At 38.8% G+C, this 60,948-nt stretch overlaps 3 protein-coding genes across 5 annotated transcripts; 2 read left to right on the forward strand and 1 right to left on the reverse strand.

Annotated features, from left to right (window-relative positions):
- Window positions 1-6,973: 6,973 nt before the first annotated feature.
- Window positions 6,974-30,951, forward strand: LOC108893617 (androgen receptor). Its single transcript, XM_018691788.2, has 8 exons — window positions 6,974-8,443; window positions 15,478-15,629; window positions 15,850-15,966; window positions 21,934-22,212; window positions 23,613-23,757; window positions 26,562-26,692; window positions 26,819-26,970; window positions 27,444-30,951. Exons 1-8 carry the CDS (start codon window positions 7,281-7,283, stop codon window positions 27,600-27,602), a joined length of 2,298 nt encoding a protein of 765 aa, XP_018547304.1. The 5' UTR covers window positions 6,974-7,280; the 3' UTR covers window positions 27,603-30,951.
- A 2,228-nt stretch (window positions 30,952-33,179) lies between these two features.
- Window positions 33,180-53,253, reverse strand: LOC108893616 (oligophrenin-1). Its single transcript, XM_018691787.2, has 24 exons — window positions 52,523-53,253; window positions 51,203-51,298; window positions 50,570-50,631; window positions 49,759-49,830; window positions 48,560-48,661; window positions 48,346-48,456; window positions 48,063-48,167; window positions 47,824-47,953; window positions 47,634-47,734; window positions 47,358-47,449; window positions 46,122-46,200; window positions 43,324-43,357; window positions 43,071-43,133; window positions 42,380-42,454; window positions 41,214-41,298; window positions 40,713-40,771; window positions 39,841-39,946; window positions 39,545-39,704; window positions 39,185-39,332; window positions 38,096-38,398; window positions 37,306-37,453; window positions 36,057-36,107; window positions 34,780-34,828; window positions 33,180-34,660 (listed from the first exon to the last, which is right to left on the reverse strand). The coding sequence occupies exons 1-24, from the start codon at window positions 52,674-52,676 to the stop codon at window positions 34,655-34,657; spliced, it is 2,391 nt and encodes a 796-aa protein (XP_018547303.1). The 5' UTR covers window positions 52,677-53,253; the 3' UTR covers window positions 33,180-34,654.
- Window positions 53,254-56,651: 3,398 nt separating this feature from the next.
- Window positions 56,652-60,637, forward strand: gjb1a (gap junction protein beta 1a). 3 transcript variants are annotated; one of them, XM_018690996.2, is made up of 2 exons: window positions 56,652-56,813; window positions 59,080-60,637. In XM_018690996.2, the coding sequence occupies exon 2, from the start codon at window positions 59,094-59,096 to the stop codon at window positions 59,814-59,816; it is 723 nt and encodes a 240-aa protein (XP_018546512.1). In that variant the 5' UTR covers window positions 56,652-56,813; window positions 59,080-59,093; the 3' UTR covers window positions 59,817-60,637. The 3 variants fall into 3 exon arrangements, with proteins under 3 accessions (XP_018546512.1, XP_018546511.1, XP_018546513.1); XM_018690995.2 differs by lacking the exon at window positions 56,652-56,813 and adding an exon at window positions 57,308-57,403; XM_018690997.2 differs by lacking the exon at window positions 56,652-56,813 and adding an exon at window positions 57,412-57,582.
- Window positions 60,638-60,948: the final 311 nt, after the last annotated feature.

Consider the following 60,948-nt stretch of genomic DNA (forward strand, 5'->3'; position numbering starts at 1 on the left):
CTGCATTATGAACTTTTTTCATGCCCTATCATAGCCTTGCTTAAGCCTGCTGAAATGGGAGTGTACTAAACATACAATTCAGCAAATATAATTTTTTAAAAGAGAGATTTTATATGCTGCGCTCAATTAAATTGACCACTCCTGCTGTTAACATTTTATATGATTTCAATTAAACATGCGAGGTAAAATGACATTAAAATGTTCCATTTGTGTTTACTCTGGCTTAAACCCTGCAGGCTCCACATTGAGAAAACCAACACGCAAATTAAACTTTCCCTACATAAATATTTGGCAAGAATTCACACTAACAACTTACTGTCACTAGTGCTTTTCCTGATTCAAGTTAGTTGTATATGAAGCCTAATACTACCCTCACCCTCAAGCTGAAAGAAAAGCCTGGAGATAAAGGCGGGAATGTGTGGGAGAGCAGAGAAGAAAAAGCAAGGTTTCTGAGAGGCAAAATGCCAAGGCTCAGACGTAGACCTTCTTCTCCTGAAAAACTGGGAAATCTGTGAAAGTGAAAATTCAAGGTTACAAACAAACAGTTTGAGGTTTCCCAGTCTGGGCCCAAAGCCCTCACTGGTTAGTGTTAAAGAGGTGATAATCTAAGTTAACAATACACATATGGATATCATTTTTCCTCCATTGCTTGTGAAATAGTAGTAAACACAAACATTTTAATCCTGATTTTTCCTTTATAGTAGAAGACGTTTACTTAAATTCTCTGTCATTTTTGTCTACAAGGATATATCTAAAATGATTATGTTGCTATTGTGCACATGTTTGTGTGTGTGCAAATTTTTTTTAATACTGTTTTTGGACATATTTTTGGAAATAGCATCTAAGCTTCAGGCCTCTGGGTGGACACCATACACTGTCGACCTCTGTGTTGTCTATTGACTAGAGGATGTTTTCCCTCTTTTGGTTATGTACCATTAGTAATTGCCGTCATTTAATGTTCAGGAGAACCAGTTGTACCACTTAAGTTTGAATTTAACACAGGAGGTAGGATGTTGCCTAACTGGCTTTCCATTTGGAAAGTAACAACCTGAAGCAACAGGTAGTCATGCAACCTCAAAAACCTCAGTCTCAACATCAGATCCCAGCCGGTTAACTGCCTCCGTTTGTTGTAACTGTTGTGATATTAATAACTTGTTAATTTCTAATGCCTGTCTACACAGGTATTGGACCAGTTAAAGTGTAGTTCTTCTTCAGTCCTTTTAAGAGACTGATGTGAGAGTCAGTTTATCTCACAGGCTGTGTTGCAGAGATGGCTGTCCCAGACAACATCAAGGTGAATGTGAATCAAAAGGAGGGATCCTTGGCCTAAATGAATTCCTTGGTAACAAGCCAAGGTTTGGTCACATGGGTGAGGGTTTCTGATGCCATAACACTTAGTGGTTTAAGTGGGTTACCTTATTGATAATATCATCTATGAAACAACTTTTATATGTTTCTTCATATTACAAGTCAAATATCTTATAAATCAAAAAGTCCAAACACAAAAGAGTTGATGTTTTGATGTTGCCTGTTTTTCATTTACTGTGAATTACACTGTTCAATGTCTGTGTGGAGAGACTTAAGGAGAGACTTTTTTTTTTTTTTTAAACTTTGTTTGGTAGTTGAAAACAGACAGCAACAGGAAACATAAGAAGGCAGCAGATGGGATTGATATATCACAACATGCACTTGTGTCTTTATACAAACAAATGGACCAACAGCACGGCAGTGGGTTTACTTTTTCATTTAGGGTATTTTAATGAACTGCAAAGAAATACCAGAAAAATAACCCAGAACATTTTAGGGTTCAGATTCAGCAGCTGAAAATGCTCTGGCTATATCATCATGGTGCTAAATTATCCAGACTTCCTGATTTATCAGACAAGGGTGGAATTGGTTTCACAGGATTGTGAAGCACAATTCATGCTGTGCTGGAGGGAATGGGAGATGGCTGTGCAGCAGTGTCACATTTTACATCATTACGTCATCCTGAATAAAACCAAAAGACGTGCAGAGTTGAAAGCATGTTATAAAGTGTGACCTGAAGTTTTAAGAAGCTGTGATTGACCCTCTTGCACAACTATGATCATGCATGAAACAGTGGTATGTGGTTTAGAACTTTCTTTGCCAGGGTGAAGCAGTTTATATTAGTTAATGTCCGTCACACCTTCTCAAGAACGGGCTCAAATCGGTGTCCATCATCCTTTTGGCCCTCTTCATGTCAGACCCACTGAAGGTGCAGTGCTTGAACTTAGTGGTATTTTGGTCACTTAAAACAAAATATACTACATTAGCTTTCCCCTAACTAGATGACAGTTCAAATCAGTAACACATGTTAACCACAGTTCCCGTTTTGGTTTCAGGCCTGTTCTGACACAGGGTTCCACCAGTGATCAGAAGCCTTGACATTTTAAGGGAGAGCCACAGGACAAATGCCAGCATATTTCAAGAGACAAACAGCACCAGCACTAAGGTCCTGCTCATGTTGAAACTGCTCAACAAGAACGGCCACTGTATCAAAATGACAGAGGGCTGCCTCCCTGCCCGAGTCATCTTCTCCCAGCTGGCAGTGGGTAAAATGGCCAGATAAGGGAGATATTAAAAAAGAACTCTGTGAAGGCCACCCTTTAAAAAAAAAGAGTTAAGAGCATTACTCAGAAAAACAGTTCCTTAAATCCACTATCAGCAACAGTGTCAAACCAAATTCACAGCACCAAGGACACAGCACAGGCAAAGAATGACCTGGATTTCCAATGTGTTGCCACTATGGCAATGCAGCATTGATGTTCATATGTTTATTAACATAATAAGATATAACAGTGTCTTTGGTCTGGCTCAGTGATAATGCACTCTCATTCACAGATTAGTTATTTTATGAGGTACAATGGAAATTGTGTGGGATATTTACAGTTTACATTTTCAAAGACATGCATGATGCAACATTCATTCACTTTGGTAGTGAAACAATACTGGATTAAACTACTTTAACTGATGTAGATCAAAACTGGCTGCAATATAAAACCTGTGGTACAAGACAGGCGTGCCGCCCCCGAACTGAGCAACAGCATCCACAACAAGCTGTGTGCTCTGTTCACAGTGGAGGCAATGCTTAATGCTGGAGTTAATCCAGCAGTGATTTGTTTATGGAGTAAACAATTCTTGTCACAAACCTATTTCATTATGTAGGCACAACACAGGAGGTGCACAGTGCCCACTGCCCAGACTCCAGTTGTGGAGATGTGAGTCAACATGACCCAGATGTCTTCACATTAAAATGCAGAGCATGTACTTTCTGTTACAAAGGCTGAACTAAGATGGAGATCATGTGGACTGTGGTGGTTGTTTGGGCCTAAGGGGCACTGTTCATCAAGAACAGGTTGTAGCTTTAAGAGCAAAACCAGGCGACTGTGGTAGTTCAGTCAGGATCACAGATGTGCCACGGTTCTCCGTCTGAACAGCACTTCTTGGTCCACAGCACGGTAAGTCAAGAATTATAAATATGTATAAACATTGTTTCACATTTTAAAAAATAAAAAATCAAGTTGCCTTTACATTTTTGCAAAAATGAATGTGAAAGAGTTGCAAATGAACATGGTACCAGAGTAAATATCCTTTCAAACACAGATAAATTATAATTTATTAGGTACTTGATATTCATTCAGTGTAAGGTGTCTTCATTATCTGGTTTCCTTTAGGATATGTAATGACAAAGCAACACACACAAATACCTATTCAGTGCAAATGAACACTTGTACTAACAAATTGTACTTTAAAACCTGACACCTCAGCGCACTTCAGAAACAGAGTGCATCAAATGTTAGATAGTAAATGTGCAGTGTACCAAGACAATCAGAGGGTGACAGAGCAACAGTGTCAGGTGGGGGGTTAAAAATGCCATTTGTTAGAGTGAAACTGTTATACTAATTACCAAGTGAGAAATGTTTAGAGCAGTGCTTTGGTAAGTCTAAATATACTTTAGGTTACTTTATGTTAGAGGCAGTGCTGTAGTGTAAATACATACACACTGTAAAACTCTTTACATGAGGGCGTTGGGTCGTCCTGGCCTTCACTCGTGGAAGAATGAGGGGGCTCAGATGAGGATTTGTTCAGTTCTTGTGTAGGCGTTTGCTGTGTCACCATGTCCATTGACATCAAGAACATAACCAGCATCAACAGCCCGAGCAGGATTCGCTTTCTGCTGCCAGACGTTATACAGGAGGTATAATTTTTATGGACTAAACGCCAACGTAGGAACTCAACATTTCCACACCGAAACAGACTATTTGAAATACTGTGTATAAAATGGTTTATGTCACAGGGGTTCTGTTATAAATTTGTAGGCTTCAGTATCAACCAGAGACCCTGATGACATCCCTGTGACATACATCATCAGGGTTATTTTCTCAGATGATAGAGCCATTGAAGATGTTACACAATCTAATGCAATATTTTTTTACACATTAAAAAAAATCTGAAAGCAGTTGACATTATTTTCTCTAAAATGTAAAAGTGTTAAGAGCTGCATATTCACAGGGAGCATTTTCAGGCGGAGACAGACAATCGAAACTTATTAGGTGCTTGACATTCAGTCTTTGTGGGGTGTTAAATAATTTTGTTTCCCTGCCATCTGCTTCATTTTTGATCATTTGACAAATCAAGGTTGATTAGTGATAGGCTGATAAAATCTAGGGATTTTCAAACCCTCTTCCTGTTTGTGTGGAAAAACATATGAGAAGCTTTGGGATACTGAATTCAGTAGCTAATTATGCCCAGACAAAAATATTTGAAGCTTTTTGGAATGCCTTTTTTTGCTTGAGGGTGCTGAAAACACAAAGCAAAGTGATACCTGGTTTGCAGAAATTTTAGCAATGTAACAACAGCTCACTAATTTTATATTTTCAGTATGTACAGTAAGGCTACGTGTTGTTCATGATGATAATTTAGAAATATTGTCAAAACAGATGTACAAATTATTTGACAGCAAACTTTTACAATACTTTGTCTATGTGGTATAGTTGTTCTGTCCACTGTGTGATTTTTAAGAAACTTACACAACGGTACAATAGTTCAAATCAGTCTTTTATGTGTGTGTGTTTATGGAAATAATATTTACTGCATCCTGCTGGGTTTCAACTTGTCCCCTGGTGAGCAACTTTTCTCACAGAGCATCAGTTACATTTGGAACTTCAAATATCATCAGTCATCTGACGCAATGGTCATTTGAAACAAGCGTTTTGACACAAGTGAAAAAAGAGTCGGTGCCTTGCCAAGATGACTGTGTGGTTCTGGCCCAAATGCTCATTTGTTTTGTGCTTGGGGTGAACTGACGGCTACGGCTGCCAAATCCTGCATCCTACACTGTACTAGCACAAACATTAACACACACAGAGTGAAATACACCATGAGATGGAGGAGAATCTCCATTACAGCAGGTCATTCTTACTCAGAATAACTTCAGCCTGCTGAAGTGTGTTCACATTCATTTTTAGCCTATGTAGGAATAATCAGGTAAATGTCACTGTAGTAAACTAAAGCTATATATATAAATCTTCCTGACAACCTTATAGACACTTTCATCAGTGGTTACTCTGAATGCAGTAAGTGAATGCATTTTTACTCTGGGTGGGAAACCTGACCAGCACACCCCTGACAACATTGCATCCTTGTCATGTTGTCAAGGTGCAGCCCCTGTAGGTTTTTATTCACTTTCTTCATATATTCACTGAACATTATTTTACATTCTAGTCAAGATCTGAACATGTCAACATGTTGGGCTGAATCTGAATCTGGGGAAATGTGAAGTCTGAATAAGACATCGCTGGTTTTAAGGTGCAGTCACTGTGTCTTAAGCATCATATACCTGCAAAAAAGAGGAACAGACATGTTAATATACAAACACCCTAATGTTTTGTTTTTTTTTTAGCAAAAAACCTAAAATTACGTCTGTGAAAATTCTCCATCTGCGTCTAATCCGTCTGCCTCACATCTTGTCCATCCTCAGTGTATGTGCAAAAAAGGCTTCAAGCTTCCACACCACACACTGGCATAAAATGCATATTAGACCATGACGTTCTCCCAAACTGGCTGTGATGTCACAAAATCATACTTGTAAGGCATATTTAAGGGGAGCACAAAAAAACTCCCCTTGTTCGGAATATGAATCTAAAGCACAGTGGAGCTCCAAAATCAACATAAAAAAAAAAAGTGGAGGGCGGCTTTAAGAATTCCCCTTGAATTCCCACATTATAACAAATGACTGATTCTTAAATGAAGTTCCTGATGGCAGATGCAACATTTTTACATTTCCTGCATGGATGGCTCTGTCAAACATTCCTGGGTGTCAGTTAGAAAATGCGTTGTACATTACTGAAGGTACCTTTGGGTCTGTTTGAAATTTAACCTCATGTTCTGATAGACCCAGGGGAAAAAAACAAACCTTTCAACAATTTGGTACCCACACTGAGTTAAAATAACAAACACCTGCAAAAACAAAATGTTACTGATCCAGGTCCATCTCAGAGGCATAGAAGCATCACTGATGATTAAATTGGCAGACTGCACTCTGGGTAAGGAGACAGGCCAATGTGGAGATATTAACAGCTGTATTTGAATTACCTGAATGACTTAGAATAAACTGATAGGCGTGCAATCTTTGGAGCAAAGTGGGAGTAAATTTGGAAAATAAGTAATGATTAACTTTGACAATCGATTTTCTATGTATGTGGAGGGAAAAAAAACAATAGCTTTGTCTGAAGTGTATGGCCTGAAAAAGGGAAATTGTCCTAATGAAGAGACACACACACACAGAGAGAGAGAGAGAGAGAGAGATAGTTAAACATAAAACAACTGGACACACAATACACAATATTACATAAATAAGTGGTGTGGTTTGTGTACAGACATGTCATGTGAGACGAGAATTCACATCTCTCTTCCGCTTTAGCTTTTTTTTTTTTTTTTTTAAAGAAAAAGTTAAATTTGCCGAATTAATCATTCATCTCCCTGCTTTTATGTCAGTGGGGGAAAGTGCGATGATCCGCAGACACAAAACTCCTCTCCTGAATTCAGTTTAAATCAAACCGAACTTGAGCGCCTCTGACTCTGAAGATCTCAGTTTAGGAGGAGTTTATGACTCCTGTAGCTCTCCCAGGACCTTTACCCAAAACGTTTTGTACAGCGTGAGAGTTAGGCTGAGGCGGTGGTAGCAAATTCACTGGGACCTGCGGAGACTTTTGTCGTGCAAAGTTCGGTCTCCTGGTCAAGTGAACACTTTGTGGGAAATGAGCCAAACTAACCGACAGTTATCTTATGACAAAATCTGGCCAGCGGGGGAGAAATTAACGACAGGCGACGCTATGAGCGCTCCCAGCATGTCGCTGAAAACTGAGGAAAGTCGGTTTTATTTCACCAGAAATCCAACAGGAACCGGTGCTTGCAGGCTTAAAGAACCAGACAGTGCAGACGTAAACGTTTATGGACCCGGGCACATTAATCTGCAAACCTGTGCCATGGAAAAACACTGCTGTCAAACAGCTGCTGCTCCTCAGGAGTTGGTAAACGCTGGCTGCCGTGTGGGCGACAACCCCTCTTTTTCCGCCTGCGCCACAATCTCAGAAACCGCCCGGGAGCTCTGCAAAGCTGTGTCCGTTTCCCTGGGTCTGGCCATGGAGTCCAACGACACGAGCGAGGTGGACGTCGCTCTCCCCCCGTGTGCCGCGAGTGACCATATACGCGGGGAGAATCTATTTGGAGTCGGAGCGGTGCCTCTGAACTGTCCCGGAGCCCAGGCTGCCGGTGCAGAGTACAGGTGCCCCGACAGAGGTGACCGGCCCCTGCACGGCCAGAAGCAACTGGTGGAAGTGTTCAAAAGTTCAGATCAAGCTGCGCCCCTGCACCACTTCACCTCCACTCGGACATCTGTGGATGAGCAAAACTTCACACTGTGCGAGGCTGATGACATAACTTCAAAAGAGATAGACGAGCTGGACACGGCGCGCGCTGCCTCTTGCCCTTATGCCCCATCCGCACCAGGCAGCCTGGCACGCTCTGGCCACACGACTGCGGAGAGGCCGTGCCGGGTCTACAAACCCCCAGGCGGGACGATGGACTCCGTGGAAGCCGTGGAGAGCAAGTTCGGTGGTTATCGGCCAGAACAATACGGCGTCAAAGTCAAATGTGAGGACAGCGAATCTGCCGGGCCGCCGTGGGCCGGTAATTACACTTTTAATGAGAGGTACAACTCTCAGGTTTGGGGCTCGAGGCACTGCGTGAATGCGCAAGGTGCGGGAGCCAACGCCGCGTTCATATGTAATCCATACGAGAGGAGCGTCATGCGGTCTGAAGAGTGGTACCCCGGCGGGATGCTGAGGCCGTCCTATCCCAGCTCCAGCTACATGAAGACTGAAGTCGGCGAATGGCTGGATGCCACTTACAACGACACGAGGTAAATAATCATAATAATAACAATAATACTAACAGGGGGAAAAATATATTCCAAAAAATAAAAAAAATAAAATAAATACTCTCTGAGCCTAATTTAATGCTGCGACTGTCAAATCTGACCACAGTCTGACCTTAAATTAACCCCAGACATTAGTGCTGAGAGTCTGCCTTGTACCCTGTCAGTGGAGTTTCTCCCTCATTAGGGCAGCGATAGCAACAAAATGCAACACTTCATCATAATAATATACTAATCTTCATCTCAGGAATAGATGTACACTGTTGCCCATAAAGTTGGAATAAAATATGTTTTACCTCTTCTCATGAAATGATTGTGACAATGTGATTTATTCTTGCTAGATTTCTCAAAACAAAATTGTAACTGGGATTCAGTATGTTCACTGGTCAAAGGTGATTACTGACGTATAAATAGATATAAAAGGAGGAATGTGTCTGAAAAAATTATTCCAACTTTATGGGCAACAGTGTATGATATTACCATACACTTTGTTTTCTTACAGAAAGTTGTTTAAACTGAAGAAATCATTAAACTGCACAGATTTAAAAAAAAAAAAAAAAAAAAAAAAAAAAAACTACAGCAGCTGGCAAAAGTGTATTTTTGCTCTCAGTAAATGTGTTGGGAAGCATTTAGCTCATCAAACTGAGGATGTGATGCATTTTAAAAAGGCGGAGGAATATATTTGGCTGCATCCTTGACATTTTCGGACCCACGTGCAAACCAGAGCTGATTCCATGTTTTTCTGTTTAAATTGTTACAAAGTTTTAAAATGATGTTTCTCCAGACTAGAGTGGAAACAACCCTAGTTAATATGCATTTTCCACTGAATGTGTTTATTTGATTTGAGGACTTTTCCTATTATAAAAAGATATTTTTAATGAACGTTAACAATGGAAAAAAGAAAGAAAGAAAGAGGAAAAAAGACAGAATAAAGTAATAATATCTGTAATATTTGCTCTGTTCAAACACAAAACTCTTCTTTTCTTGTTGTAGCATAATACAGATTATTATCTTTCTTGTCTGGTCTCCTTCATCAAACATAACAAATGCTGTTTTGTCTGGGACACCTGCTTACTATTTCTGAAAAGCTCCACAGCTCTTGCTAAATGCACCCACTGGAAAAATATGTCTCACCAAAAAGTGTATTTTCTCTGCTCATTTGTGGCTTTTCTTTGAGTATAAATATAATTTCATTGAAAGAGAATATTATCACTAAATCATTTGGATTCATTTCATAAACAGGTCAGATGTGATTACTCAGGGTACACACAGAATTAAATTACTACAAAGAAATGTTTAACTGTTTTTTTAAGTGGAGGAGTGTTAATAGCTTGGTGACAATTTTATGTTAGTTGATGATTTTATAAATCTTTCCAAAGGTTCCACGTGTATTTTCAGTGTCAGTCATAAATTTACAAATTAAAGGAAAAACCAACATAAAGTGTCTCAGTCAGATGATCGGCCAACATGAGCTGCCAGAACAGCTTCAGTGTGTCTTGGCATTGATTGTACAAGTCTCTGAACTCCACTGGAGGGAAGGAACACCGTCCTCCCAAAAGATATTCCCTCATTTGATGTTTTGATGATGGTGGTGGAGAGCACGGTTCAACACATTGGTCCAAAATCTCCCATAAGTGTTCCAACTGGGTTGAGATCTGGTGATTGCAAAGGCCATAGCATACGATCCTCATCATTTTCATACTCATCAAACATGTCAGTGACCCCTTGTGCACTGTGGATGGGGGCATTGTCATCCTGGAGGATTAGGATAGAAATGTAGGATAAAGGTGATCAGTCAGAGCAACTGTATTTGCAGTGACCCCTCCCTCTAGGTGGACAAGTGGCTGTCAGATTCCCACACTGCTGCGGGGTCAAGCATTAAGGCCTGTACTGGCGTACGCCAGACACACTCCCACTTGTCGAGAATATTTTTGTAATGAGGGGTTTATGTGCTGCAACCCTACTATAACATCCCCCTCTACCTAACTGTCGACGGACTGTTCATGCTTACACAGTCTGATCGCTGACATTCTCAGTCAGTTTAATCTTCTGTCTCCTTTTGTGTCGCACTAATGCTTGAGCATCACAGTCAGTCAAATGTGTGCTGTCAACTACAATATCAGACCCTGTTTACTGATGTTTTTCACGTAGATCTAAATGCAGATGTCACTTTAGTCGCTCTTCCTATTGAAACAGCAGCCAGTTTAGCAGTCTTTGTGACTGAAGCTCCTGCTCCAGCAATGAACCGTCGTTCAAAGTCACTTAGATCTTTTTGTCTTGGTATCTTTATAGAAAATCAGAATCAGCTGGACCAGCTCAGCTTTTTTATACATGCAGCAGAGCACGGCTGAATGATAATTTCGCAGTTTGAAGTTTGACCTGCAGGAACACAAAGGACCCAGATTGGACGTGTTGACTGACGCTGCCAAGGTACCATGAGTACACCACACCGAGGTGTCAAGCAGCTGACTGTGATTTTTCTGGGCTGGTGAATGACTGAGAGCACTGTCTGACACCAGTGTCTCCGGCTGTTAGTGTGCAGTAAACTAAGACCCTGCATAACCGTGTATATACAGTGAATCACTAAACCAGATAGAGGAATGTGGAGGAAGCAGAAATCAGTGGGGTTCTTAAAAGTGAGGACAGTGGAAGCAGCTGCAGAGTCTCACGAGGAGCTGGCCTTTTTCCCGTCTCCCTGCTGAGAGGAGGCATGGCAGTGTGGTCTGCCTGACCCACCAAGCTGTAATCTAACTTAATTTGCACTGAATCTTGTTTGTATTTTTTTTATTTATTTATTTGCCTTAATTAAATAATTTGACTGTAGAGAGCAACTTGCAACACAGAGAAAGAAAGGTCTGTGATCTGTGACAAAGGTCCTCAGCCAGACCCCAGACCGGTTTCAGGCGGGTTCTATGGTATGCAGTTTAGACTTGCAGCTCAGTAGGATGTCCACAAGTGCATAAGCACAAGGACCTTGGAGTGCTGTGAGATTCAGCTCTCCTCTTCCTTATCACGTCAAGTCCTGCAGCCTGTTCCAAAAGGCAGGTTTACCTTATTATCTGAACAGCGTTGTTGAGTAAAACCCAGAGCAAGTCTAATTGATGTGGCTGTGCTCCAGATTTGAGTTTTACTCTGAAAAATTATCCAGAAAGTTACCCCCAGTCTGAGATCATCCCATCTGCAATGTGTATTTACATATCAAACAGCTGCTTTGATTTTGTTCCACATTTTTTCATTGAAAGTGTCTTTTACCTGATTTAGACATGACTCATCACTCTACTCACCAAAATGCATGATGGTTACAGCATTATGCTGCTACAAGGGCAGAGAGACTTTGAAGGGAATGAATGGAATAGTAACACTTACAGGCAACTGAAAATCAGAGCATGCTTCAGTTTGAAAAGTAGCCTATATGATCTTGTAAGAAGACAACACTAACCTGCATTTAGGCAGTTGTGTTTTGAAATGCTGTTGTTAGAGGCCTAATCAGAAAAATCAGTTGAAACAGGGATTATCATATAAAGACTGAAGCTACAATTAGGTTTTATGCGGGGAAAGAATTTGTGCCTCATTGTTATTTGCTGAAAAAACACAGTGTCGTAGATGGATATTTATGTTGTCGTTTCACCTGGTGTAAATGTGTGGAATATATACATTCTACACCATATTCACTGCAGAGTATAGTGCCATCTCAGAAAACTTGAATATGCTTTTTATGTCTTTGACACAACTGGTAGTTGAAGTTGCAATACAGGTCTGTCACCCATATGTGCGACCATCATCAAAACATGTTATAAGTTAAAAAAACGCTTTTAAAGTGTTGATTGTATGCTCTTTTTTAAAATCACCAAATTGTTATGCTCTGCTTTGATCGCCTTGGTGGCACAGGCTGTACTGCAGCATTTTATCATAATTGTCACACAAACAAGCAGAAATGATGAATAACAACCCAAACAAGGGCTGTAGGAAAGAGCACAGTTAGGTGCAGAATTTGGACTTCATCTGCGTGTAGAGAGAAGTGAGTACCCACAGTGGGGTGGGAGCAAAGCATTTACATATAATGTCACGTGTAATTGTTAAAACAGTGAATACAAACTGCAGCAAGAAATGTACAGTAGTAGGAATTCAGTGATAATATTTGTGCTTACAATATGGGATCTGGCCACAATCCCACACTGTACGTGGGCCAAAATACATCATGCTTAGCCGCCCTGTATTCCTCTGACCGAGGAGGAACTGCGTGCCATTACCTTACAAATGAGTGAAAACAGATGTCTGTTAAACTACTTAGCTCTAACAAAACAATACTGTAAACACAGGTTTCCAGGCTCATTTTTTTATGAATGTGTATTTGTTTAGTTAATGTTACAGAGTGAAATGAGGCAAATATGTAACAAGCTGAAACAACTCTGCATGGAATCATCGAAGTGGCCCATTGTTCATCATCGAAAAGTACTGTCAGCGCACCACAGCACACTGAACATAGGTGGTCTATATTCAGTGTGCTGTGGTGCACTAACAAGAGGTGGGAAAAATCCTGATCCTCTGCTCTATCAGTCTAACAATACTGGTTGTGGCTTTCATTGTTTTTTGCTGATCTTTGCAGCTAGAAAACATTAGAAAACTAAAGATCACCCCGTTTTTGTCAATTATAAAATTGTGTTCATGTTTTACACAAACCAATCAGAGAGTATCATACAATTCCAATGTGTAGGTCAGTGAATATATGTGGTCCTGCTAGGTACTTTATTTGTTATGATTTATGTTTTTGTGTTCCAATAATTCCTCCTTAAAATATGTACATGTAGATGATACATGTAGTGTCTCTCACACCTAAAGGGTGTGAGGAAACACGAAAAGGATCATGATTTATGGCAAAATTATTTGACCAAATCATCTGCTACACTATAGTGTATTCTAATCTCATAATATAAAAGAAAGAATAGCTAGTGTTTAAGGCAGTATGTTAAAAGATCTTTCAACCACACAAGTTGGAAAGTAAAGTAAGAAGGACTGTTTATATCCTCAAACCCTGACAGAGAATGAAATATCACATTTAAAAGAGTACTAAAGGTAACATAAAAAACCAGATCAGATGTGATCCATCTGTTAAGCTTTACTCTGAAAATTACACCAGTATCTTTCATCTTGGTATGCTTGTAAATTGAGGAACTTCCAGGCCACAGCAATGGTTAGCCTTAGATACAGCAAATAAAATAACACACTTGACAAACTTGCTGCACTATGGAGCTAATAACAACAGATGACTAATGTCAGAATTAAAAGTTTGGTCACCCAGAACTGAAAAATTAAAAAAACAGAAAATAAAGTTAATGCAAACATTGCAACTCTCTGTCTATGCAAAGGCAGTGTTGGAATAAGCTGTGTTACTACACTGTACTGCAGGAAATACTTCTTTATATTGCAGAATAAGAAAAAACTAACAAAGAAAGACAGACTGGTTGGTCAGGGTTTCATCTTACAGCAACATAATAAAAGAATCAGACTTAAACCCCATCGAGTCGGTTTGGGATGAGCTGGACAGAGGGTGAAAGCAAAGCAACCTGCAAGGGAAACACATTTGAGAGAACTTCTGCAACTGTGTTAGGATAAACTTTCCAAATAATGCTTCGTTTCCACCGGAGAGATTCCACAATTCTTTGTTTGTAAATTTCCAAAATGTTTATTTGTTATATGCTTTAATTTCCGAAACAGTGAGACATTACATTTTTAAAATTTAAATGTTTATATAACAACTGTAATAATTGGGACAATTGCTTAGGCCTTTACAAAATATGAATAATACTGAATGATCTTTTTACCCCCTATAAGTCAATTATAACACTATAATCTTTTTATTCTAAAAGTCACCAACCACCATGCTGTAAACTTGTTTAAAAAAAGTTTTATCATCATTGTTTTATCAGTAATAAACTTTAGGATATAAACAATTATGAGTGATGAGAAGTACAGTTTTAGTCAGGTGGGTCGAACAACTATCTCTTTACACTTGCAAATATAACCAGTCCAGTGGTCTGTGTATTCTGTGTTAGTTGTGGGTATTATTAGCAGTTGCCTTTGTTGATCTGTGCCCTCAGAGCGTTGGCATGCCGATCCTGACATGCATATTTTTCACATTTATTGCTGATGTTTCCCAGACGGCATAAGAATTCTCTGTCACTGTTCATTCACCTCAGCTCTCTTAGTTTAAACTGCCATGTCATTTTAATCACAGCCTTGGCTGGACTTCAGTCTGAGGTCTATAGAAGGTAATTACTGGTTTCATAGCTTACCAGTGTGTATGAAATATGAGTAAATCTGAAACCGGGGAATAACTGAGGCCTTGCACTTAGCACTGAAGTAGTTCAAGACCAGATGTACAGGATGATTAGCTTAGATTTTGTCCGTTTCCTTGTCCTTATGCCCTTTGTCACCTAAAATCAATCAGGACACAGTGCAGGTTCATCTTCACCCTCATCTCTTTTACGGCAAATCTTGATATCTAGGTTGTACGTCACTGAGGCAACGTTGTGTCTGAGCCTTTTCCAGTCTCTTGGTGTTCAAGGCTGTAGCTGGGCGCCCGACTTGCCCCCCACCCCCACCCCCAACACCACTGTCAGTTGTGGTGCTGGCTCTCAAATCTTTCCCACACCGCCCTCCTTAAATCACACTGTTAGAGGCTGCAGCATGGTTCTGGGGAGTGAACATTAACTGCTTTGCGGTTACAGTTTGGACAGGAGTAAAAAGCAATTATGGACTTGTTCTTCGGTGGCATATGAGTTCAAGTTTAGACTTTATTTGTTCCAATGACCTGTTAGTTTCACAAAATGTTAAAGTTAATAAATACAAAATGTAAAAAACAAAAGTAAAAAAACTAAAAAAACTTGATATATCATAAAATATATAAATATGCAGCACTAACTATTAAATGTCAGTATAAGCAACTTATTTGATTACACAGTGTGTCCTGATAGCTATTCATAGTCTATAAATGTCCGGCTTAATCTGTTTGACTGCAGGTATGAGGCTGGCAGAGAGCACATGTTCCCCATGGAGTTCTTCTTCCCACCACAGAGGATGTGCCTGATCTGTTCAGACGAAGCATCTGGCTGCCATTACGGTGCACTCACCTGTGGCAGCTGTAAGGTTTTCTTCAAAAGAGCTGCAGAAGGTAAAAAAAAACCAAACAAACTCTGAGTTAGCCCCCATCCCCCCCCCCCCCCCCCCCACGTTGCTCCTTTGAGCTCATGTACCCTCGCTGTTTGGTTAAGATCTTCAGTGCCAGTATTCAGCAGTTAAACCTGTTCTCTTTTATTTCATTTGGAATGATATGCACATTGTTTTATATTTTCAGTCTCTCAGGTAACCTGTTGGTTTCTCTCTCCATGTAGGCAAACAGAAATACCTGTGTGCAAGCAAAAACGACTGCACTATTGATAAGCTAAGGAGGAAGAATTGTCCATCTTGTCGGCTGAAGAAGTGTTTTGAAGCTGGAATGACTCTCGGAGGTAGGACGGACTCACAGACTAAAATCTGTTTGTAAAAGAAACAATTATTATTCATTTATTAGAGCATTATTAACAACTATCTGTTATTTTAGTAATACCTGGTATCATCAGGTACATTTCACTTCAGACACAGTATGTGTGAGGTATGAATAAGCATTACAATATATACATTTGTGCAATATGGACTATGATCTACACTATATCCTTTGTGAACAAAGCACACAACAGAGAAAGTGAAGTCCTAAAAGTGAAACTATTAATGGCTTCCCCAAGACCAAGTGCTTTATTCTCCACACTGCACATCTTAGCTGGCTCTCTTCAATTGCAGCATCATCACAATAGGGGATGTTACTGATAATCAAGCCCCTGACTGAGCTGCCATGCAATTTAGACCTCTTCCATTCACTTCTCCTTACTGTCACCCAGACCTGTTCGTCATATTAGGCTGTAGAGATTGACATGTAGTGGACTAATTTTAGTCTTGTGTTCAATTTTCACTCTCTTCCATTTTCTCATTCTGTTAACGGTGAAAATTGTGCTGGGAGCACAAAGCTGACATGAGACATGTGAATTAAAGCAGCAGACATGCTGGTAATTTCGCCACCAGTCACTGACAAACCCATGGAGGGAAAATGCGATCTAATGCTGTGACTGTCAGTAAAAAGGCACACCTTTTCTAGTTGTGGCTAAGAAAGATCCTTTCACTTATGTTCTCATCATGGACATGTAATTCACTCGCGGCATTTCACAGGAAAATTTATGACAATAATTTGTAGCAGTGGTGGTAGAAATATTATACATTCGGTCTTATTATCCCAGAGGATTTTCACTCTTATTACCTAAAAGTCAAAAACTACTGAGAGAAAAGGAGAGTTCTGATTTGATTAGTGGGATTTCGCTTAATGTATTACAAAATTACAAATGTATTGGCAGTAATCACTGTAATTTTTTTCATTTGGAATAGTTTAAAAGGTCTGAAGAGAGGCAATGACATCTCTGAATCATGCTTTTGTTGAGTTAAGCATTTGTTTAAGATTGGGAAGCATAGCTGTTCTAAATTGCCTGAAAGTTTCATCTTTTACCATTTGAATTCCATATTCCAGGAAATTTAATTATATCCTCAAATGAGCAGAGGGGGTTACCTGCTGCCAAACAATGCCAGTAGTCTCATTTTGCAGTAACCTGAAGTAAGATCACTGCGCATCTGCGCTTAGGCTGTTTATGTGGAAATCCAAATACACTTCATAGATTTTGGCATTCTGTCCATCATACTAAAAAACAGCCGAGGACCCCTGCGCCCAGCTGTATTGAACCTGGACGCTGTTTTCATGAAGCTTCCAGAACAAATTGTCTCTAACACAGTGTGTGTTCACTTTGACATGAGACATGTGCCAAGAGCCACATCAGCTACCGTTACACTACCAGAGAGTGAGTTTTTTAAGTTAATGATTTACACAAGCTGCCATTCCCCTCCAACTTATTAAGAGAGGAAAGGCAATGAGAGGGTGAAGGATTGTTCTGGTACCATTCCCACTGCCAAAAGTTTGTTTCATGAAATGATTATTATTTTTGAATTGGTTTTTAAACTCTTTTGTGATAAGCAGGATTTATCAGAAATAAAGTCATGGCAGTTACGCTGCAACTTACTCTCATGGTAGAGTAGATGTTTAGGCATTAGTATATCACTTTTGATTAACTGTCTGTCCATCTTAACATAGAAGCGGCACTGTTCCCTGCAGAGTGTCCTCCTTTGCCCTGAGGTCTTGTTCCGGTTTTTGTAGTGCTCAAAGAAGCAACTGCTGCTGCAGTGTGAAGGAGTGATGACTGAGGACTACTGAGGTCCTCCTGAATCACTCAGTGCTCACATTCTGCCTTCTAGCGCTTTGCATTACATCTGAGTCATAACAAGATAATAACAGGGTAATGATATGATATGACAGTGGTAGAAACAAAAAACAACCTTTAATCAATGAAACTTTTAGAACTGACTAGTGGTATTAATTTTCCATGTCTTTGGCCACACACACAGTAAAGGCCATACACTCCACCTCATAATTACTTAAGGTCTCTGAATCGATGACTTAGAAAGAAGTAGTCTTTTCTTTTGACCTCTCTACTTTGATTCAGCTTAATTTCCATCAATCATGTTTTACAAACTCAGCAACTTCCAGTACATTTGTCTGTCAGCTGAGCTTAAATCAACCGTTTTTACTCACCTGATTCTCTGGTAGAGACTTTTAATTAGTCATGTCTGTAAATGGAGGAGCACAAATCTAACTGCAATTCATCAGCGGCTGGAGGAGCTGATGCTACTCTATAAGTCAGATGTAAAAGCTGCTACTTCTCCAATTTTATCTCAGAAAACTCGTCTAACCCTAGAACCCTGTTCAGCTATTGACCATCTCATTGCTGCCCCTAAACCTGTTCATTTAATTAAGAGTGAGTTCATCTTCCCCATGTCATATCAAATGTGAGTTTGTCTCATCATACTCAATAACAAATATAAACAGTCCTTGTGTTTTTAGTAATTATCTACTTTGAGAAATTCCACTCTGGTTGTTAGTCTGGACATAGCGCAGAGACAGCTTTACTTCCTGTCATAAATGACGTCCACTTAGTAGCTGACGCTGGTCTTTGCTCCATCTTAATTCTGCTCAACCTGACAGCTGCATTTTAAATTATATTTCATATTAACCTACCTGGTCCACTTTGTAATTACATCAGAATCAGCAGCTTGGCTCTTGAGTGGTTCAAATTTGATCTCTCAGTTCTCAACAACACGATCTTCTTCAGTGAGATTGTCCTGTGATGCACCTCAAGGGTCAGTTCTGGGATGATGTAGCAGCTCGGCTTTGAACTGGAACTATGAGAAGAGAACACATACTGTTAGCATCCCCTCACTGGCTTCCCATTGCCTTTAGAACAATTTTTAAGTTTTATTAAATGGAGCTGTAAATGGTTTTGTTCCCAGCTACATCTCTGACCTTTTGGTTCCTTATAGTCAAGGATGCACTCCATGGCAGAAAAAGCTCTTCACATAATTCTTAAGCCCAAGTGTTATGTGTACCTTTTGCACTTTCACACACATTAAGCACAAACTAAGATAAGAAAAGTAGTATATTTATTATTAGTAGTAGTAGCAGTAGTATTAGTAGTAGTAGAATTAATGCCGCCCCCAGAGAATAAGTAATCATGTCCAGACAACTTCTTTTGTCCAACCAACAGTCCAAAACTCAAAGTTTACAGTGATATAGAACAAAAACAATGTCACACTGCTAATTTGTTTTCTATTGATTAAGTAAACAATCATTTTAGCTTTAGCATGATAAATAGGCTGTTAGTAATCAGTCGAGATGAGGAACAATGTTAGTGTAAAATCTTCTCAGTGCAGGTAATATTAAGGGGGTATCTTGATGACAGAAGGCATTAGTGAGGTAACACAGTAATGTGTTATCAGTAATGAGGTAATATGAAGTCATTATTTTAATTACCAGCGAATAATACTGAAATTCTTCCTCTTCGCTCCTGTCAAAATTCAGCTCTCTCCCTTTGTCGGACTGTCAGATACAGTGCACACACACACACACACACACACACACACACACACCATTCCAAGAAATACAATTTACATTGGTGAGCTAATGATGTAATGACATCTACAACCTGGACACCAAAGTGCGAGTAAATTGGGATCTGCAGAGGCACACGTTACAAAAAGGCCTTTCAAGAGGAGGAAAAAGTGCTAAGACTGAAGTTACGATAAAGCTGGTGATTATAATGACAATGAGTGAGCAGAAAATGGCCACTAAATTTCACATGTGCAGGCTGATTTGAGGGAAAATGGGCTTGTAATGGACAAATCTGCAACTTATTCACTGGAGGTCAGCATTAGCTGGAAACAATGTAAGATACCGACGACCACAGGCTCAGTGGGTGACCAGTATCTTACACCTACATGATAACACAGTTGACAGTATCTCGACTTGCTAATTGTTCCTCTGGACTTAACGTGAATGTAACAAAGACTGTGCTTGGATCCATCATCTGGATATCTCCTCTTGTTGATATTGGCTTCAACTCAAGCATAGGGGATGTTAAGGTTAGCTCAACCCAACCTATTTACACTGTACTCTGCAAAGATCAGATGCCTGTCTGTGTCACGGTTGAGAATCCCAAGGAAGAATTTTTAATTAACCATTTTTATTTCAAATGTTTGTTATTGGATCAGAAACAGGAATGTGAGACTTGCAAATGATCCTTCATATATAATCTGCAATTTGCTTTCAACCCTGCTACTTTTGAGAGAGACTTAAGTCGTATCTATAACTGGCAATTCAATATTTATCAGACTGAACTGAAAAGCCAGGCCGCAGTTTTAATGAGACACTCACCTCACAGAAACTGCGAGGAGCAATAGGATGACAATTAACAGTTACTTTTTACTGTCAGTCAACACTGATAAAAAAAGGATTTAAATAATAACATGTTGCTTCATAGTTTAATTCACAGTTTTTCCCCCTTTTTACTGCCTAAAGCTAAATAGATTAACAACATAGACGTCTGTTCTTCAATGCACTCTGCATGTGGTCACCATTTTTATCTGTCTGTCAGTCACACTGCAGCACAGCTGTCATTGTGAAATAACAGGCTGTGTTGAAGCATAAGTGTTCACAGCTCTGTTATGTGTGGACAGAATACAGTCTGTGACAGAGAATAGTAAATGGTTAATGGCCTTAAACCTGACTGCTAGAGAACTCAATTTATTTGGCAGCTGTTTAGCAGAATATAATTATTCCTCTCTGATTGTATTGCTGCTTACCATACATGGCAGTCCACTCCAGCAAATCAGAGACCCAGCTCCAATTTACTGTGGTTGATAAGTGCAGGTTGTCATATGGAGCAGCTGCTTCAAGATTTCCAGCATTTGTGGGGAAAGGAATTGTAGCTTTGTCATTACTTAATAGGACTGGGTAGCAGGTTTGTTTTTTAAAAAATCAAAATAGATTTGGTATTTATTAATGTTCATTTCATTATCTTTTAATCCCTGTTAATCCCTGTTTTTTTTTTTTGTTAGTTTTTTTTAGATTTTCTGACAACGCAGAGGCAAAGTAAATCTTTTTAATCTCTTAACATTTTTATTTATTTATTTTTTTAACATCTGCATCGCTGGTACTCACACATGATCACCACAGGCCTTTCCACCTTCCACCAGATGAGGCTCATCTGGTCAGAGAGCTTTTTTCCAAATGGAATTTGATTCAATATCTTCAAAGCTATTAGCAGATCACTATTGAGTATTGTTGTGTAAGATTGATATGTCCCCATAATAAGGTTATTTAGAAACCACAGTTGCAGTACGAGGTATTTCTAACTGATGAATTAGAAAGTAGAACTAATTCTCAACATAGCAGTTTTGGTTGCACAAGCTTCCTCAAATGCTAAAAAAGTTAAAACGATTAGCGTCCCATAGTGTGTATACAGACATATTGTCTTATTTAGCAATCATGACCTGAGAGGATGCAATAGATTGATTTTAAATCAAATCAACTGAACAGTTTTTGTACTAAAACCTGTGATTGTGACTGTTTTTTTAAAGGGAAACTCTGTGGGATGAACATCATCTGTTCATTCTGCATACCACATTTGTAATGGGTAAATTGTGCAGTAAGAGATCTCAAAATCAAAGACAGAAAATCCATCATAGCTCCAGACATAAGTCTTTAGAGCAAGGGAAGCTGGATTCACCAGTTCAGTTCAGTCAGATGTGTCAGACCTGAACTGAGGAGATTAAACAATGTGCAAAAATATTGTCTGACCATAACTTTTATCTCTTTTCAGGTGGATTGGAGGTTGAAGATCAGGTTGATTTAACTGCCTTTGTGACAAAATAGCATAAGTATTAACTGTCACAGCTTAAGTTGTAACCTTCTAGTGAATTGATTTTCAGTTTCTTGCCTTTGTTGGTAGCACGTAAACTAAAGAAGATTGGACAGCAAAAAAACCCTGAGGAGGATCATCCCATGCAGGACCCTGCAGAGGTCATGCAGAATATTTCTCCTAAATCAGGCCTGAACTTGAACTCCCAGATGGTCTTCCTCAGCATCCTGGAGTCCATTGAGCCCGAGGTGGTGAATGCGGGGCACGACTACCGCCAGCCAGACTCAGCTGCCACCCTACTCACCAGCCTCAACGAGCTGGGAGAGAGACAACTGGTCAAAGTGGTCAAATGGGCAAAAGGACTACCAGGTAGGACACATGCTGATGAGCAGCTAATATCCTGCGAATTCCACCTGTTTAATCTAAGTTCTAACAATCTCTCTCCTTTTAGTTTTTTTTTTTTTTGCTCCCCAGCTAAATGTCTGGCTCAGTTTTGTCCACCAGTCGCTAATTGTCTCTGTCTGCCTGAAAACAGCAGACTGCTGAAAAAAAATCAAAGCATCAGCATTGATGAGATTAGTGAGAGTAAATCAACAGTAAGGTAACAGTAAAGTTGTGTTCCATAAACTAAAAATCCATTTTAAAAACATGTTGATTTTATTTGATATTTTATTTGACTTTTTTTTTTTTTTTTTTGTTCAGTATTTTTTATATACTGAATATAGCAGCTTTACAGTAAATACTGTTTGGAGTCAGGAAATATGTCTTTTTATCATTGCTTTTTACCACTCTTAACTCTTATATAAGACATTATTGAGTGAACAATGAGAAAATAAGTATGAATGTGCTCATAAACCTGGAGAAGCTAATTAGAGATTTATTTTTTGAGTTTGAGTATCAACTCAGCCCCCGGTGGACTTGAAAGATGGCTGTATAAGGTTTGTAGTTCCTCTTTGCTTGAATACATGTTAGTTAAAATAGATACCAATCATGACTCATTGTCTCAGTGCTAGTGTCAAACTAATGCACACTAGAAAGAGAAATGATAAAAATGAAATAATAAACAAATTACAATTAGATAAATAAATGAAGGACAACATAAAAAGATAAGATGTAATAAAACATTTTAAAACATCTATGCAGTAAAGTAAATGTATGCAATCTGAATAATGGCTATAAAACATTATAATTTAAAGCCTGAAACTGTTTATTTTAAGTTAATGTTTAAAGATATCAGCACTGCTCTCAGATTTTCAGGCAGACTGTTCTAACAGCTAAGCGCATGGGAACTAAATACTTACTAAATACTACTGCTTTTTGGAACAAGCTCTCCTTCTTACTCAATCCATTCAGGTTTTGGATTAACCCCAAATTTCTACAGGTGCCAGAGGTTGGTGACAGGCACGCCAGCCCTCCCTCCGTCCAGGGTTTCAGCTAATTTCTGCTGTATAACGCTTTGTGACATCCAGGCACTAATATCTGAAATTTCATTAAAAGCTGTGACCACAGAGAGAGATGTTGTGCCACCAATGGGTTAAATTTATAGAATAAAAAGAAGTGGCCCTAAAATCAATCCCTGAGGAACACCACAAGTCATTTTACAGTGTATACAGTAGGATGAAAACCTGAAAGGTCAGGGTGTTTTAATTGGACCTTTCTGGTAGTATGACTGTAATATAAATGTTATGATAAAAATATCTAACAATTAAGTTTTAGTAGAAAATATTTTGTGTCACATTTTTTGACTCTTTGTGAATCTTTGTTCTTAGGTTTTAGAAATCTCCATGTGGACGACCAAATGACTGTCATTCAGCATTCATGGATGGGGGTGATGGTGTTTGCCCTGGGATGGAGGTCCTATAAGAACGTCAATGGCAGGATGCTTTACTTCGCCCCGGATCTTGTGTTCAATGAGTATGTACAGCACTAAACTCTTGAATTCAATTATGTTCTTTAAAGGGATTTTAACAGAGGGTGACCAACGTGCTGCGCTTCTCATTATACTGAGAGATTACCCCACTGAGTAAGCTGGTGCTATCATACATAATACAGACACCAGTTCCTCCGTCTTCATGTCTTCCTATCAGTCTCTCTGTGATTGGCTTTCCTGGTCATGCACAAACACAAAGACATCTCTAGAATTTTATAAAGGTAAATCGAAATGGTCGCAGGTTTTTTAGGACAGTGCTCATCCAATTTCCTTCCTGGGTGTCCTTTTGTTACTGTGAGATTAAAGTAAGGAACATTACTTTTCAGCATTCAGATTCTCATGGCTCTGGGGAGTGAAGCTGATTCAGATATGGATATCACAGACAACAACAGTGGTGATTAATGGTTACAACATATCTAATTCAGTTCCATCAAACATTTACTGCCAGAATTGAATAGATGTTGTTGTAAGCTGTAAGTTTATCTATAAATCAGATCAAACCTAATTCATTTGCATTCTTCATGTTTATATATGCAAAGCTCTTTTTCATCTGATTTTTTTAAATATTATTTTTAGAATAAATTCTGTTTGTATCATGTTTTTATAATTACAGACAAATTAGACCCATTATTTTAAAATTATTGTTATGACCAATTATTGAAAGGCTGATAATCTGGTTTTAAGGTTTTGGAGTGACATCTGGCTTCCATCGTGCACTGCAATAGATCTTCATTATAGATTTAATAATCCAGAGCCAAGTCTTCAAGGCAAGAACAGGTGTCACCTTTGGAGAAAATTTATCAAATTTTAAACTCATATTGTAATTAGAGTGTCACATTCACAGCTGTCCCTTGCTATTTTCTCTTATCAAACATTTGATAACATTTTATATCAAGAGAAGTGTCCTTGTTATGAATATAGCTCCCTAAAGAGCCTTGGATGTGGAAGATGGCAGGCTTTATCTTGAACTGGCAGAATAAACCTAGGTAGGGAAATAAATGTACAACAAAACCCCAAATTCTCCACTGAGGGTACTCAGTGAAAAAACAGATATGACTGTGGTCATATTGGGCAGCTCCCAGATATGATTGTGTAACTGTGTCAGTGTGGGGCAGGGTGTAACTGAAAAACAGTATTTGTGCACAGGGAACATGCACTGAATAAATAAAACTTGTTGTTCAAGCTATCAAAGTGTCAGGGAAGGCTTGAATAGTAAATAGTATATCACAATGATGACATAAGTGGATACTTAATGATAAAAGCCCAACTTTTGTTAGCTAAAGTACATTAAGCTATTTTTATTAAATTTAATGTGGATCTTAGCTGTTAGACAGCTCTATAGCTGCTGTTTGGTCTTCTAAACCCAAACTGTGTCACTTAATAAATGGGAAAGGACCATTAGTGTGTTGTTTTCTTTTCCTTTTTGCTGTTTTTAGTGTCCTTGAATGTGACTCCACAATCATTATGCAAAATAGCAGCAAGTTTTTTGACAAAGCAAAACACTGGAAACAGTGTATGGATGTGGCAGGTATTATCAACATTTAAAACAGCATCATGGAGCATTTACATGCTCTCACAAGGGGCACCAGTCAGTAAACGCATTAGTTTAAGCTGCGGACCATGTATTACATATGAATCTATATTGGTTATTAATTCATGCGTACTCTAAATTATTTCCTTTCACTCATACAAAAACCTTTTTGGTGACATTTCCACACAACCTGGAAATTGTGCACATCACTCTGGATCCCTGGTGGAAATGTTGAGTTTGTCAGGACATCAGGACAGTGTTTCTTACCATCTTATATACTGTGCAGTTGCTAGTTAGATTTTTTATCTATTAGTTTGACCTTAGTTTCTATGTAATTATAACAGACAAACATGGAACATAAATTATAAATTATCTGTAGAAAGAAGAGAGGAAAATTGTGATTTTGTTGTTAGTACAGTAGCGTTTCAGTTAGCTTAGCATAACCTTGCTAATATTTTATTCTAATTAAACAATTTCTCCAGGGATGTAATATTGGACATCCATAATGTTGGCATAATAATAAGACAGGACAATTTGATTCACAATTGAATCAAAAGACTTTTAGTCTCAGGTATAGCTCAGACCTGTAAACCACTAAATCCTACATTTCCCCTAAATCAACTCAGTGTTGTCTTTTGTTAAATGCTCTCTGCGTACTTAATGGTCACATCTGTCAAGTCAGTCCTATCATCAGTCTTCAAGTCCAATTTGAGGCTCTTTTCTTTGACCAGCAATTGATGATGTTTCAGGATTAAAAAAATTCTTTAAATATGTTTTATCTCACATTTATCTCCACAGCAAAAGAATGTGCTAAATCGTCTTTTCCTGATTTATGATAAAGGCAGAATGATTTCATGTTGACAGAGACAGCAAACTTTGATCTCTCATTCTTGCTCCCCTATGCGTGTTGAACTCATCATTTACGGGTGGTGAACATGAAATATCCAATCACCTCCAATCATCACTATAATGGATTTTAAACCAGTGATAAATGACAGGAATTCTGGTAATGTAATAGAGCTGTGGTAACATCTTGCTCCAGATGTCAAAGATCACACTGCAGAAATCTGTACTTTTATAGATATTTCATTGTCGCTGTCTCTGTTACAACATTAATAGAAATGGATCTAACCTCAGACATTCTTTCCTCCTCTGACAACAAATGTCCAATTTATAAAGCAATTTATCCTTCGCCTCTTGTGATTTCAACATTCCCATTCATTCACATCTCCAATCCTGACCTTTTTGCATCTGCAGACATCGGATGCATATTTCCACCATGTATGAGCACTGCATACGGATGAGACACCTCTCACAGGAGTTTCTGCTGCTGCAGATCACCCAGGAGGAGTTTCTCTGCATGAAGGCCTTGCTCCTCTTCAGCATTAGTAAGTACCACCGTGTGTGCTGAGCATCAGTACATCAAAACAAACCAGTGGAGCTGCAGCAGAGAGAGAGAGCAGAGTCAAAGAGTTAAACAGGCAGTCAAAACTGTTTTTCTCTGTTTTCATCAGTCCCAGTTGAGGGTCTGAAGAGTCAGAAGTACTTCGATGAGCTACGTCTCACTTACATCAACGAACTCGATCGGCTCATTAACTATCGAATGACGACCAACTGTTCTCAGAGGTTCTACCAACTCACCCGACTCCTGGACTCTCTCCAGATGGTGAGATACACTGCTCCTTATGATTTCAGTTTAATTGTCGTGACATGTACACATGTATTCCCCTGTGTCAGAACATGTGGCTGCATTTTACCAAATGAGACAGTCAGGGAAAACAATATAAATCAAGAGTTGTAATTCTACTAATTTGCCTAAAACATTTCTTGGTGATGCATGCAATTAAATCGAAGGGGATACTGTGTATTTTAATAGTCCATTGAAAAATGCTTCCTTCGTACCGTCTGCTACCTTGAACTCTAACCTCAAAAATCTAATAACTGTTCTTCAGGATAGAAAAAAGCCTGATGGATAAGTTTACCAGTTTAGATTCAGAGTTCCCAGTCCTCACACTTTTAGGCCCTGCCAATTTAGGGAAGAGCATTCGTTGGGTATATCTTAAATATTTTCATGATTCATGTTTCTTGACTTACTGTCAAAACTGTGTTTGTGTTTTTGTGTTTTTTTTTCTGTTTCAGACGGTAAAGAAGCTCCATCAGTTTACATTTGACCTTTTTGTCCAGGCTCAGTCGCTCCCCACCAAGGTCAGCTTCCCAGAGATGATTGGAGAAATAATCTCAGTACATGTACCAAAGATCCTGGCAGGTTTGGCTAAACCGATCTTGTTTCACAAGTAGAAGGATTTTTTATATCAAAAAATAACTGAGCTCTGCTGCCTCCATAAACTTTTTTAAAGGCTTTGCACTGTTTCCCCACATGTTTGATCTAATAGCTTTTAGCCCTGTCCCGTGATCATTATTTTATTGCTCAAGTTTTTTTTTGTTTGTTTGTTTGTTTTTGCCTTGTAGCCATAATTAAATTTTTGTTCAGAAAGCTTTTTATCTGAAGAGCTGCAAGGCATCACCTGTTGACAGCAGTCTGTAAATTATGATCACAGAAACCTAAAAGTATCAGGGTTAAAAACATTTTTAGTTTTGCATGTGACCTTCATTATACATTCACTTGATGAGGTACTAAAAACAAGAGAAGAAGAGATGGCCCAAAGAGGAGAAATACAAAAACACAGAATTGCTGCCTTCAGGTGCAAGCTCCTGCTTGTGAAAATGAGAAATAACAATTTAAATGTTTAAAACAAGAAATGTGTAGGTTTTCAAATTGTCACATAATTCAACATACTTTTTATCAAACATTCAGACAGGTGCACAAAATCCAGAAATCTTGCAGTGGCATTAAATGTGTTATTACTCAGTGTAAAATGACCAGAGTCATTACTAGCAATCAGTGTAGATAAGACACGTGAGAACTGCAACTGTAAAACACAAACTTGATGTTGTCATGGTACTTTGAAAACCGGATTTTCCTGCAGGGTAAATGTAGTTGTTGTGCTGCAGGTGGGTTATTAAGGCTAAAGCCTGTGTGGACATGTGATGTCTCAATTATAACCAAAAAATAAATCTTGAAATTAGAAACTGAGTAGAGTACTTGTTACTGATACAGATATCCAACTAGGTAATAATTAATTACCTAATGGGCTCACATGCTTCACAACAGCAGAAAATTATCTCCCAGTTGTTTCTCTATTTACACACTTATCACAACTAAAGACTGTTTTAAAGTACTTCAGAATTTACACGTTGTCTTCACGCAGTACATTGCCCTTGTTTGACTGAGGCAGCTCAGTACAACGCAGACACATCCAGAGGACACTTCATACTTATTGTCGCTCTGCACTTTTCCTGTCAGGTTAGCAGCAAATGTGTAGAGATGTTTTCTTGATGCCACTAAATTTTAATTTATAAAATATGCAGTAGAGAAACTTGTTAAAGCAGGTACTTGTCATAAGTGAGGTTGGAGAAAATGGAACAATTTGTCTAGAAGTTTTGATACTGTATTACTGTACTGCACTAGTTTATATACAATAAGTAAATATTAAATTGACTTTACAATCCAACCCAAAGGCAACATGAATCTTACTGACAGTAAACTTTATTCTTACCATATTTATCCTGCATGAAATCTTGGTGAATGTTGCATGAAAATTTAAATTTATTATGAAACAATTTGAAGAAACAGTTAAAAAGTGGCTTTAGAAAGAAATTGATCCCATCAGATTATTTTAGATTTTTACCATAAACTATGTAAAAGCAAAGCAAGAACACATGACAAATTATAAGTGTTTGTTTTAGTTTTTTCAGGAGATTCATTGATAAAACTAAAATAAAGTCATTAGCTACAACGCATTAGGTTCACAGCTCTTCACTCGTCTGCCACCATCATTGCCAGACAACATGGTTTTGACAGCTTCACGCTGAGAGCGGCGGGTTGCAGCGGCAGGGATTGGGAGAAAGGATGGCATTAAATACAGACAAATGCTGAATGAGAACTTGATTCACAGTGCCAGAGATCTCAGATTAGGGCAGTAATGTTCCAACAGGACAACTCACAGCCAGCGTAAAACTGGAAGGCCTTCAGATGTAGAATGTGAAAGTCCATGGCTGGCTCTGCCAAACCTCAGAGATAAAGACAGAGAAAAAAAAAATTAGTGGAATGCTTTGAAGAAAAATGATCAGAGACGCTTAAGTGGAGCTATTGGAAAGTGTTACTGATAATTCACTGAGTTGAATTCAATTATTAGTTTTTGTATAAACCGAGCTGGAAAAACATAAAGGCACTTTGTACATACAGTCACACTCTGCGCGATGCAGGGTGTAATTTACACCAAAATTGTATCTTTGAGTTAAAGATCTACAGTTGTAGCAGATTATAATTTCAATCCAACACAAACTAAATTTCAGATTAACTCCTGTGGCTTGTTATGCATTATTCAAAAATGTTCACAATGTTTTGTAACTCTGTAAATTCAACACTTTGTAACAACTTGTTTTACAAGCTCATAGGTGCATGCATCATGTGTTTGTATAACTGTTTGTGTAACTTTTAGCTTTACAGAACGCAACGCATGGACGTCCATGTACCCATCCAGTTACCTGTTTATTGTATAATTACAGATGGTGTCATCATTGCTCAGTGTGCCGGGACATATACCAGAAGGCATGATAATAATTTGTTGTACAGTGTATAGTGATGAGTTGACAATGACAGTTTCACAGTTTTTTGTAACGGATTCACTCATAAACTTTGGTGAACTGTGTAGAGTTGATATCTCCGTGTCTTCAGCTTGTCTTTTTATACAATATTTGCTTTGTGAAAAGGAATGACGGAGAAAGGGAATCCAGTCACCGTGGAGAAGTAGAGATGATCAGTGAGACTTGACCCCAAAACAACAACTTAATTACAGCCCTGAAACTTGAATAAATCTGCCCTCTGCCATTTGAGAAGCAGCAGTTCATTGTAAAATTGAAACTAAATAGTCTGATGAAGACATGACAAGAACCCAGGTGATATCATGTGCAAGAACAGTAGAAGTACCTGTGTTTTAAATATGCACATGATGCTTAAGTTTTGAAGAAATTCTAAATTTTCAGAAATATCTCTATTTAATCTCTATCAAGCCTTCTTACATGTCCTGAATGCACTACATTGTAAGACTGTTGTTAACAGTTAACAGATTCTTTAGCCTTGAAATTCATGCTGGTTCTAAATAATGTATTTTGTTTGTTTGTTTGTTTGTTTGTTTGTTTTTAATTCTGTTTAGCTTTATTATGCATTACACAGGGGGACTTTGAAGGCATGAGTGCCAATGAGCCACATACTGTAGATGCCCCTGTAAAATTTTTAATACTAAAATGATTTAATCACAGTGTTTGTATGATGTCAATGGACGAACAGCTGGTACGTGCCCAGTGTACTGCATATTAACCTGCTTCTTTGTACATGAAACAGTAACTGTATATATTGATCTGGTTTAATGTCTGTTTTGGTGTCCGGACACTTGACTTTTAAAGTCATCTCTTGTATGATTTATACCTTTTGTGACCTGTTGTGTGTTTTTCAATATGTATGTTTTTCAAAGGTGTAAAAGCCGCATCATCTTTTAAAAGCAATTAAAATAATTCTGACTCAGAAGATGGGAGTGCAGTTTGTTTGAAAGTTCACATAATTGTACAATACATGCCATATAAAGTAGTGGAAGAGGAATTCTGTCACTTCCACTACAAAAACGTTTGGATAAAATTAAGAAACATGCTTGGAACAGCTCAGATTTGAGCCATACAGAGGTTTTACTTCTACCTCAGTTTAATAGTTTTAATAGGGAAAGAGGGCAAATTAAAACTGGGAATACTTGATAACATTTAGGCTTTTCCGTAGTCTAACTTCCCTTTCCTAGCTTGTCAACAAGCTTCCTTTATCATGCTGGAGTATCACATTGGGAACTGTACCACAGAGGACAATTGGCGCCATTAATGGAAAAGTAGAAAAACTATTTTAACTAGTTTCAGGTGGTAGTTCATTTCCAAAGCAGAGGAATACATTAGCACTTCATGCAGCTTGGATGTCAGCTCGGGCATCCAGTAAACAGCGAGCTCACTTCAGTGAGAACACACATTCTTTGGTTTTTGAGTCTTGCACGCTGCTGCATATTCATTTACTGAAGCTCAAGGTCATTATGGATTGGCAAGAAATCGACAAGGGAATTTCCTCTAGTCCATGATGTGGGTCAATTGTCCACCACTGCTGAGGCTGGAAGAGCGGCTGCGAGAAGTCGAGGTACAAGTTGGTGGAATGAAAAAGGCAGAGGTGAGGGAGGGGGCACGACTCGGGCTGCCAGTGGAGGCTGGAATGTGGTGGGAGGAGTGGATGGTAAAATAAATACAATGTCCGACTGCAAACAGGTCTTTAATTCAGATAACCAACAATGCTAGGAAGTTTGTCTGCATTACAAATGTTTTTTGTGCAAAAGTTTAGTGTTTAACTTAACTGTGCCATCTTGAAAATATTTTGCCTCTTAAATTGAATGTATTTCCTAATGGAACAGGATATTTGAATGGGAGTAAATGAAGGTCAAACCACATGGAACCACATGACCAATTACACTCCTCAAGGGCAGGACAGTTTAGAAGATCAAAGTCACAGTCAGAGGGCTCATGTTAGTGGCATAGCTCCAGGGAGTGGAAATGTTAATCTGTCAGTGCATAAACACTGTGGTCCAGGCTGAAATATCTCAACAACAATTAGATGAATTGCCATGAAATTTTATACAAATAGTCATGGTCCCCAGAGGATATTGCACTCTGGCTTTGGTGATTCAATTACTTTTCCTCTAGCGTCACCATGTGGCTCACATTAGCAGCTTTGAGTGAAATACATATGATTTAATACTTGCAAAACTAATGACATTATCATCTGCATCAGCTAAACATTGCATTTTGCAAATGTTAGCATGCTAAAATGCTAAACTTAGATGGTGAACATGGCAAACTTTATATGTGACATCATGATCACGGAGAGCATGTTAGCGTACATTTCGCTCAAAGCCCCGCAGTGCTTGTTTGCAGGTCCACACAACCACCAGTACTTGGTTTTCTTTTTTAATGTTATAAGATGTTATGGCTAAAATCAAAATGAAAAAAAATATTAAAAACAGGAACATTTTACCACTCAAACATTTTGGTAAACTCTTCATTCTGAGCAGACATTTGATTCCACAGGGTTCCCACAGGGTTGAGTGTCGGGCCCCGTCATTATTTCCCCTATTTACATGCCTTCAATTACATGTTTTTAACAAATACAACAAATATGTCAGCGCCCATCTGTGGAATACATTAGCCCATCAATCTGGAAAATTACTCTTTATATTTGCGTCAAAACAAATGTTTTGTATCCAGTCTCACGTGTCACCTTGCCAACAATAGTTTTTATCAGCACACAAAACTTATAAAGACTGAATGAATAACTATCAAGCCATTTACTTTCTCACAATGATGCTGTGAGATTGCTACAGTTTAATGAAACCAAATCAATGAGTTGTTTTTCCCTTTTTAAATTGAGTGCCGTTGACAAAGTCAGGCCGGTAGCCAGAAACACGACAGAACATGTTATCTTGAGTCTGAAAAATCCTTGGCCTTGGAGTCATTCAACCGTATTACATTATATTAAATGTTTCTAAAAATCAAGCCATACTAAGATGATACATCCTGCTGTAATTTCTTCCATGTTGCAACTCTGCATATTCCTATCACACTTTGCACAAAATATAACAGCATCATTACACTTTGACATGTGAAGTGGCACTTAGATGGAATAGATGACACCAAGTTATATTACAGACCTGTTAACACCACATTAAAGAGTGATTCATCTTTTAAAGAAACTTTTAATTGTTTTGCAATGTTCTGAGAGAGACAATGCATACACTGAGAAAAAAAAACATTAATTTAGTGCAAATGTGAAACAGAAGTCGTAAGACTGATTTCAAACATCAGCACACTAAAAAACTGACAAGAAAAAAAAACCAAAACACCATGCAGCGACACAGAATTGAATAATAATACACAGCTGATTTTTGAAAATATTCATGAGTCGAGTTAAGAACGCTTTGTGTTTATTTCCCTTTTAGAGAACCATTTTTCAAGTTGGGTTATTCCAAAAAATAAAAAATAAAAAATAAGCGTAAAATCAATAGAATTATCATTTTTATGAACAACAAAATAAAAAGTAAAAATTAAAATTGGAGTGTTATTCTCATATATTGCAACAATGAATTTTGACCTGCTTTTAAATCCCAACAGTTCATTTGAGGTGCAACAAATTTAGGTAAATGTCATGGACTCTCCTGTACAACCTGACCTACCTACAAGAGGTAAAAAGTGAGGGAATGTAAACTTGTCAATCTGCTTTTTTTTTTAAAACTCTTTATGAAACTAACACTAGCATTGCTGTATATTCAGTGTAAATTCTAACTACATTGACTGTAATACAGACTAATACTTTATAGCAAATACTTTTTTCATGCTTTTTAAAAAGTGACTTATGTTGGAGTGATGCGTTATATCTCAACTGAGATAATTAATATTTAAATCATCTTTTCAATGGACTAAAATAGCTTTCACAGATGTAATCACTTAACTGAAGTAGCTTAATAAGATTTTTTTTTCCAGTTCTTTGAAAGAAATTACATTTTCCTCGTAATGTCTTTTTTTTAACATGCTATTTTTAAAAATTCTTTAAGAAGATCCACTGAAGCAACAAGCAACAGTTTTTGTCTCAGTTGCTTTACATGGCCACAAAATCTAGAAGTTAATATTAAGACTAATGTGTCACATTTTCAGATTAATAATGATTAAACTGATTGAGTCAGTTTTAATCAATTAGTCTTCTTTGGGACGTCCATTTCACACTGTTGAAAAAAATGTTAAGAATGTAGACAAGTCATAACCAGTTACAACAGTTAGTTACCAGATGTAGAATTGGCCAAGAGTCATTAAAACTGTTTAACACTGTGAAATTACTAAATATTCCAATGTTATCTGACAGAAATGCTGATTGGTGCGGAAAGGAAAAAAAAAGTACTTTTACCCCATCCCAACTTTGGAATGATGATCAAACACCGAGCCAGTTGCATCACAAGCTCATTTAAATTTCACTTTGCTCCTGTGTTGCCTTACGACACAATTCTTATCATTAAATTCACGTCTATTGAGAGCCATGTCCTCAGTCTATCAGTTAAGATCAAAATCAACTGAGTTCATTAGTGGCGACTCCCTCCAGCTCAGTGTGCTCCAAACAGCACATGTAGAGGTCACATGATGTGGTCTGAATCTCCTCAACTTCAATTCTGAGGAAACAAAACAAAGGCAGTCTAAACTTTTAATACAAATCTCACTTTTTTCCAGTTTGTCACACCAGTATAGTGAGACAATACTGAATAAATTGCAAAATCATAGTGACTCTCACCTCTTTTTTTACATTTGTCGCTCCTGATGGTAATGGAGAGGTCGGTGGACTAAATTAGAGGAGAGAGAGAGAAACCAAATAAATCACAAATCCATTTTTCGTTTACAGCACCATTTCAGCGTAACCACCAGACCCACCAATGATCTGCCTAAAGGCCTCACTGTGTGATAACAGCAAGCTTGCAAGTTCATTTCATCTCACACCGTGTCACATGGGTGTAATAAAATCTTGGCCACAATCTGTCAGACTGTACCTTATCAGTTTTAAGGAATGTCAGGTTGAGTGACAAATTCCTGGTGAATTGCAGGGCTATGATGTAAATTTAGTCTGTTATACTTCACAACCACCTGTAATCATCAAACAACTAACTGTTAGATCTGAAACTGATGAAAGTGAATGAGCTGCTAACAGACAGTCCGTTCAGGAGGTCCAATGTTTCAGCTATGGGATAACAATCACTGAAGTCATTCTGGCCAAACATAAGCTTTATATCCAAGAGGATTTGAACTGAAGACAGCTGGACTTGGGTGTAGATACTTGAGGCTGTTTCCTCAGTCAGAGCTGAAGAAGCCTCTTGAATAAGTGGTGAAACATCTTTAAGTATATACAACATCCAGTTGTCCTTGGTTCTATTCGTCATGGACACCCATGACCTGGATGACAGAGGATCTTAACAGAGATGAGCGTTATACGTCAGCAGAGGTCACATTTTTTGGACACATTAACGTAGCAAAGAATGAAAAAGAAGAAAGATCAGCTTTCTTTGATAAAACTCATGCAGGCAGCTCATAAAGGAGCAGATGTATTTGTTCCCACCTCACAGAAGCATTATTACATCATCCACAGAAGGGGCCTCTTAACGGGAGAGACCTGATGTAAGAATAGAGTCGGCATACAGTACAATATCTCAGCAAGAGTGTGCGTGTGTGGGCGGAGGTATTTCACACACACTCGTATCATGTGAGCATTTGTGGGTTTGGAAATGGGAATGAATAATGCAAATATATGACTTGCGATTGGAAAAGTGACGAACAGACAAAAGCACTGAACATCTTTATAATGTTCAGTCATCAACTCTTTAAAATAACATTTATTCTTTTAGTGACTAAATTAAAAAAATGTAATTGTTTACAGCTACTACAAATAATACCCCTCTAATCATTTGCATGATCTGTTGTGCTTCTATTAACTTCCATCTACTGTACAGCTAGTATACACATGTCTGATGCGTTCAAGGACAAACTGGAGCGAAGACAAAGAAAATGGCTTGTACATACCTGCCAACTTGTCTGGAGGCATTCTCAAAAAACTTTGTTTTAGAGGCAACACTGCAGAAAAAGAGGAAAACTGAGCTGTTGGTATTGTAGATAAACATGTGATTCATCTTATAATTGTGATCCAACAGTCAGCATTTCATTTGGCAGACTTTTTAATTGCTTTTTAATACCTACTCTGTACTTACACGTTTCTGAAATTTTACGAATTTTGGGTGTTGCATTTGTGTGATACTTCTTCTACAGAAGCCAAGAGCTGCCATTTTTATAGAGCTTTTTCACAACAGACATTCTGACATGTTCTAACAGGAAAAGCAAAGGCGTAACCATCTTACTAACAACTGCAATCCATGTCCAGTGGCTGCTCTAGTTTTAATATTGTGCATGCTGGCTCACTGGAACAATTGAGCAAGATACTTGGACTCGTTAATATTATTTGTTACACCTGTGCTTTTCCCATTCAGACAGGTCAAAATATCTGCCAGCAAAAGATCTATTCTGTTATCTCAGGCAGAAATTAATTTGCTCATCATCTCAAGCTAATAACAAAGTTTTTTGCCTGTGAAAACGGGTAATTATCGCATTATCAGGACAAAAAAGTCCTTTTTTGACAAAAGCTCAAGAGCTAATTAATCCATTAACAACTATGAGATAAATTACTTCAACCTGTAACCTGATGCTTTTGGCCAGAGTATGCTGTAAACACAATGCTGAGATATTACCACCACCTAGGTTGATATCGGGAACTTGTCAGTAGCAGCAGTTATGGAGCTAAATTAGCATTCATTCAGAGTTGTGTTTTTGCTCAGTAGAGATGAGTGGAGCTGCAGAGTTGGGTGATAATTATCTGTGGAGTGGTTGTTACAAGCAACCCAATCCACATACAAGTAGTATAAAAATATTGATTATTAGCACTTAATAATATTGACACAACATCATCTAAAAAATAACCGCCACCTCGGCTGCTCCCAACTCCCATATTTATCACGGTCCACCTCTTCCCAATAGTAATTTAATCAGCCATAAACTTGAGTCTTGTCATGTCCCTGCTGGTGCTGAGATAATGGGATTTGCATCAGTTCAAGGTTGCGTTCAAGTGTGAGTTCAGTTGTTTTTTAATTAAAACTGCAGATTCCAATGGAACATTTATTGGCCCTCTTGACCCCCTCCACATTTGCATACCTTAAAGCATCTTAAAAAAAAATTTTAAAAAAAGTGACTACAGACTTTTGTGTGTCTGAAGAGCACTTACTAGGATGTGGGCGTGCCCTCGCTGCTGGCTGCACTCTGGGGCTTTTGTGGAGCTGGGTATCTGGAGGGGGGCTCAGGAGGCCTGACTGGAGGTCTACAAATGGCAGGTTTTTCTGTGGACCTTGTTCTGGTCGGTCCATCAAAATCTCCTGTAAGACAAAAACAACGCTAATGCTTCTTGTAACAGTGCATGGGAATGTGGGGTAGGAGTTGGGAAATTCAACATCTGAGGTTATGAGAGGTTAAGAGGTGTACAGGAACTTAATAAACGGAAATAATATACTAATATAATATAATACAATATATTAAACTAAACTTCAGTACTACCATACGTTAAGCTGAGAATGCTCTGTATTAACAGTCACACTGAAATATAATAACTGAAAACCCATACAATGATATTTTGAATAACTAGAGTCTACAACACATAAAAACTGTCTGTGAATTTAGCTCATCAATCAACTAAATGTTTAACAATTTACAGACGACTTACAATTACCAGAGGCAAATTTGTAAAGTGGAGACGTAGCAGCTGGACATGTTTTGGCCCATGCTATTAACATTACTGCAACAACAAACAGTCTTAATAAAATGCAAATCAGTGGAAAAGTGGGATGATTTTGAATGAAAAGATTTATTGATAAAGGGAGAATGAGATGAGGTTGTGTTTGACCAATACATTACAAATTTGCTTTTCATGTAACATCCCTTTATCATTACTTTTTTTTTTACCTGTAAAGTCAGAAGATTCTTTTCTCATTTGCTACATGCACACAGAGGGTTCCTAATACCTTCTCTGTTGGTCGATGTTCCCTTCAGAGGTGGTCTTCTGCCCTGGAAGGATGGTACTCTGCTCACGTAGACCCCTGACTCCCCATTTGCAGCTGAAGAGGGATCTGGCCTTTGCCTCGCATCGTCCGCCTTCCCAGAGTCAGCGTCTGAATGTCTGTCCAGACGGTTAGCCGGTTTGGGCATCAGCACTTGTCTGGGAGGAGGTTCTTTTGGAATCATTGGAGGACAGTTTACAGGTTTTGTCCGCTGCAGGGGAACAGGGCTCACTGAGACGTCACTGATGGAGCTGTCATCCTGGCCATCTGTTACAAAGAAACAACACAATGATTAAAGCAATATGTGCAAGATAAAGAAAAAAAAACACTGAAAGTGCAGAGAAAATGTACTAAAGGTAACATTAAACAATAGTGCATTATAATACAACTATGGGGACAGCATGTCGCTGATTTAAGACGACACAGAAATTATTGGTTAATGAATTCAACACACTCACTCACACACATACACACCAAGCCTTGGATGAATCATACGGGGCCAGTTATTTGGCTATACCACGTAGTAAGTTCACAACAGTTGAATATCACACAACACAGGGAGGACAAGCTGCAGATGCTCCAAATTTCTCTGCCACAGTGTATGAGAGGATGGAGTCACACCCACTTAACGAGGGGTTCAAACCGACAGAAAATTACATGATTTAGCCCGAGGCATTTAAATAAAAGACTAATGTGAGATAAAAAAAAAAATGTAGAGTTTATTTTTACTTGAAATAAAATAACACGAGAGGATTTAAGAATAAGGCAATAAAAAAGCAGATTAATAGATTTCAAATTAATAACTCCATGTTTAGGAATATGTGATAATTGTTTGGAGTATGTTCTATGGACATACGCCCTACAGTAAAACACAATTTTTCTATATTTCAGAAAGTGTTTAGAGATGACCCTCCAGGTGTGTTGTGGTACAAATCTTTCAAAAAACTTTTCAAGAAATCACATTAAAAATGATCTACTGTACGTTCAGCACGACAGGATGGGATAATGTTTGAGTATTATGGCGATCAGGCCCCAACAGAGGCTAATAATTACTCTCTGCGTTCTGGAAGTGGTCGTGACTAAGAGCTTGATAAACACGAGGCGGCCGCTTGGAGATTGTGATGGGCTGCCGCTTTCTCGGGGTGATCCGTGGAGGAGGGACAGGTGGGGCGGTGCTGTCCTCCGGCAAACAACTGAAGATCTGTAATCACAAAAAAAAAAAAAAAAAGAGAGAGAGAAAGAAAAATTGCAGTTACATTTTGTAGCTAGTATTTCAGCTACGTACAGCCCTAAATAAATAAAATGATTTACCAGAGAAAAAACATGTTGAAGATTGAAATTGCAAAAATTATTTCCCAAAATGTTGAATTGTTCCTTTAAGTGGGACAAAATGCTTTCACTCAGAAAATGTACCTTTTTGTACTCCTCAATCAGGATCTCAACAACGATGTTTTGGAACTTGATATCCAACATGGCCGCCACAGTCTCCTCCTTCGCCCTCATCAGCGTGGGTCCAAAGATGACGGCCATGTTGGAGGGAGTCATGAGGTTTTCATCGCTGTGACTGCACACACTGTGAACAAACAGAAAGTTGGGGTTGGGATAAAATGTAACTAAACTGGGGGGCGCAGGTCAGTGACACATTAGCTCAGCTCAGTTCAGAAAGAGAGGAGGAGGCGGCAGCGCTCTGGGAGGCTGCTGACACTTACCTGACCAAGTGTTTAATAAGCATCTCCAGCATCTCCCGATTCTTCTCTGGTAGTTTGTACGTAAGTGAGTGAATTTCACTCAGTCTAAAGTCCAGATTATCGGACTCTGTGATACACAGAAAACATAAGGTTCTCAAATGGAAGAATTTCAAATCCTTGCATATGTGAAGAGAAATAAAGAAATGATACGGTATATATAAACATGAAAACAATGTGTTGTAGGACACAGCCATCCACGGTGATGGCAAGAGGCTAATAAAAGAGAGTCAACATAACAAACCTGGCCCTGTTCAATTAATGAATGACATTTCCAGGAAACTGAAGCCACAGCTTGTCTAAAGGACCACCTGTAACATCCTGACAGAATGAGGCTAATGCTATAAAACTGCCTTCTCTGTTTTACAGTGAGCGTGACAGACAAAAACAAAGAGAGGAGCTTAGATTTCCTTCAGTGTCCAGAGTGATACAGTGCTGCCTGAGGTCCTGCTGAATGCCTCTTTTATACCTTGTATCCAAGTCCAGGTCCAAGGCAGCGCTTATTGATGTTAAAGTAGGTGTAAAGTTCATAGGTACTGCCCAAACTATCTGAAAAGATCATCTAAAATTAACACAAAGCAACGGAGAAATTATTTTCCATCACTGGATTCTAACAGGTGAGGACAAGTTTGAAGCAAAAGAGCAGATCAAGTTCTAACCTCCCTGATGTGACATCTGAACATTTTTTCAAGGGCATGTACTGGCACACCTTCACATTTCACTACTACTCTACTATGTCAATGTAAGTAACATCTTTCAATGGTAAATCAAGATCCAAGGGGAGGAAAACATAATGACACACAAGGATGCAGGATCATTTCCAAAACATGTCTTACTTGCAGCACACATGAGGTCCCTGTGTAGACTGTAGGTCATCAGAGGTTCAGAGAGACTCCTGCAGACAAATAAAGACACTCGTAAACACAAACGTAAGGCCACAGCCCAACAAAACTCACCACATTAAACACCAGAAAAACAGAAAGCCACACTCTCTTGTTACACAGTCACGCTAGAAAGCACTTAGAGAGCATAACCTCTGTCAAGGCTGCATTTGTTATTTTGATAATAGCAAATTGTTTGTAGTGTGAATCAGGGAAATGTCTAAATCCTTAGAATATCAGAATATTACATTTTTAAGTGAGTCAGACTTATGACCAATTTAAATCAATGTTTGATTTTGATTATAATTCAGTTTAAATGTATTTTTAAGAATTTGCTTTGACCATTTTAAATCTAATTTTGAAAAAGAACAACTGTATATCTGGAACAATAGCATATTTACAACAAATTGATTACATGCCTGTTGCTCACATGTGTCTATTCACACACAAACACACCTCAGGTAAAACTTTAATGCACTTGTGATAGTTTTAACGTCCCAGTCGCTGCTGTGGAGGTCCACATCTCCTGGGTTTGTGGGGTCTACGGAGGAAAGCAAGTCAGAAGAAACAAGCAGAAAATATTCAGTTGTGTTTATGTCAAACCACACGTAAACAACACTGAAAACCACCTGAGATCAGTACCTTGATGGATCAAAGAAACTGGCAAGCTGTAACATGTGGCAGCTCTAATTAAAAATATTCTGACAGATATGCTGCATGGGGCCATGAAGACATAATATAACCGGAAAACGTAATTAAATCAAATTTTTACTTGAAAAAAAAAAAGTGCAAATAGTTCCATTTAGCTGCTTCAGTTTCAGGGACCTGGTGTTGCTCGGGCTGATTTACTGTACAGGGACATTTGAACAGAAGCTGTGCTTTTACTACAATGAAAAGTCAAAATGTCTGCTATGAATCCCTACAGATTAAAATTAAGAATTTAACAAATATAATTTACACCTGGATATTCACTTGGGAGCACTAGAAACAAGCTGTGAAAACACATTATCACCTTTTAAGCTAGTATGGCAAAACTGTACACATTCAGCAGATATGGAGCAGGCTTAGCATTCATTTGGATTGATTTTTTGTTGGTGTTGTGTCCAAGGGATGAATCCAAGTCCAATATTCACTCTATTTTAGTCTCCTCTGGGAAATATAGTTGCTAAATGCTCCACTGTGTTCACCAGCTGATGGCTAACTTTGTCTGCAGTTTGGTGTTGAGCATGTAGTGCACAGAGATGGAGCTTTAGAACTAAAAGCAGCTGCTGGCAGTCAAAAATAATGCTACGAGGGTGAACCGCAACATAAAAGTTGTGGGCTAGAAAATCAAAACAGTGAGTTACAAGATGTTATAAAGCCCTGTAGAGCTTAAGTGGACCACAGAGTCGGTTGATAATTCTCTGTGGGTTTGTAACTACAAATGACCTCTTTCACATTAAGCTTAATCATTGCATGCATTCTTAATATAAAAATATTGTTTATAAGCACTTTAAAGCAAAACCCCTCAGAGCAGCAGAACTGTGAGTGAGCGACCTCAGGTCAGTCAGGTAGATGAACCCAACTGGAGAAAAACAAAGGGAATGGACATATGTAACATGTTCACAGGCTTATTCCCTTACCAAAGAAGGCATTTAAAAGCTTCTGCACTTGGATGTTGCTGCCAACTGTTCTGTACACTCCTTCTTGTGTCAATCCTGAAAAGAGGAGAGGGGGAAGTGAATAAAAAAAAAGGGGGGGGGGTGTAATCTGGACAAATAAAGAGCAGTGGAAATGTACCACATTCTTCTTTTCAGATCCTGCATGAGCCTGAGATGTTCTTTCCTGATTATGAACGCTTCATTTAACTATTTAGTTTGAGACCGAACAATGCTCCATGCTTGTATCATGAGTCAAATTACATGCTCATGGCTTGAGTACTTAATTCCAGTGGAGAAACATATTGTGACTGTAGAATTATAAGGTTACATCTGCCTTCAAGATAGGGCTGAGATATTGAGTTTTAAGCATGCACAGAGAGAAGAAATAAAATGTACATATACATATATATATATATATATATATATATATATATATATATACAGAACAAGCAAGGGATGAAGATGTGATGATTAAAAATCTGCACTGTCTGAAATAGACTATTATTTCAGATGACTACAATTATAATGAAGGACATTTTTCCCTGAGTACAGCCTGCAGGAGTGTAATCAAAATAACTAACCTATGACTCAACTACGCCACCTTAAGGGCGTGTAGGCAAACTAACTGAACTCCAGGCAGCAGAGGGATACACCTCTAGTAGGATCCCTTTACCTTTTGTTTCAACATAGTTGATGCATTTTCGCACAAACTTGAATCCAACTTCATTCAGCTCCACTGAGGAATAAAAAAGACAAAAAGAATGAGCAGATCTGACATCAAACAGTAATTCTAAGACAATACTCCTCATTGTTTAAACATGAATAAAGATGCTTTCAGTGACATGGGACGTAAGATGAGACATCACTGTGTCCGTCTACATCAACATTACATGTTCTGACATTGAGAATAATGATGACTGACTTACTTTCGGCTTGCTTGTGAATTGGGGAATGATAGATCTGAAATGAAAAAAAAATGGGAAAGGAAAAGTGAAGACTGTGGAGCGTGTGGAAAAACCTACCGCAGCCTGATTAATGAATGTGGATTTCTTAAAACTGAAAATGAGAGAAAAAAATAAAAATACACTGGATGATGGCACAGTAGCACAAAACCGCTCCACCGAAACCAACTTCCAGGATACAGTAAAAGCTTTTCCAGGATCGTTGAAGGGAATATTAGCCCGATTTTCCACTTACAGTTTACCTTAAGAACAGATTTAAATTACATAAAAAACTAACAATGGTGAAAACAGAGAGAGAAGTGGTGGAAAACTGGAAAGATTCCTGCATCAAGAACAGCCAAACAAATGAAAAGAATCTGGTTTACTCTTAAGAGCGATTTGGCAAATCTTCAATATTAAAACCAGATAAGTACAGTCTCCAGTAACCCACCCAGAGACCAGGCAGTTGCTGTCAGATGTGATGGATTTTTTTTTTAAATCAAAGCTTTATCTAGCTCTTCCCCCAAAATAGCTTATGGGCCTCCCTGCTAATGAACGTCAGAGGTCAAAGGTCAGGGCCAGCTACAGAGCAGCTGGAGATAGTAGGTACTTCTCCAAGGACACTTCAGCAGCACGAGTGTTTGTTGTCACAGGCGGCTGAAGTGTGATTATTTATTGATCTAAAACTGAGAGGAGAACTACAACTTCTCTATCATGTCATGTTAGAGTTTACTGTCAGCTCTGTTTTGGGAGGAAATTATTTTGACTCCCACAACAACAAATCTGATCTATGGATGCAAAGTAATCAAACTACCTTCAGACAAAGGAATTACTTACTTATTAGAATGATTGTTTTCATTTCTGTGACTAAAAAGAACTTGGGGAAGCACATGAGAGCATTCTGCTCTTTGTCCTACACTCTTAATGCCAAACTGTTTCAAAACATTTCAGGGAAAGTGAAGTGATCTGAACATGTAGAATTGCATTTGTCATTTTGGCACACAGGCTCATGCGTATCAGCCGCTTCTTGGTTTAGAGGTGTAACAAATTTGCCAAAACAGACTTATGGACTGTTTCTGGTTTCAGGATGGTTTCCCTCCCAGAGCTCCTGGGATGTTTGTATGGGCAAAAACATCTGAAATTATGGCCAAAGTGTATCTACTGGGGCTGAAAGTTACCGTTTGTTGTTACAGTTACCTCTATTATTGAATAAGTTGCAGGTAATTTTTGAAAAATCAAGTTTTATTGTCAGAAAATAGTGAAAAAATCTGAATTCGCTTGAGCCAAAGCTGAAAAACGACTTGACGATTAATCTACAGTAAAATCAAAACAACTGCCAATTACTTTTCGTGACTGACTAATCAACTAATCATTTCAGCTCTATTGTCTACCGTAAGCCTGTGGTGACAGGGACATCGTACTGTCTAAACAATGATACTAACACTGGAGATTAAATGTACAAGAATCAGAGCAAAGTTCTGTGTTCTACAGACTAATGTTCCTCATACTGATGTTAGAGTATGAGGGAGTCTGATACCGTATGTATAGAGAGATCCAAGGGTAACAGATACTAGACATTAGACATACTGCGCTACAAGGCTGATAATAAAAAGCAATATAAATGTCCATACTGCAGCACGGAAGGGTAGAAGCAGTGCTGCATCTTATATTTCAGCTACTCAAAAGGCTAAAGGGCATTTAAAGTGCAATAAAGTCGACAGAGTTGGTGATATTATTCTAAAAGAACACCACACAGAGTTGATCCTCATCCGCACTGAAGACACCCAGAGGCACTGCAGACATCTCAGTGGTGGATCTCTGTTTGAGAATATTTGGGCAAAATGAGCACTATTGCAAAATTTTCCTAATATACAGAAGTCACTGAGGAAGTTGCACAGGAAGAGGGCACTGAAAAGTGTGCTTTCTGTTATTTTCACATCCCCCGATGCTGACGGTTTACGTGTTCTGTCCACAACTGACACAACACATCTACCACCAAACTGTCTGATATGACAGAGATGTGACAACAACGGCGGAGAGAGCACAACGGAAAGCAAAACAGTGTTGATGGCTACAACCAAAAGAGGAATTAACAACGCATTAAATGCTACTGAAGCATTTTAGTAATTCGTCGCCTCAAATCCGCTCAATGCATAGAGACTTCATGGGGACAGCGAGGTTTGGCAGATCAACAGGTCGACAGTTTCTACGAGGAGGTTTTTATTAACACCTAAATATTATATTAAGTGCCAAAAAACCCCACTAACTGTGAATTCATCCCAGCGGTAAGAGGGTATTAAGACTAACCAGGTGGCATCATTTAGCCATGCACTGACGGATTAATGTGTCTAACAAACATCTCTCATACATCTGTAATAGAGAAGCTACAATGAGATCATACATGTCTACATCCTGCAGTGCTTCACAGATGTCAACTGTGAGCTGTCACTTGCTTTACATGATGGATCTTAGAACTGATATTGTCTCCTTCAAAAAAACTGATAAATACCATTTAGAAACAACAAACTAGTTTTTATTTTCTCATTTTCAGTTTTCTCATTTTCACTTGATTAACTTTGTGAAGAAAAACACATTTAATAAGGTGCAACCCAATTAGAGAGCTGCGAGTGACGAACGATGAATCTCGATAATGACAATTGTCTCCCACCCACCCCCACCCCAGAAAAAGCACAGTTGCCATGTCACTCTATATATTTTGACAGGAGGGACAGTTTCATGACCTTAATCAAATAAATCCTAAATAAGATGAGAAACAAACTCACGGGCTCTTTTCCATCCATGGCCTCCATCCACAACTTCCTGTCCCCCTCCGAAAGAGCCTGGAAAGTGACAGGTGTGTTTCTATGGAAACAGTGACAAAATGCCATTAAAGGCTGCAAAGGTTGCAATGAAATTATTCAGTCACAGGTTATATCGCTACAGTTTCCAACCACTGTGAATGTTTAGCTTCATCTTTGTGTGTGTGTGTGTGTGTGTGGTTCATTGTCATGTTTTCAAACAAATCAAGGGTGGACTAAACAACAGTAACACAAACGAGAAAAAGGACTCAAAATGTCTTTGAAGTAACTCCTATGTGGATGATGATGGAAGTAGGAAATTGAGATAAATAAGACAAGCATGAAGAGATGATGAAAATCCACTGCTGCAATCTGTCTACTGGAGAAGCAACAAAATCTGGTGCCAAATTTCACAGCTTGTAGGCTACTGAATTAATTGTTAACCAAAACAACTGCGGTACGAGTTTGAAGCTCTTTTCTGCCAACTGAAACAATCAAAGCACTCTAAAAACATCTGAAAAAAAAAAAAAACTTGTAAAAGAACTTAGTAAAATAGACCCTGATATCTAGAGGAACCATGCATGTTTGGCATAGAGGATGTGGCAATGTGCACAAACTTGGATGAGGACAATTTTAGCAAACCGAATGATCAGGGATCTTATGAGCAGAGGGATATGTAAGTAAGAGGAACTTCTTCAAAGGTCAAAGGTCAGGGTCAGGTACTGGCAACAGGAGCGTTTCAGGGACGTTCACTTACTGTCTTTTCCACTAGACAGCACTGCCACCTTGAGTTTATCAAACAGCTTTCTGGTCATTATGTTGTTGCTCAGTTCACACACTGGCAAAAATTAGTTGCTCAACATTCAGACACTTTCAAGCACTTAATGCATAATTCAAGCAGCTTTTAAACCTTTAAAAATACCCCGTTGACACTCCAAGTATCTGCACAGATACGAGGAACCGGATTGCAACAGAGCGGCCTATTAAAGTGTCATATAAATGTGAGCTTGTTGTGTTCCTTCCCGTGAAATCACCGAGTTCGCCATCTGTTTCCAGCACGCGGGCGCCCGTTGCTTAGGGATTGTTTGGGCTACAGCCCATTTAGCCCTCACACTCTGTCCTTGTAAACCACCTGTTCACCTCGCCGCCTGAACCTGTTTATCCCACAGGGCTCTCGTGTTGCCTCATCCTCTACGCTGTCTCAGATTTGTTTGTGCTAACCTCTCATTAGTTTCCACGTCAAAGCAGAAGCGCTTGTCTATGGACTCTGTCTTTCGGCGGATGCAGGATTTCAGCGTCAGCTGAGTCGGGCCCTGCGGGGGAGAGAGAGGAAGTTGGAAAGTGGCAGATATAAGTGATGGGGACGACAACATTAGAGCCAGCATCTGAGGATATAAACTGGTTAAAGATGCTGTAGCCCTACTACAGGTGGACAGATGTTTGTCTGTGGCTATGTAGTGGATATGAAGTATTAGTATATTTCTTTTCAGTAAGCACCTGTTTAGTTGTAGTCTTCTGTTCACAAGGCACCATGACCAGCAGTCTTCCCTCCTTGTGATACTTGCAATAATATTTGACCCATGACACACCCAAAGCCCCTGTTTGGAGAAAGAAAAAAAGAAAACAGGATGGGTCTTGAGCCTGTACAAGCAAACAAGCCTCTGTGTAAAACATGCAGCACACTTACACTTCTCCTGACAGTACAGATATCCCTCCATCGGGATAAAATTGTGCATTTTACAGATCTGGGATGGATGTTTCATTCTTTTCATCAGCTCCTCCATCTCCTCGCGAGTGCTCTCATAGTGGTTTCTTGTCTACGGGCAAAAGCCAGACAGCACTTTAGAATCTTACAGACATCCATTTAAATGAAATGATGATTAAATCTCACTAATGATGTCATTCTCTGTCAGTAACACCACTTACATTCTGCAAGCTGAGCTGCAGCTCCTGCTTATAAGGCATGAAGTCCTGAGTCATTTCCACTGTCAGGTTGTTGAGCGTTAAAATGCTGTGAAGAAACGCCAGCACCTGTCCAACCAAAGCATGAATTACACAATTAAGACGGCTGTTGAGAGCAGTCAGAACACAGGAACCATTCTCGTAAGGGATGGATGAATGGGATTCTGTTTTGTCAAAAATAACATTTTCAAAGTGTATTGTGTATTTCCTCAAAGAGGAAGAGTAGGAGACCACAGGTGGCACTCACAGGCTCCACCACATCAAACTTCTTCCTGTCCTGCACCTGATGGATCTGGTACACGTACTCCACTGACGATTCGTAGAAGTTCACACGCTCTTTGTCTAAGAGTTCATCAGCCTGTAGTGGGAAAAAAATAATAATAATTCCAACCATTGGTTTCCAACCAATTCTACATTTCACTACACAACTGATTCAAAATACCGGTTGTCCTTCACCCCACCTCTTGAAGTTGACTCTCTTTCTTCTTGGCAGAGAGATTCAGGTGTTTGTCTAACTGGGAGTAATATTTTTCACTCTCTTTCTCAAACTTCTTTCTCTTGTCCTGCAGGAAAGATGTGTTAATTGGGAAGATTGAAGAGATTTTCATATCATTAAAACAAGATTTTTATATATACATATATATATATATATATATAGATAGATAGATAGATAGATGAAATAGGCCAGGGAATGTTACTATCAAGACTTTTATAGTTATATTACAATATAAAACTGATATTAGCTGATATTTATTTCTTACATAAAATAATATCTGATAAGGATTCCTAACATTTGTTTTTGTTAACAATTGAGACCAAACTGTGTATTCACCAGGAAATTCTGCAGTTGAAAAATAAACTTTTCAGAGTAGACAAACTATAATGGAGACACTGCTCCTAAGTTTATAATTAATTTAATAAACAAAATTTGACATTCCTGTGTTGCAATTTCTTACTTATCAACAAACATATACAGATAGATAGATAGATAGATAGATAGATAGATAGATAGATAGATAGATAGATAGATAGATAGATAGATAGATAGATAGAGTTAGGGGTTGGAGAAATTCTTTTTAAGATATGTTTTTTAGTATGAATTCATTTTCTAAGACATCTAGCACATGCATAATTCATGTATATGTCAGTTCCATTTGCAGATAAAATAAATACCAACACAGCAGCAAGAATTATGGAAAGCAGTTGATTAATTGATACGCTGTGGGGGTGGGGGTGGGGACTCTTTTGATCACCAGCACACAATCAGTACAACGCCCAAATGTCAGGCTGAATAATCAAGGTGATATCACCCAGAGTTTCCTGATGGCTTAAAATGCAAAACACAAGCTGCTCCGAACTACAAAACTTCTTGACTTGACGCATGAAATACCCTGTCAAAGAGGAAGAAGACACTTGCATAGTATTGTTGTTTAACAGGTGAATGTTTCACATAAATTCATAAATAGATTTGGGGAAGTAGCTTATGACATCCTGCTCAGTCTGTGCGGGCAGCTCATAAGATGATGCATGTTATATAAGAGTTTGACTGTCAATGCGCAGAAACAGATCAAACTGAATCAGCTGGAGCAGGACAGCACTAACTCAAGAACTGACCGCACATTTCACTTACAGAGCAGTGGAACCAGTGAAAAATACTCACTTTTGTTACTCCTATCTGCTCTTTTCTGAACTTTTCCAACGGCTTGATGAGAAGATCAGAGGCGTTCTGAACCTGGACAGGAAAACATGGAGCAGCTGTTACTGCAGTGCAGTTCAAAATGCTCAAACACACACATAAAAACTTCAATTGCCATGTGCAGAACACACTCTAAAACATAGTCCGTTTAGAGATAAACTGCGCATGTGCATCTTAGCACGTAAATGCCTTTTTCAGAACCGGTCCTGCAAACACAATTCATTAGATGACCTTGACTTTTAAAACTAGACCAGCATCTAGAAAACCCAGTTTAACAGGAAGCACTACTCCTAATGTTATGCCTCGATTGCTTAAGTTCCAGAAGATGAAACAGAGAAGATGAGATCACAGCTGGAACTCAAGTGGCTTGAAAAACAGGAAACAACCACATAATGATGAAAATAAAGCAATTACAGCACTAGTAGACTAGAGAATGACTTATTCAGCATTATTTACAGTATAACAAAATTACAGTAACACAAGTGATAAAAACAGCTTGAAAACACAAAGAAAAACAGGAACCATTAACAAAAGGGAACATGAAAACCAAGAGAGGAACTGACAGCAAAATAATTACTAGCAGTCCTCTAATCAGTAGTATCTATGTGCATGGAGGTGGACATGGATGCTGCTTCTGCACTGTAACAAACAGAAAGTTAGTCTTTTAGTTATCTGTTTATGCAAAATGTGTGGTCTAAGTGTTAATGTGGTTTTGGATATCTAATGAGGGTTCAAACAGGATGCAGCATCAGGAGGGAGGAAGCTGATAACCCACCAGCATCATCCGGTCATGCTCCACTTCCTGCAGGAGACCAGCGAACTCCTGGAACGACTCAGCTGGGGGCGGGTGAAACAACAAGAGATGATGAGGACCAGAATGAAGACTTTGCACATTCTTATCTTAAGTGTCTGGCACAGAAACCGCAACTGGAACAATTTATAAAAAAAGAAAAAAAGAAAAAAAAAAAAGAAAGAAACATGACACGCGACACACTTATTCCAGCACTGACAAATATGCATTAACATAGACTTGAGTGAGTTACTGATGATAATAGCTCTAGCTACTTTTTTTTTAACACATTTCTTATTTAGCTCTGAGGCAGATGTTTCTGTGTTTCCAAAACCATTTCGTTTCCTGATTCCTCAAATTTAAAGTTGTCAGGAATTACCACTCAGCTGCCACAAATGTTCCTCTCCACTGAAGTCAAGTAAGGAAAGTCTGTTTGTAACAGCTAATTAAACACTAACAAATTCAAGGTATTTCTAACTAATGCTCTGAGAGTGTTATTTTTCATAAACTAATAGTAAACGGACAAAACCTGCTGGAGAATGGCATGAAAGTTCTCATTGTAAGTTTAATAATAAGTAAATATGAAGTGTGTTTAACAGTGCATCTGTATTATCTCACCAATGTTTATCTCATCATCTGTCAGGGAGTCGCCGATGAAAGCAAACTGGAAACCGCTGAGAGTCTGAGAAAACCTCTGCACTGCCACAGAATATCCTACAAAAGAACAAAATTACGTCATTTTTAAAACACCTGCATTGAGCTCCAAAGGCCTCAGTCACAACTACATTTAACCGTAATAAACAAATCTTCATCTTTCTTTACATCCAGCTCAGCTCTGACGAATAATAGTGCTCTCCAGGATTATTATTACTGTGCATTTTTCTTTTTATCTTAGGTAGGAAAGTCTGAAGTATGGACGACATTGTTGGCAGGATCCAGCAGCACAGCAGCGGCCAAGTGTGTGGCCAGTGCAATATATTATCCCTGCTATGTCTGGCTTTGATTACCAAAACAAAACAGACTCTGTCAGATGAATACTGCACAGCATTTCGCCCGAGGAGCTTCACATAAATCCCTCCTTAAATCCATCTTTTAGTAATTGATCCTTCAATCACTTCAGGTTTTTTCCATCAGTGAACTGTGTTTTCTGTTATGTTATTTTATTTTGGATTCTTTCTGTGCTTTGTTTTATAAAGTTTTTATTGAAGAGTCATCAGTAAATGAGCAGCAAGCCCTGATCATCATGGACTGAGAAAAAAAATTTCATGAATATCTCTTAGTGCAGTTTATCCCAACAATAAGCACTCGTGACCTCTGGCTATTATCTGGATTGAATATGGACCCTCACCACTCTGCAGCACTAATACAGCACCTACAATGACAGTTTCTGTTTTCAATGTGAAAAGCCCGTCATTGGTGATTAGGACAGCAGAACGGACAGTATCTTGGCCAGTAAAAGAAAACAAACAGTGTTCCCCCTCATGGGTGCCACGCTGACCCAAATATACACATCTACTGTACTGTATGCTGACACTGGCCTGGCTCTGGCCCCATACTATCAATGGGGACTGGTCCCTCACTGCAAACAGCAACATGGAGATAGATGAGTCACAAAATCACACAGAGGAAAGGTGCAAAAGCAACAAGTCAAGCAAAAGGAGACAGATGTTGTGCTCTTTGGAGACAAACAGAGCTGGTCATCCTGCACATCTGCATCAGATCCACAGCCTTTCAAAGCAGGCTGTTTGGTCTCATCCCAGGAGAGCACTAGCACCTCCCTGAATGTGCCTCTCCCACCCACCCACATTGATCCTGTAGGCCCCTTAAAAAGGCCCCACTGATGCTCACCCCTCACCACGCCACGACATGTGCATTCAATGTGCAGAACAACCTGCTACTGATGTCAAAACCAGACAGATTTGATGTATGCTTGCTTACCCTTAATTGCAGTGATAACACTGTTGCCATCTTTTATCAGCTCCTTGAGAAATTTGCTGGTCCTCTCCAGCTCCAGTTCATAACACTTGAGAGTCTCTCTGAACTCCGGACTGTCCAGATAGCAGTCACTGAATTCCAGAGGAGGATGCCCCATCTTCTGGACGAGCTGGTTTTAGACAATAGAAACACTTGAGGTTGTTTTAGACAGCCACGCAGCCTACGCTCGCCTGGTCATTGCTGCACGGTTGAGGCACACACACTCATCTCCTCACAGCAGCAGAAACCATGGTGTCCGTGGGAGCCTGCGGCAGCTGCTGGTCAAGTCTGAAGTGAAGCAGAGAGTCAGGAGGCTCGGTTTGGTCTCACTTCCCTCTTTTCCTCGTCTAACGCGCTGCTTAAACTCTAATTTGACTGGATCCTGGTTCTCTTGGCTACTTTTTCCTTGTTGCGGTGTCGTGATTAGAAGAGCGGCTAGAATCCCCCTGGACGCGTCCCATTCCAAAATGTTTCACACTTTCATGAATCCTCCTTCTGCCCTTTCCCTCAGTTTGAAATCAGTTGTTAGCTTCTCAAGTCAACAACACGTTATCAAACCGCCGAATACGCAACGGGCTACATATGTTTTCTATAAAAGAGATAGTATTCACTTGCTCAAGCCAAAGGTCTCTACAAAGAGCGTAACTGAAAGCTGAATTGGACGTGACCATCTGGCTGGGGACTCACAATAAACTTCCCCCTTTCCACACCCAGGAGGTTCTTAAAGGAGCTACACGCACAGTTGGAGTAATGCTGTAGGAAATCTTGAAATTACGGATTGTTCACACATAAATGGATCAGAAGAAATCGGTAATGACGACTGGCACCCCCAGTAAGGTAAAGATAAATCTCAAGGGTCACAAGACGAAAAAATACATATTTCTGCCGCACAACATCATATACATTTTCTAGAATTTCAAGCTTTTTTATTGTGAATTACCTCCTTGGCCTTAAGAAGGTAATCAAATAAAACACCAAAAAGTACCTTTTGGTTTAACAACTAAAAGACAAATGCAACCAAAATTAAAATTTGTTTTAAGAGATGAAAATTGTTACAAGGTTTATGCTCTTAAATGCAGTCTTTTCAAAAGATAGTGTCAGGTGCCTGTGGCCAAAATCGACAGTCCTAGTCACAATTCAAAAACCTGCAAGAGGCTCTGCGGGTGCAGAAAAAAGTAAATTCATAATTTGTGTAAAAACAAAAAAATATATAATCCCGAACATATCATGAGAACAGAGTGATTATTCCTTAGTGAGACTGACACACCCATAAGTGACTGGGTGTGTCCCAGCATTCAAGTTTTAAGGCCTTAACATAACCTGACCTCGTTACACATAGCTTCACAAGACTTAGTGTATACAAACACTGAAGTGTTTCTTACGGCACATAACTACAGGAAAACTGCAAGAGTGATACTAGAGGTGGTGGGAAAGGTTCTACTAAAGTACAACAAGATCCCTCAACTCATATCAGTGTGCCACATTAGGAATATAATAGAAATAGCAAAATATGTCTGTATGAAAACTGACTTGATTGCATTTTGATTATTGCCTGCTGATAAACATTTTTGACTGTCTCTATCTCAATCTGTCTGTTTCTCTCCTGAGAGGTCTGTTGAACTCAAGAAATGTGGAGTTGGGTCGCTGAGCAAATTTCTGCTGGTGTTTCAGTCTCACCACGAGAGACTGGCTGAACTCTCTGCTGATCTTTCACTTCTGCAGAGTCAGCCATCACTGAGATGTTGCAATAACTGTTAATGACCTCCAGATGTCATCCTTCAGACTGAACTGAAGTAGGGGACCATAGTTCGCCTGCAAACACACACTCACAGAGTTTGATCAGTCAAACAGTCAGTTTGTGAGTATGCCCAAGGTTCACTGATATTTGTAACCAGGGACTGTTAGTTGAAGATTTCTCAGAAAAAGATTCATCCACGTGCAGGTGAAAATTTCTCTCTAGCCTTTGTTTATAAAATAAACACCAAGAGTGATTTAACAGAACTGCCACGAGAGATAATAACTAATCTTGGCACCCCACAGGAATGTTAACACATGATTAAATGTCTTGGTAACTCTGACAGGCAACAGTAGCACTTAAATCAACAATAAGGTCATGATGTGCAGAGTGGAGCCTTTTAGGAGTATTAGATGTTAATGTAAATGTAAATGTTAATCAGAGTCCAAACATATCTAACAATGCGATGTGTCCAGGTTACCATAGAGGAAGATTATCCACACACACACACACACACACACACACACACACACACACACACACACACACACACACACACACACACATACTGACATACCCAGGAGGATATTGCATTGATTTCCATTCATTTCCTGGAGCCTAAACTTAACCTGACCTTAACAAAATCTGACACTAAGGTTGTCTGCTTTTTCACAACACCTCCCATATTGATCAGAATATTTTACTAACTCATGTCAGAATCAGACTTCATTGCCAAGTAAGTTTGCACATACAAGGAATTTGTCTTGGTATATCAGTGCTTAAAAAAAAAAATAGAGATAGTAAACAAAGACAGATAGAAAAGTAGAAGTAAGAGTGAGGAGTGAAAAGTAAATACTGAATGTACAAGGAACATAAATATACTTATAATTTAAATGTAAAGTGTAGAGTGCAAATGTGTGACGGTGGCAGTGATTGTCCAGAGAGATGTGCGTTAATGTAACGCATAAATGTGTCCAATCTGAACTGAATTTCAAAATCTTCACAACACTCTTTCTCATACATGCTTATTTACTTAGTGCAGCATTGTGCAGGTCTGTCCGAACCATCTGATGCTGTTGATCATATGCTCATAATATTTTGTTCAAATCAAGTCTCCTGATGGTTAATAAAGGTGTCCCGCAAGGATCAATGCTAAGTCTCCTGCTATTTACTCTTTATATGACTAATATTCATTATTCAACTGAACAACAAATGATGGTAATGACATCAGTGATTGATTGTCCCACAAACCGCTATGACCTTGCTGAGTGAGACAACTAACAACACTTCTAAAATAACCTCAATTATAATGATGGAATCAAATGATCAAATTATGTCCTTTTTCAGTATAACTGATAAAACATGTCTGACAACAGCAGGTGGAGCTATGGGATACTTCAATAATGCCGATCACACACACAGTTTAACGAGCCAACAGCAGGGCTCCTCAAAAATATACAGTTCCTAACTAAATATTTGCTTATTGCACCAGAAATACATTTAGATATTTGTACATTACACATACATATATTTATACATGAATACATTTATCATACAGCATCCCAAATCTACCTCTGGGCAGAGTAAAACTTCTGTTTCAAGAAATTCTTGTCAGTGCTTACTGTGTATATGCTTCAATAGACCATCACATCTGTGGGCTACAAGTTGCAGAACAATCTTTTTTTCTTTTTTCTTTTTAAATTAATTGATGAAGCTTTTTGCATTCAGATCAACACATCCGGTTACATTTCCATGCTGTGCACAATACTGCCCCTGCTGTAAATACTGTGTGTAATCCACCTGCTTGTGTGATGCAGAAAGTGAGAACTGCTCACAGTAACCCTGTTATCTCTCAGATATCATTTCATCTATTTGATAAATCAGACTCAGGAAATCAGTTGGTTTCGGTTTGTGACTGTAAAAAAAAAAAAAAAGCAATTAACCCCATTTAGTTTAAATATGTCAAAGTGTGCTTGGCCACATGAAGACAGAGAGAGCAGGTTGAGTCAGTGGTTGAATATTAGGTGGGCAGCAACAATGTGGATGTAAAGGCTGAGGAGAAAAACTAGATGAGAGACTGATTATTATGATAATAAACCCTTGTCCATCTTATCTTTAGATTTCATGGCTCATTCTTTTGTATTAAACCTTTTTATTTTACTCCATCTTGCGTCAAATACATCCTCCACTTCCTCTGCAGAACACAGCACAATGAGGACGAGGGGACAGACCGCAGACCCCCCACACAGATTCCTCAGCTGGGCAGAAATTAAAACGTTTGATCTGAATTCTGAAGCTGTTTGTTTGGCCTGGGTAAATGGGGCTATTGTATGCAAATATTGCGCACAGAAGCATATGACCTCTTCAGTGCAGGGCAGTGGCTAGTGTGAGAGAAATCATTAGCAATGCAAAGTCATGGTGCTCTGATACTCTTGTTCATGGTCACCGATTAAAAAAAAAAATCTGCTAATGTCAACATAGCAGTTTCTGGATGTACTTTATTCCAAACTGCAGCTGAAGGTAAGTTGATTTTATTCCTCATCAGGATGTTGGATAGTTTGTTTTCAGTGTGTTCAGCTGGTTCACTCTGGTTTATTCTGAGTTTATGGGTGGTTTATGCTTTACTCTTATGTCTTAACTTGACACTGAACCATTTTGGAAATTCCTTAAGACTTTTTAAAAAACCGTGACTCTCCAGAAAATATGTTTTTCTACAATTTTTGTAGTTTTCCTTATTCTGATAAGTAAAACAGGATATAGCCATACAGCTGGTCACAAAATAGAATCTGACAGTTCAGTCCTCCTCTATTAAACATCGAGACACTTTTGGTGAATAAAACACTTTCCTGCCAAGTATCAGAGAGTAGTACAGACACTGTTACGTTGGGTGCAGATGCCCACTTTGCATGCTACACCATGGCGACTGGTGAAAGTATGTCACATGACGCATGGTGCCAGACTTCAGTGTTTCACTCTTAAGTGGCCTGCCAACTGCAAAGGGGGGGCAGAGAGGTTTCCTTCTTCTCTGGATTCACATCCATGCCAAACCAGCGGGTCAGCATTGTCCTCTACGTTGCCTCCTATGCCTCTTACACCTCCTGCTGAGCCGGGTAACAGCTCTGACATTTATATTAGACTGGGAATGCAAACATGTTGGAGACACGGGACCAACAATGGTGCTGAGGAGATAAAACACTTTGGATGCTTTTTAAACTTGAAATAAATTTTCGACTTGGAAAAGTTATTATTTACTAAACTGGTGGAAAGAAAAACAGGTAGACAACTTGAGGTACAGTTACACAAAGAGCTCTAACTTCATTTTTTAAGTACGAATTTCTCAGCTGCTGGGATTTAACTCCTAATTTTGCACTTGAACTTATTGAAGTTATATTTGCAAGTTTGCCTCTGAATATTTGAACATCTTTCACAGTTTATTTTATAGGTAAGTTCCTGGTCATCACCTGACTAGATATTCATGGACTCTGGCTACAAACACAGGCTACAACTAACAATTATTTTCACCATCATTTTATCTGCAGTTTATTTCAGTTTATTAATTCTTTATTTTGTAAAAGGTCAGAAATACTGAAAAATGGCCAATGTCCTCAAAATGGAGAGGCTGGATTTAGAGAAACTTTGGTATCTCTGCTTGAAAAATTACTTTCATAATCAAAATATTGATCAATTGATCGATTAATCGTCAAATTGTTACAGCTCTATGCGCTCTATGCAAAATCTGTCCAAATCAACTGTGACAACAGGGCGAGCTTAAAGAGTATATTGAGTATCATTAAAAGCACAAACTGTAGCTCGGCTTGATTATAGAGGCAATATTCCTAATTGGAAAAAAAGATTAAAGGTCCATAATTTCACTTAATATCACTGTTTTTAATTTTTTTTTCCTGCCTCCACAGATCATCACAGTGGCACAGTGATAATAACCATGGTGATATAGACTTTTTACAATTTTTTTTTCAGTAGTTTAACGGCAATTTTGACTTTAGAGGGAACTTTAAAAGTGCCTATGAATGAAGAGCTGCAAGAGTCTGGAGTTTGTATTAAATGAAATAGAGAAGAAGTTAATTATTGAAAATCTTAATTTGCCTTGGAATACACATGCAACCTAAAATTATGCAAATCCTCTGTAAGGTAATTGTTAAAGATTAATGAGAAAGATCTGGTAAATGGATGTAAATCTTAAAGAGTGGATGTAGAATGTGGTCAGTCAGAGATGCAGAGGGCAAATTTACAGAGTACAAAATGACTCACAGGTGTTATTATACACCAGTTAAACTGCAGAGCATGGGACTCATGGGTGATAATTACTGTTGGAAGTGTAAAAATGAAGCAGGTACTTTTCTTCATGTGTTGTGTTTTTTGGAAACAGCTTTTTGGAAATTAGTAATAAAAATGATGAGTGGTTGTATAAAGCGGCTGTGTTTACTAGGTGACAGGTCTCTCAGCTTTGCAGTGGCAGCTTTATTGGCACTCTTTTTTGGTTACAATTTAAAAATTTTTACAAAGAAAAAACACAAAATAGGAAGAAAATTGCTCTATTTCTATTGTGAAAATTTGTATTGATATTGTATTTTATTTGTTTGTTGTTTGTTTTGTTATTTCATGTCTATCAGCTACTTTGCTCTTTTTATTCTGTAAGTTTGTTTTGTCCTGTGTTGCATTATGTTCTGTTTTTGTTAGAACAACAAAAAAGGAAGAAAATAATATTCCTCACAATCCTCCTTCACCTGTTGACCCCTTGATGTGTTTTTTGCACTTTCTCCATCAGACCCGGAACCAAAGATGAACTGGGCATCATTTTATGCTGTCATCAGCGGCGTGAACAGACACTCCACAGGCATCGGTCGCATCTGGCTCTCTGTCCTGTTCATTTTCCGCATCCTGGTCCTGGTGGTGGCAGCGGAGAGCGTGTGGGGTGACGAGAAGTCCGGCTTCACCTGCAACACCCAGCAGCCGGGCTGCAACAGCGTCTGCTACGACCACTTCTTCCCCATCTCTCACATCCGCCTGTGGGCTCTTCAGCTCATCCTGGTCTCCACTCCCGCCCTGCTGGTGGCCATGCACGTGGCCCACCGCCGCCACGTTGACAAGAGGCTCTACAGACTGTCAGGGCGAAGCAACCCCAAAGACCTGGAGCAGATAAAGACCCAGAAGATGAAAATCACAGGGGCTCTCTGGTGGACGTACGTCATCAGCCTGCTGTTCCGTATTGTCTTTGAGGTCACCTTCATGTACGTGTTTTACATGATCTACCCTGGTTACAAGATGATCCGGCTGGTGAAGTGTGACTCGTACCCCTGTCCCAACACAGTGGACTGCTTCGTGTCGAGGCCCACGGAGAAGACCGTCTTCACCGTGTTCATGCTGGCCGTGTCAGGGGTTTGTATTCTGCTCAACATTGCAGAGGTGGTCTTCTTGGTAGGGAAGGCCTGCAGCAAGCATTTGCACAATGCTGGAGACTCAACCATGGGGGCTTGGATCCAACAGAAACTCTGCTCATACTAACAAAACACATAGATTTCATACCTGCACCTAGGGATATTAAAGTGACCTTAGATCCAGGCTACAATGGTAAATTTAACCTGTGGGTAAGGTACGTAAAATATAGGCTACTGTACATCAGTGAACAATGCATTTGGTGCCAATATGTTCACACAAGTTTTGCACCAGTGTTCACCAAACTTTAAGTGATATTTCAAAGCATTCTCTCTGGGAATACAATATCTATTCACTTGTAGTAACAGTATGATGTAACACAATATAATAGTTTGATGTTTGACCAAATAAAGATCAATATAGTAACATTTTATAAATCTATATTCCAGCTGAACACATCATAGCCTTTCATTATCATGGACTTTTTGGCTATGATGAAGATTTTTGGTCTTGGAATGAAAATATCAAATTAAGAAATGTCATTTAAAATCATTGAGTCAGCAGAAAATACAACGAACAGCAATGTTTCTAGTATTTTAATTTGTAATATTCTGTTATTTACATCAATATGATGACATAAAGCTTTTGTCTAAATCACCATGAACTCAATCTAATGGATTTGGGGGTTTATTGCTTTTCTACAGTTGTTACTTGCAAGATGTTAAACTAATGCATGGAAAATATGTTGCATTTCATAAATGTTAAATGATACTGTGTTTGTTTAATACAAATTCTTCACATTGGTGGTTAAATGGCTCTCGAAAAAACTTGAACTGCAAATTTTCATTAGTGAAGTTTACTACTGTTTGCTAAACATGTTATTTAAATTCATTCATCTTGAAGCTGGATGTTTGTATGTTGTCATTAAATACACAGAGGGATAAAATCAACCAGAGTTTGTGTGCAATTGTGCAATTTTTACCAGATCTTTTCGGCCAATTGAAATTCCAAAGGAGAGAATTTCACATGCTGAAATGACTCATGTGTGAGCATGACTCCAGTGGGAGTGTTCCAGCGTACAGAGCTCTGGTGTATTTTCATAGGATTTCCTGACTAAGTGGAAATATTTCATGTAACACTATGAATCACCAGGGAGCAGCAGTTATCCGTAAAAACAAATTAAGCTGCAGCCGCAGCGGTGCCACTTTCTGTGATTCTTCTCAGCCGTCAGCAGTGTGACTGCAAAACCAAAAAATGTGAA

This window comes from Lates calcarifer, linkage group LG20, assembly GCF_001640805.2.
Source record: "Lates calcarifer isolate ASB-BC8 linkage group LG20, TLL_Latcal_v3, whole genome shotgun sequence".
Classification (NCBI taxonomy): Eukaryota; Metazoa; Chordata; class Actinopteri; family Centropomidae; genus Lates; species Lates calcarifer.

Bases quoted from the DNA above. Each gene is read 5' to 3' on its own strand.
- gjb1a (XM_018690995.2), top strand. From the start codon at position 57,376: ATGCCTCTTACACCTCCTGCTGAGCCGG. The intron at 57,404-59,079 runs GTAACAGCTCTG...TTTCTCCATCAG, and splicing joins TACACCTCCTGCTGAGCCGG to ACCCGGAACCAAAGATGAAC.
- LOC108893617 (XM_018691788.2), top strand. From the start codon at position 7,281: ATGAGCCAAACTAACCGACAGTTATCTTATGACAAAATCTGGCCAGCG. The intron at 15,630-15,849 runs GTAAAAAAAAAC...CTCTCCATGTAG, and splicing joins CTTCAAAAGAGCTGCAGAAG to GCAAACAGAAATACCTGTGT. The intron at 26,693-26,818 runs GTAAGTACCACC...TGTTTTCATCAG, and splicing joins CTTGCTCCTCTTCAGCATTA to TCCCAGTTGAGGGTCTGAAG.
- LOC108893616 (XM_018691787.2), bottom strand. From the start codon at position 52,676: ATGGGGCATCCTCCTCTGGAATTCAGTGACTGCTATCTGGACAGTCCG. The intron at 43,358-46,121 runs GTGAGTTTGTTT...TTTTCATTTCAG, and splicing joins CCATGGATGGAAAAGAGCCC to ATCTATCATTCCCCAATTCA. The intron at 39,705-39,840 runs GTAAGTGTCAGC...GTTTGTTCACAG, and splicing joins CTTATTAAACACTTGGTCAG to TGTGTGCAGTCACAGCGATG.